Raw genomic sequence first — 72,089 nt, 5'->3', positions numbered from 1 at the left:
GCTATAAGAATTAAAAGACCCATCCAGAAAAAAACAAAATCTATACCAATTAGCTAGAAAAGTCTGCTATATAACGGTTAGGATGTGCAATGTTATTTAAATGTGTGACGGGGTGGAGAAACGTCTCTACCGAAGGAGATGTAAGGCACTCCTTCCCTCCACTAGCCTGTAGGTCACCGTTGGGCAAGGTGTAACACCTGTTTAGCCCTCCTGATCAGGGTCATGCGAAGCCATGGGAGCAAGTGGTGGATGGTCATATGAGCAACTGGTACATATCATAAGTCCTGGTTATGCAAACACTGACGCCATGTAGACAATCTCTGAAGCGTATTAATAATGACTGGGGCCATTTGGTTTGTAAAGACACTGCCCTGAAGAAGGCAATGGCAAACCACTTCTATAGAAAAAAGACTGCCAGGAGCAATCATGGTCATGGAAAGAGCATGATTATCTATGTCATACAACATGGCACATAACAAATGAGCAAATGTTCTTTAAGGGGCTATATTTAAGAAATGACATGAACCAAACACTTGCCTAATGAGCTGGATTTGGAAATCTATAATAACTTTCAGAAAGATTAGAGAACTGATGCACTTAAGAAAAGGCTGTGCCTCGGGGAACAGAAAGTAGAGTAATAAGATAATTAAAGTTAAGAAGGGTGGAAAGAAGCCCCTTTGGAGACTAAACATTATAAATAAGCTGCCCTGAATGGGTTGTTCTTATGTTAAAAGGACTATATCATTGTATGTCAGAAGGACTATCCTTCATAGGATTATTAACTCAAGCCCTCACATATTTCATCATTAAAAACATAGCTCCATAAACTTTTCATCAGACTTGGTGCCATTGTGATTCTGAATGATGAAGAATAGCAAAAAGTACAAGTATTTTCAGTCATGAAAATGTGAATAGTGACCAGACAGCTACCAATCTTTAAATACTTACTTCATTTTTTTTCTTGGCAGCGTTTACAACGTCTGCTTGTCTCAACGTGAGGCTATCTCTTTCAGGCCTCTTTTGATGGATGCCTGCCATAAACTGCATTAGTTGCAAGGGGATTTGCCTTAGATGCCCTGACAGAAGGAAATAGTGATTAATCACAGCTGCACCAGCAGTAATTGAATTCTAAAGCTCCTGTGGACAGCATGCCCCTGCATCCTGTACATTTCTGCATGCAACTTGAAAGCAGTTCTTTTTTTTGCCAATCCAGTAGTTCTGAGTAAGCAAGTACTTTACCAAAGACTTATACTGAGAATGGAGCTACCACACAGAGTTCCAGTTGAGCAACTTTTGATTTATATATAGTTGCAATATATAGATAAGAGAGATAAAGAAATATCCTGAAGAGCTGGGAAATAATTTCCAATTTGTGGATTATTTATATACTGCAAATAACACTAAATATTTTATGAAGAAAATGAGCACAGCCTACAAACCATATGTTGTGTCCATCGAGAATATGTTTGAACATATCACCTCTGGCAATCTTTTGCATGAGTATTTCTGGCATTGCTTTATAGACCTATGACATTGCCAAAGTTTATAAAATATGCTTTCGGCTCCAAAAATCTTATGTTTGTAGTGATATTCTTGCAGATTAATACAAAAAAGCAGTCCAGAAATCACATATGTTTTTCTGGATAAAGCAATATTAAAGCTTTAACAACACTGATTTATTCCGATGAAGATTTAAATATAGAAATTGGATCACTTAGTAACTGTTTTCCATTTGCTGTTTAAAATCAATTTAGGTTTTAAATTTTAGAGATATAGCTTGTAACAGGCCCTTCTGACCCAATGGGCCCACACCACTCAATTACACCCACATGGACTAATTAACCTACTAACGCGTACGTCTTTTAGAATGTGGGAGGAAGCCCACGCAGTAATGGGAAGAACACACAAACACCTTATGGACAGCAGTAGAATTGAACCCTGGTTACTGGTGTAACAGTGTTACACTAACCACTATACTAATGTACCATTTAAATTGGAGTTGATTGCCATAGTGACCAATGTTCAAAGTCCAAAGTAAATTTGTTATCAAAATATGCATGTGTCAACATATACTGCCCTGCGATTCATTTTCTTGCAGACATTAACAGTAGAACAAAAAATACAATAGAATCAATGAAAAACTACACCAAAGTCTGATAAGCAACCAATGGGCAAAGGAAGAAAAACTGTGCAAGTACAAAAATCAGCAAGCAAACAAATAAATAAATAAAATTGTGAACATGGGTTATAGAGTCTTTGAAAGTAAGTCCAAAGGTTGTGGAATCAGTTCAGAACTGAGGTGAGTGAAGTTATCCATACTGGTTCAGGAGCCCTGATGGTTGACTGGTAATAACTGATCCTGAATCTGGTGGTGTGAGGCCTAAGGCTCATGTGCCTCCTTCCCGATGGCAGCAGTGAGAAGAGAGCATGGCCCAGATGGTGGGGGTCCTTGATAATGGGTGCTGTTTTCTTGAGGTAGTGCTCCTTGCAGGTGTGTTGAATGGCGGCAAGGGTTTTTCCTGTGATGGACTGAGTTGTATCTACCACTTTTGGCAGCGTTTTCCATTTTTGGGCATTGATGTTTCCATACTAGGCTGTGTTGCAACCAGTCAATATACTCTCCAACACACATCTGTAGAAGTTAGTAAAAGTTATAGATGTTCTGCTGAATCATCGCAAACTCCTCAGAAATTAGAAGCGCTGCTGTGTTTTCTTCATATTTACACTTATGTGCTGGACTCAGGACAGGTCCTCTGAAATGATAACAACGAAGAATTTAAAGTTGCTGACCCTCTCCACCTCTGATCCCCTGATGAGGACTGGCTCATGGATCTCTGATTTCCTCCTCTTGTATTCAATAATGAGCTCTTTGGTTTTGCTGTCGTTGAGTAAGAAGTCGTTATTGTTCCACCATTCAACCAGATTTTCAATCTCTCTCCTATATGCTGAATCAAGAATTATATAAAACATAAAGTACAGATAAGCAGTAAAGCTGATCAACACCTCTACCCTCTAACACACCCCTAAACACCCAAGATATAAATATTAGTAGGCATTAAGGGTAGGGGAGAAGTTATGGACATGAAGCCACAGAGTCTAATCCTCAGCCTCGATCCGAGAAGGATTTATTTCCAAAGTTTCTGTGACAGAGAACATTTTCACCTGCAACTTATTCCTATGATTTTCTAGTTTATAAAGAATGTACTAGTGTTTGGAAATACTTTGCAGAATTATAATTTGTTAGAATTTACTCCTCAAGTGAATGCTTCAAGAAGGCAACATCCACCATTAAGGACCCTCACCACGCAATGTATGCCTTCCTCTCATTACTACCATCAGGGAGAAGATACAGGAGCCTGAAGATGCACTTGATGTTTTAGGAACAGCTCCTTCCCCTCTGCCATCAGATTTCTGAATGGTCCATGGACCTATGACCTCTATCTTGTTATTCCTATTTTGCACTATTTATTTGCTATAACTTATAACTAATTTTTAATATCCCGCTGTACTGCTGCCACAAAGCAACAAATTTCACAACACACGGTATGTCAATGATAATAAACTTGATTCTGATTCTGAAATGGGCCCTGCTTAAATATCTGTGATTAATCTGTTTTCTTAGCTTGAAGCATCTCTTCCTTTACTGGAAGGGTAAACCCACCACTCAAACTAGTGATTATTGACATCTAAACCTTTATTTCTGATTTTGCACTTTTTAATTTAACTATTATATATATACTGTAATTGATTGACTTTTTTTCTATATTTATCATGTATTGCATTGTACTGCTGCCACTAAGTTAACAAATTTCACAACATATGTTGGTGATGTTGATTCTGATTCTGACACTGGTAACTATGAGACTTGAGATCTTGGCATAAGTTTAGGACTCTAGAGTGGGTACACTCAATGTTATCACAGCTACTAGATCCAACTATACCCTCTGAGCAGCTGAAGATCGTGTTGATGAATGGAAACTACAACCCACCATCAACAAGTCCTTGCACCAGCTTGGTGCAAGAATGAAGTCCCTTTAATCCCCCCATGAGCATCTGAGGTTTTGCCGTGAAATATCAGGTGCAGCAAAGCATTGTGGTCATCATTATTTCCTTCCTATTCCTTCTGCTCCATGTCTTCCTGTTAGCTTAATTTGATACCTTGCCAAGTCAAAAAGCAAGATGAATGCACTGATAAATTGTGGGAAAAAATTTTTGTGGAGATGCAGGAGCATGAATGGCTGTGAGGGTGAGAAGGAAGTCTGCTGTCAATCACAAAGTGAACATCTTTGGCAACTTAAACTTAACTGGGTGTTCTCTGGTTTTGAGAACAGACTTGTGTAGCTGGCATTCCTCCTATACCACACTGATCTCTGTACAGATGGTGGATGATGGCTAAGGAACAAAAGCAATGTATGAATGGCTTGGTTATGTGTGTGTGTGTGTGTGTGTGTGTGTGTATGAGTGTCTGTATGAAAGAGAACTAGTTATACTGGTGTAAACAAGAGAAAATCTGCAGACGGGTTTTGGCCCAAACTATTGACTGTACTCTTTTCCCAGATGCTGCCTGGCCTGCTGAGTTCCTCCAGCATTTTGTGTGTTTATACTGGAGTAAATATCACCTTCAATTATTTAGTTAGGTTATGAAATTTCTTGCAGACCCAAGAGACTGCAGGTGCTGGAATCTTGAATTTGCTTTGTTTGCTGCTTTAAATTTCTTGCAAGATTTCTTCATTTTCTTTGCATTCTCATTCCTGGAAGAGGAGACTTGCAAATCAAACTAATAAGTTCACTTTGAACTTATTACTAGAGGCCTTTTTGTGACCATATTAATTATTGTGGTCAAGACCAATGAGGTATCCATTCCTGAACCAACAAATTTTGGTCAATAATGGGCTGAGATTCACTGATGTGCAGAGGGATCTTGGCCATAGCTTCCCGAAAGTAACAACACAAGTGCAAAGGGTGGAAATGAAAGCCTTCATTACTTGGGGCATTGAATAAAAAAGTCAGGAGGTTATGCTGCAGTTGTATTAAACTTCTGTTGGGCCACATTTGAAGGACAGTGTGGAGTTCTGGTTGCCACATTACAGGAAAAATATGGAGACTTTGGAGAGAGTGCAGGACGTTGCTGAATTAGAATATTAACTATAACAAGAGGATGAAAAATCTTTGACTGTTTTCTCTGCAGCATCGGAACCCAAGGGACAAACTGATGGAAGTATATAGCTCCATAGCAAAGAAAGCCCAGCAGCATCTCTTCTTTCTGCAAAGGCTGAGTCCCAACTCCCATCCTCACATTCTACAGAGGTTGTACTGAGAGCATCCTGAGCAGCTGCATCACCGCCTGTTCGGAAATTACATCATCTCAGATCGCAAGACCCTGCAGTGGATAGTGAGGTCAGCTGAGAAGATCATCAGGGTCTCTCTTCCCGCCATTACAGACATTTACACCACACGCTATATCTGTAAAGCAAACAGCATTATGAAGGACCCCACACACCCCTCGTACAAACTCTTCTCCCTCCTGCCATCTGGCAAAAGGCACCGAAGCATTTGGGCTTTCACAACCAGACTATGTAACAGTTTCTATCCCCAAGCCATCAGACTCCTCAATACCCAGAGCCTGGACTGACACCAACCTACTGCCCTCTACTGTGCATATTGTCTTGTTTATTATTTATTGTAATGCCTGCACTGTTTTGTGCACTTTATACAGTCCTGGGTAGGTCTGTAGTCTAGTGTAGTTTTTGTGTTGTTTTACATAGTTCATTGTAGTTTTTGTATTATTTCATGTAGCATCATGGTCCTGAAAAACGTTATCTTGTTTTTACTGTGTACTATACCAGCAGTTATGGTCGAAATGACAATAAAAAGTGACTTGACTTGACTTATGAAAGGGATAGATAGTCAGAATCAATTTTCTTGAGTAGGAAAGTCAAATATTAGAAGTCAGGGCTCCATTGTGAGAAAGGGAAAGTTTAAAGCAAGGCTTCTACACAGAGGATGATAGACAACTGGAGCGAGCTGACAAGGGAATTGATAGAAACACATAGAATGTTTAAAAAGCATTTGGAGACACACAAACAGGCAGGATAGACAACAGACAATAGGTGCAGGAGTAGGCCATTCGGTCCTTCGAGCCAGCACCGCCATTCACTGTGATCATGGCTGATCATCCACAATCAGTATCCAGTTCCTGCCTTATCCCCATAACCTTTGATTCTGCTATCTTTAAGAGCTCTATCCATCTCTTTCTTGAAAGCATCCAGAGACTCGGCCTCCACAGCCTTCTGGGGCAGAGCATTCCATATATCCACCACTCTCTGGGTGAAAAAGTTTTTCCTCAACTCCGTTCTAAATGGCCTACCCCTTATTCTTAAACTGTGGCTTCTGGATCTGGACTCGCCCATCAGCGGGAACATGCTTCCTGCCTCCAGCGTGTCCAATCCCTTAATAATCTTATATGTTTCAATAAGATCCCCTCTCAGCCTTCTAAATTCCAGAGTAGTCAAGCCCAGTCGCACCAATCTTTCGACATATGACAGTCCCGCCATCCCGGGAATTAAACTTGTGAACCTACGCTGCACTCCCTCAATAGCAAGAATGTCCTTCCTCAAATTTGGAGACCAAAACTGCACACAGTACTCCAGGTATGGTCTCACCAGGGCCCTGTACAGCTGCAGAAGGACCTCCTTGCTCTTATACTCAATTCCCCTTGTTATGAAGGCCAGCATGCCATTAGCTTTCTTCACAGCCTGCTGTACTTTCATGCTTGCTTTCAGTGACTGATGTACAAGAACACCTAGATCTCGTTGTACTTTCCCTTTTCCTAACTTGACTCCATTTAGATAATTTCCTTCCTGTTCTTACCACCAAAGTGGATAAACGCACATTTATCCACGTTAAACTGCATCTGCCATGCATCTGCCCACTCACCCACCCTGTCCAAGTCACCCTGCATTCTCATAACATCCTCCTCACATTTCACACTGCCACCCAGCTTTGTGTCATCGGCAAATTTGCTAATGTTACTTTTAATTCCCTCATCTAAACCATTAATATATATTGTAAACAGCTGCGGTCCCAGCACTGACCCCTGCGGTACCCCACTGGTCACCACCTGCCATTCCGAAAGGGACCCGTTAATCGCTACTCTTTGTTTTCTGTCTGCCAGCCAATTTTCAATCCATGTCAGTACTCTGCCCCCAATACTATGTGCCCTAATTTTGCCCACTAATCTCCTATGTGGGACTTTATCAAAGACTTTCTGAAAGTCCAGGTACACTACATCCACTGGCTCTCCCTTGTCCATTTTCATAGTTACATCCTCAAAAAATTCCAGAAGATTAGCTAGTTAGATATGGCCCTTGTGGCTACAGGGGTCACGGGGTATGGAGGGAAGGCTGGGTTCTGAGTTGGATGATCAGCCATGATCATAATAAATGGCGGTGCAGGCTCGAAGGGCCGAATGGCCTACTCCTGCACCTATTTTCTATGTTTCTATTAGTCAAGCACGATTTCCCCTTTGTAAATCCATGCTGACTCGGACCGATCCTGTTGCTGCTATCTAGATGTGTTGCAATTTCATCTTTTATAATTGACTCCAGCATCTTTCCCACCACTGACGTCAGGCTAACCGGTCTATAATTCCCTGTTTTCTCTCTTCCTCCATTCTTGAAGAGAGGGACAACATTAGCCACCCTCCAATCCACAGGAACTGATCCTGAATCTATAGAACATTGGAAAATGATTACCAATGCGTCCACTATTTCTAAAGCTACCTCCTTAAGTACCCTGCGATGCAGACCATGAGGTCCCGGGGACTTATCAGCCTTCAGACCCAACTGTCTATCCAACACCATTTCCTGCCTAATATAAATTTCCTTCATTTCATCCATTACCCTAGGTCCTTTGGCCACTATTATATCTGGGAAATTGTTTGTGTCTTCCCTAGTGAAGACAGATCCAAAGTACCTGTTCAGCTCATCTGCCATTTCCTTGTTCCCCTTAATAAATTCACCCGTTTCTGTCTTCAAATTTACAGAGGGAAATGAGCCTTGTGCAGACTGAGGGGATGAGTTTAGATTAGCATCATAATAAGTGCAGACATCATGAGCCAAAAGGTCTGTTCCCGTGTTGTACTATCTGTTATATGTCAATTGATGAATAGAAACGTCACCAATGCACCATTTTTTTAAACATACAACTTAGCATCCAGAAATATTATGCGCTCTAATTTCAAAATGGCAGATGAATTTATGAGTTCCTGGTCCAGAGGTCAATTGTCTCTCAGCTGATGCCCACAGGCATTAAGCAGATATTTTCTGCTCACTGGCACATTGTTACTCCAACCCCATTCTGATATTAACATTTTAGAGATCAAGATCTGAATAGATCCCAAGCAATTTAACCGTCAATTCCATGTGTAAGAGCAGACGGCAATTAATAGTGAGAACTTCAGGGGCATCATCATCCTCTTAGCTTGCTTAGATATGCTTGAGTAGCCATGTTTACCTGCATAGGGCAGCCATTATACTGTACCAACTCGTTTATGTAATACTTTCTACACATGAGGTGTTTGTTAGGCTAACCAACATTAAGGCATGCAATTCCCAATGCAGCCAGTTAGCATGAAGAATGACTGTGCTGTTATTATCCTGTTACGGACATATTAACTTACAGTTTTTGAGTCTTGAGTTGTCAAATGTAATTTTATAGGATATGTAAAATACACACAATTTCCTATCCCTGCAGTTTAAGGGGATCTATTGATTAAAGTATGGCAGTAATTTGCATCGTTGATACTCAGTTTTAAACCATTTTGTTACATGAATGGTTCACATCTTTCCTTCACTTTTCTGTGTTATTTACGGTATATTCCAATATGCTGGCATTTACTTTAGGCGCTTATCTATTGTTACATAGAATAGAATGTGTTCTCGTTACTTCACCGTACATGGCGTTACAATGCTCAGTATCTCCTGGGATCATGATGAGGACACTTTCAATGTCGCTAGCATTGATCACCTAATTATTCAGTAGTGTGCATCATTTTCACAACTGTATCAACTGATCAATAATGCGGCCGTAAATTTGTATCTGCAATTATCATGTCTACCTATAAGTACATTATCATTCTTGAACTTTGTCCTTTTTAGTCTCTGAGAAGCATTCATACCAATCCCAAGTGAGCAAGCCCCAGAAAATGTCTTCTGGATTCCTGGATTTCAGGTAATGATGGAAAGAGCAGCAGCTTGAAAGTGCTGGTGTGAAGGAAGGAACAGGTCTGAAGAAGGGGTTTTACGTGAAATGCTCTCTATTCAGATAAGGCCCGAGGATCAAGCTCGTCTAAATCTTTAGTCACAGCTTCTTATCATGCATCCAAATTCAGGCAATTAATTAACTGCATATCTTGTGGGACTGATTCATTGTTTGAAGTAGCGAGTGAGAGAGGGGTGGCTTGCAAGGTGGTAACCATTTGAAATCTGCAGATCTTGTCAGGAGTGAGTTTTTATTTAAGCCAATAAAAATAAGGGAGGTGTAAGCAGAGTGACAATTGTGGAAGTGGGCCAGTGTTAGAACGGTCTGGCTTTGGCTCAACAGGATTGGCAAGCGCAGGCAGAAGTTCTTAGAAAGTTTCTAATAAGCTTTTTTTTTCTCTTTCTCTATCTATTAGTAAATAGCTAGAGCACTGAGAATGGATTCAGAGTTAGTGATCTGTTCTTTCTGTGAGATGTGAAAACTGTGTGAGATCTCCGGTCTCCCTGAAAACTACATCTGCATGAAGTGCATTGAGCTGCAACTCTTTAGAAACCATGTTAAGGAACTGGAGCTGCAGCTGGATGAACTTCGGCTCATATGGGCGAATGAGGGGGTGATAGATTGGAGCTACAGGGAGCTAGCTACCCCTATGTTGCAAGAGTCAGGTACCCGGGTACCTGTCAGGAAAGAGAAAGGACCAGTGCAGGGTACGCCATGGCTGTTCCCCTCAGTAATAAGTATACCACCGGGAACTGATGGGAGCGGATGGCCTGCCAGAGAAAATCAGCAGTGTGCAGGTCTCTGGTGCTGAGTCTGGCTCTGTGGCTCAGAAGGGAAGTGAGAAGGAAAGGAATGCAGTAGTGATAGGGAGTTAAAGGAGATTCTGTGCGTGTGAAAAAGAAACAAAGATGGTATTTAGAATGGTGGTGAAACGTCAACAACTGCGCACTGAGGATGTCACCCCGATGGGTGATGAAGCGTCTGCAACCTTGGCAAACCCCACAACATCAAACAGATGGTACTCTGTCTCCCAGGTGCCAGGGTCAGGGATGTCTTGGATCAGATCCACAGCATTTTAAAGGGGGCAGGTGAGCAGCCAGAGGTCATGGTACATATTGGTACCAACGACATAGGTAGAAAAGGGAGGAGGTTCTGAAGAGACTATATAGGGAGTTAGGTAGAAAGCTGAAAAGCAGGACCTCCAAAGTTGCTGCCTGTGCCACGTTCCAGTGAGGGTAAGAAAAGGATGAATGCATGGCTGACGAACTGGTGCAGGGGAGAGTGTTTCAGACTTCTGGATCATCTTGATCTCTTCAAGGGAAGGTATGACCTGTACAAAATGGACGGGATACACCTGAACCCAAGGGGGACCAATATCCTTGCAGACAGGTTTCCTAGAGCTACTGAAGTTAGTTTAAATGAATTTGGCAGTGGGATGGGAACTGGAATAATAGGGCTGAGGATGGGGCAGTTCGTATACGAGCAGGTGCCATGTGTAGTGAGACTGTGAGGAAGGTCAGGCAGGTGACAGGGCAAAATTGCAGCCAGTGGGATGAGTTGAACTGTAACGTGGGGGCAAAATCAAAAAGGGCAATGAATACAGGACTGAAGGATCATATCTGAATGCACACAGTGTACAGAACGAAGTGCATGATCTTGTGGCGCAATTAGAAATTGGCAGGCATGCCGTTGTGGGAATCACTGAGTCGTGGCAGAAAGAAGATCATAGTTGCAAGCTCAATATCCAAGGATACACCTTGTATCAAACAGACAGGAAGGTAGGCAGAGGAGGTGAAGTGGCTCTTTTGGTAAAAAATTAAATTGAGTCCTTAGAAAGAGGTGGCATAAGATCAGAAGATGTAGAATCCCTATAGGTAAAGTTAAGAGACTGAAAGAGTTTAAAAACCCTAATGGGAGTTATATACAGGCCTCAGATAGTAGCCAGGCTGTGGGATACAAATGACAAGAGGAGATAGAAAAGGCATGTAAAAAGGGCATTTATGATAGTGTTGGGGTATTTCAATATGTAAGTAGATCAGGAAAATTAGGCTGGTGCTGGATCCTAACAGAGGAAATTTGTAGAATGCCTACAAGATGGCTTTCTTAGAGCAGCTTGTGGTTGAAGCCACTAGGGGGAAGGCAATTCTCGATTGGATGTTGTATAATAACCAGATTTAATTAGAGAGCTACAGGTAAAGAACCCTTAGGAGGGAGTGATCACAATATCATAGAATTCACCCAGCAGTTTAAGAGGGAAAAACTTGTTACAATTAAGGAAAACCCAAAGATTGGAACAGAAAGTTAATCGTGTAGTGCAACCGAGTAGGTCTGCTTGACTTGTAGTCACCCAGAAACAATGAACACATTCACACGCACAGGATTAGTCGGTCAAACGTAAATTAATAAATGGACAAGCCCAGGAATTTGACCAATCGTGTGTCTCATGACAGACTGATAAATAATCACACGGTGGATAGGACATCCCTACCCCTGTAAGTTTTTAGGCGAAACCAGCTTGATAATATTCCACTGGTTTTCTGGTCCGTTCTGATCGGTGCAATCCAGAAACCCCATGACTGAGTGCCGGTCAGAACTCAATGTTTTTCAGCTGGGGATTCTGCTTGGATAGGTTGTGGTGCTAACCCATCTTGTTCACCAGTTCGTTCTGGAATGAGGGATTCACTTAGCCATCTCCTGATGTGGTCTAGATATTGGTGGCATAGACTACCATCCTCAAGTGCAGAAGTAACTGTTGGTCCTCTTTCACCACAACTTCTCTTTTCACCCACCTTCGGCTCTCAGGGTCTGGGCGAACATAAACCGGATCTCCCACCTCAAAGTTCCAATGTTCCGTATTGGAATCATTCCGCACTTTCATTGTCTTTTACTCAGTTTTCCAGCTCTGAGCGCAATAAATCCAATCAGGAACACAACCCATGGCCCATCAATAGTTCAGAAGGAGAGAAACCTGTGGTAGTTTGTGGGGTTATTTGGTACCAGTACAAAAACTGGTTCATCCTTATGTGTATGTCACCATTCAACTTTTGTACTGCCTGCTTGCCAGTCTGAACAGCTCTTTTAGCCGCACCATTTGATGATAGGTGATAAGGGGACATAGGTTGCAATCAAACTCCATTGTCTTGTAAAAATAGTTTTAAATTCCTGGCTTGTAAATGTGGGACCATTATCACAGACCACAGTATCGGGGATTCCATGTGTACAAAATAGTGTCCATAAAATGTTCATCGTCTTCTGGCTGGTAAAAGTCTTCACTGCTTAGGCCTCAATCCACTCAGAATATGCATCGATGACTACTACTAGCATGTGACCGTCTAACAGACCTGTATAGTCTACGTGTAAACATCTCCAGGGCTTGGTGGACCAATGCCATGGAACCATAAGTACAGGAGCATTTAAAGGTCGAGACTGCTGATGGGTCACATGCTCTAACAATGTGCTCAATGTCTTCATCAATTTTTGGCCACCAAACGTAATTCTGGGTTAGTGTCTTCATAGGTGATCTTCTTGGATGCACAATGTAACTCTTCCGGGACAGGGGACTGTAATCGTGTAGGAATTACTATACAAGTTTCCCACAATAGTCAATGGTCGTAGATGCTAAGCTAGTTTTGACGTCTGGCATAGGGAAGCACAGTTTCAGACACGTTAGTTGCCCATCCATCTTCAGCGTACATTTTTACTTGTGCCAAAGTTACATCTCACTCAGTTCCTTCCTTTACTTAAGAAGCAGTGATCAGAGATGAGTTGACCTGGTCCATCAGCAGTACCAGTTCATCTGGAAGTTCTGACTCACGAGGATATTCACGTAATGGAAGGCAGCTGCGGTGTAGTTGTTTCTACTGGGAGCATAAGGTATCATGTACTTATGAGTGGACAGGCATAGGGCTCACCTTTGCATCCTTGGTTACTCCATCTGCAGCACAGCCTTGCTCTCACCAAACAATCCCACCAACGGCTTGTGGTCCATGTGAATCTCAAACTGTTGGCCGTACAAATACTGGTGAAAACACATGACCCCAAAAACAACTGTCAACTGTTTCTTTGTCCAGCTGTGCATAGTTTCATTTGGCAGGGTTGAGGGTGTGTGATGCGAAAGCGACAGGCTTTACATCACTGTCCCTATCCTTCTGAGTTAGCACTGCACCAACGCCGTGCTGAGAGGCATCACAGGACAAAACTGTTGGTACCCTGGGTCTGGTGTGCATTAATGCTCGGGATTGAGTCAGCATTTGTTTGGCTCTATGAAAAGCAGATTTCTCTGCCCATTCGCAATACCATGTCTTACCTTTCTGTAACAGATTAAGCGGAGCAAGAAGCATAGCTGTGAGAGGCAAAAATCTGGGATATTGATTGAACATGCCCAAAAAGGAGCAAGGTTCATGGATATTCCTTGGTGCTGGGGCTTCAAGAATGGGGTGAAGCTTTTCTTTGATTGGATGTATACCTTTGGAATCCAAGCGAAAACCCTCGTATTCTACATGATCTGCCAGAAGGATGCATTTCTCATGCTTTAGTCAAACATCAAGTTGAATTAATCGGGAGAAGGTGTTATCAAGATTATTCAGCTGCTCTTCCAGGGTCAATCTGATAATCAAGTATCATCTCAGTAAGCTACTGTATGGGCAGGTCTTTAATGCAGGATATGTTGGAATATTGCTGGAGATGAATTTATGTTGAATGGGAGCCTGGTATACTGGAACAAGTCCTTGTGCATTGCAACAGTAGTGAGGCTCTTAGCCTGCTCTTCCAGCTCAAGCTGTTGGTACACGTATGCAAGATCAAGTTTAGTGAAGAATTTTCTACCTCCTCATGTTCCTTCTGTCTCTGGAATCACGTATGTCTCAGTGGCTGGCATGAATTCACTGTGAGCTTGTAATCTCCACATACACATACTGTATGCTTATGCTCCCATCACTCTTGACTACTGGTACAATAAGGGTTGCCCTTTGTGAAAATCTCACAGGTTTAATGATCCCATTTTCTTGTATTCGTGTAAGCTGCACCTCAACTTTGGGGTGAAGCATACGTGCCTTGAAAAACTTTGGTCTGGCTGTACCTGATTCTGGAAGACATACTTTTGTACCCTTGAGCTTACCTTCATCAGGATTGCTGAAACGAAGTTTATACCATTCAAGTAAGCTCTCGACCGACATGTCAGTTTTCATCTAATACACACCTAGGACAGGCACTTCTGTAGCCAGTCACGCCCAAGTAATTTCCCTCCTTCTCCCTTTAGTGATATGCCCTCGTAGTTGGTGTGCATGATTTTCATGTTCAAGAAGAACCCTATCTCAATCAGGCTGCTGTAACTGCTCCCCCGTGTAAGTCTTCAGCCTGTACTGCAGTGGCATTAGTGCCTTCAATGAGCCAGGGTCGAACATATCTACCCATGTCTTTTCACTGCTTAAAGTAATAGCACAACCAGTGTCAAGATCAAAGGAAATGGGTCTACCGTTGATCTGTAAAACCATCTGTATGGGCGAACTGGCCCTAGACCATCTGCGTGCATTACGAACGCCTCTGGCTCCGTAATCACGCACTGTGCTACTGTGGAATGCTCTGGTTTGAATGGAGGCCAAGATCAGTAAACTCTTCCCAAATGTCCTTTCTTTTGGCAAGTATGGCAGACAGAGTCTCGGTGTCTTGGTGAAATCCATCGCAATGGTAATATTGGAAACCCGGAGTATAATTCCTTTTTTTTGTAGCAGGGGACACTTTGTTAATGTCAGTATAATCTGCTGCAGTTGTAGTTGATGGAGACACCACCTCTCTTTGTACTTTGCACTTTTACAACAAAAACTGCAATTTATCTGCCACTTCAATGCCATTTGCGGTATCAAAGGTTGATTTAAGTGTGAGCTCTGGTTCTGCCAATAGGTGACATCGAATGCGAACATCACACCCGCCAATGACCAAGCAATCTCATATCATATCTTCTTGAACTGCGCCAAAATCACAACATTCGGTCAGTTTTCTTAATTCAGCAACAAACATAGCTACTGATTCATTTTCTAACTGATTATGAGTGTTGAATCTAAATCGTTGTACAATAACTAATGATTTAGGATTGTAATGAGACCAAATTCATCTCACAAGCTCAACATAAGGTGGTAAATCAGAGCTCACTGAACTTTGGATGATGAATGTTTTTGGACCGCATACACTAAGCAAGATGCTAGCTTTGTCATTGCCATCAGTGATGTCATTTACCACAAAAATAAAAGTCCAAATATTCAACATTAACATTCCAGGAGTATTGTGAGTCCCAGTATTCCTCAACTTTTCCAATTATGCCCATTGTTCAAATGTGAACGTGTATTCCTGAAGAGAGAGTGTCACAGACTTAATCCTCATCGCCGCTGTTATAATTAAGGAAAAATGCAGAGGTTGGAACAGAATGTTTATCATTTGCAGTGCAGCCAAATGGTTCTGCTTGAAACAATGAAGACGTTCACATGCACAGGATTGGAAGGTCCTCCTTTTTTAAAGAAAGGGGCTTCCCTTCCTCCACCATCAACTCTGCTCCCAAACACATCTCTCTCATTTCACGCACACCTGCTCTCACCCCCTCCTCCCGCCACCCCACTAGGGATAGGGTTCCCCTTGTCCTCACCTACCACCCCACCAGCCTCCAGGACAAACATATGATTCTCCGTAACTTCCGCCACCTCCAATGGGAACCAACCACTAAGCACATTGTTCCCTCCCCCCGCCTCACTTTCCACAGGGATCACTCCCTACGCGACTCCCTTGTCCATTCGTACCCCCCACCCCCATCCCTTCCCACCGATCTCCCTGCCGGCAACTTTGCTTGTAAGCAGAACAAGTATTGCAAGTGCCCTTACACTTGCTCCCTCACCACCATTCAGGGCCCCAGACAGTCCTTCCAGGTGAGGCGACACTTCACCTGTGAGTCGGCTGGGGTTTTATACTGCGTCCAGAGCTCCCAATGCAACCTTCTATATATTGGCAAGACCAGATGCAGGCTGGGAGACCGTTTCACTGAACACCTATGCTCTGTCCGTCAGAGAAAGCAAGATCTCCCAGAAGCCACACATTTTAATTCCACGTCCCACTCCCATTCTGATATGTCTATCCACGGCCTCCGCTACTGTCAAGGTGAAGCCACACTCAGGTTGGAGGAACAACACCTTATATTCCATCTGGGTAGCCTCCAACCTGATGGCATGAACATTGACTTCTCTAACTTCTGTTAACACCCCACCTCCCCTTCGTACCCCATTGCTATTTATTTATTTATTCATTTATTTATTATTATTAATTTTTTTCTCTCTCTCTCCTTTTTCTCCCTCTGTCCCTCTCACTATACTCCTTGCCCATCCTCTGGGCTTCCCCCCCTCCCCTTTTCTTTCTCCCTAGGCCTCCCATCCCATGATCCTCTCATATCCCTTTTGCCAATCAACTTTCCAGCTCTTAGCTCCATCCCTCCCCCTCCTGTCTTCTCCTGGATCTCCCCCTCCTCCTCCCACTTTTAAATCTCTTACTATCTCTTCTTTCAGTTAGTCCTGACGAAGGGTCTCGGCCTGAAACGTTGACTGTACCTCTTCCTACAGATGCTGCCTGGCCTGCTGTGTTCACCAGCAACTTTTATGTGTGTTGCTTGAAATTCCAGCATCTGCAGATTTCCTCATGTAAACATATTAGCTGCATACCAAGATAAGAGCCCATGATATTTCAGGAAAGGTACTAGAAGATTGGCTGGCTGGCAAGAGGCAAAAAGCGAGAATAAAGGGGGTCTTTTCTGCTTGGCTGCCAGTAACTAATGGTGTTCTGCAGGGGTCGATGTTGGGACCAAAGGAGTGAAGGCATAGGCTATTTTCTAAATGGGGAGAAAATGCGAAAATCAGAAGTGCAAAGGGACTTGGAAGTCCTCATACAGAATTCCCTAAATGTTAACTTTCCAGTCGAGTTTGTGTTAAGGAAGGCAATTGCAATGTTAGTATCCAATTTGAGAGGACTGGAATATAAGAGTAAAGGTGTAATGCTGAGGCTTTTTAAGACATTGGTCAGACAACACTTGGAGGATTTTAAGCAGCTTTAGGCCCTTTTTCTAACAAAAGATGTGCTGACATTGGAAAATGATTAGAGGAGGTTCACAAGAATGTTTCCAGCAACAAAAGGGTTTACATATCAGGAATGTTTTAATGGTTCTGGGCCTTTACTCGCTGCTGTTTTAAAAAAATGAGGGGGGCATCTTATTGGAACATTTCAAATATCGAAAAATATGAATAGAGTGCATGTGGAAAGGATTTTTCTGATTGTAGCTGAGTCTAGGACCAGAGGGCACAGCTTCAAAATAGAGGGTCATCTGTTTAGTACAGAGAAGAAGAGTAATTTCTTTAGCCAGAGAGTAGTGAATTTGTGGAATTTATTCCCATAGACGGCTGTGGAGACCAAGTCATTGGATATATTTAAAGCAAAGTTTGACAGTGTCCTGACTAGTCAGGGCATCAAAGATTACTGGGAGAAGACAGGACAGTGAGATTGAGAGGAAAAATAAATCAACCATGGCGGAATGGCGAAGCCGACTCGATGGGTCAAATATTCCAATTCTGCTCCTACGTCTTGTGGTCTTAACCAATTACTTACCCAGCATTCTGACAATGGAGCAGAATGTGTGTATAATGTGAAAATCTCTGTCAGAATATAAAACGTAGAACATAGAAGCACCAGTCCTTCAGCCCACCATGTTGTGCCAAATTCATTAAGCTAGTAATTAAATGCTTAATAAAACTCACCCTTACTGCCTGTACAATACCCATATCCCTCAACTTTCTGCATATACATGTACCTATCTTTGAGTCTCTTAAGCCCCTCTGTCATATTTGTCTCCATCGCTAGCCCTGGCAACACATTCCAGGCATTGACGCAAAAGAGAAAGGCATACAGAGATTCTAGCTACAACAAGGTAGTGTTCTTTTCCAAGGAATGCATGGACTATCAGAAAGGAGCGCTTCCTTAGGAAAACACTGGAAACACTTAGCAAGTCACGTCACATCTGTGCAAAAAGGAAGAGAGTTACCATTTCAAATCGAATATCAGCACGTTCTATGGAGGCAAGGAATTTCATTACACGGTGATATATATGACAATAAACTAACCTGAATTTGGGTTGGTGATTAATTGACCTGGTTGAGAACATTTAAAAGGCTCTTAGATTGGAATGGTTTATAGGAAAGGATATGAGCAAAGGGGACTAGCTTCAATGGGAATCTGGGTCCGCACGGACCAATTAGGCTGAAGGATCTGCTTTCTTGCTGTATGACTCCATGACTCTATCTTACATAAACATTGAAAAATTACAGTAGAATTCTAAAAATTCTGACTATTCAGAAATCTGAATGTTTGGCATCTAGCTGATCAGGCCCTGGTTTCAGCAATCAGTTGAAACTCATCTGCTTCTGTTTCCCAAACTCCCTTGAAGCTTTATCTGGGTCTTTTTCCTGTACTCCCATTACACTTTTTGTTTCACTGAAAATTATATTATTTTTTATGTGTAACATTGAATAAAAATGAGTTAAAATTGTTCTGGAGTATTAGTAGAATAATTTCCGATAGCTCAGATCTGCTTGTCCAACAGCTGCTATATAAGTTTTCTTGTAATTAAAAAGTAGATCCTGTATATTTCCCAATTGTACAGTGAACACCAGAAAGAGGTGATTAAATATTGGGTGCATTTGATGTTTCAATTTCTTTAATACACTAATACACTTTAATACACTTTCTGCTAGCACTGAGGTACATTGTAAAATCATGCATACATCGAATCCAAATACTAAATCTATTTCTGACACTTCTCTCCCCTTTCACAATCTCTCTGTTTCCATCTCAGGAGACAAACTGCCGACAACATCTTTTATAAATCTACTGATTCCCATGGCTACCCTGACTATACTTCTTCCCACCCTATCTCCTGTAAAAATATTATTCCATTTTCTCAGTTCCTACATCTCCATCACCTTTGTTCCCAGGATGTGCCTTTGCTTTCCAGGACATCAGAGATGTCTTCCTTCCTCAAAGGACGTTGTTTTTAAAGAATGCATCCATTATTTGCTCTTCTTGACCTCTACCTTATCAAACTTCAGAACCTAAAGTTCTTTTCGGTGCAAAGCTATATACTGCAAAAATACAATTAACATCCCTTTGTTAATCAGCCAAGAATAGACTAGTAATAATAAAATGTATATACTTTTGTTCAATTCACAATATCTTGAGCATGCTGAATGTTTCTCAAATTATTTTCCCAAAGAAATACATACCTACACACATTAAAATAGACTTCATTTTACATCTTTGTAAATCAGATCTAAAACATGCATTTGAATGGAAGAACAATAATTTATTGTTTATTCTCCATTTTCCTTGAAAAGGCAGTGGTGAGCTCCTTCTTGATGCAAATTACAATTATAGAAAAGATGTAAAAGCAGAAAAAGGTAGAAATATCACAGCGTTAGGCAATATCTGTGGAAGGAGAAGCTGATTTAATGTTATAGTTTAATAAGCTTTCATTAAAATTGAGAAAAGCTAGAATTCAAATACATTTTAAATTGCAGGGAAGGTGAGAGGTGGTGGGAACAAAGGGAATATTTGCAATATAATGAAGATAAAGAGGGCAAGTGAAATAAGTAGAAATTGTAACAGCTGACTGAGCTTGGTTTGAGTTTGTAAACTGCAAATGGTCTTTCTAGAGGAATCTAAATGGAAAGAGGTGAATGAAATTGAAAAGGAGAGAGAAGAAAAAGAAGCCATGCTGGAATTGTATGATACAGAACACTGCAGATGCTCAAAATAAAACCAAAATGTCAGAAATAGTCAGCAGAACTGGCAATATCTGTAGAAAGAGAAAAACAGTTAACACTACTCATTGATGACCTATCATCAGATCCAATTGTTTTGCATTAGTTAGGGAGAAAGATAGGAGTGGACTAGAAGCGGAAGTCCTAAATTGGGCCAAGGCTAATTCTGAGGACATTAAAGAGGAACTTGCAGAGATTTAATGGGAGATGTTAGCTGCAAGCAAAGGAACATATGGCAAGTGGTAGACTTTTGAAAAGTGTGATTGGGAAAATTCAGAGCCTATATACTCTTGTCAGAGTGAAGGGCAAGACTGGTAAAATTAGGAAACCATGGCTAATGAGAGATAATGAGGCTCTAGTCAGGTATATGCGGCTGTAATCAACCGAATCTCTTTGAAGTTCAAAGTTCAACTACATTAAGTATGGTATACATTATGCAACCTTGAGATTTGTCTCCATACTGACAACCACAAAACAAAGAACCCCAAAAGAGCCTGTTCTATGACTCTAACCCATAAAAAAGACCATCAAACACTCAACGTGCAGAGAAAAAAACAGTGCAAACAATAGAAGTAAGCAAATAGCACTCAGAACAAAAAGTGAGTCCATAGACACAAAGCCCAGAGCAGCCGGAGCAAGCCTGGGCCTCGGCCTCGGCCTCAGTTCAGCACAGAGCTGAGTAAACGTCACAGTCTGTTACGACTGTCATGCAGTCTGGCAATCCTAGTCCGGATGCTCCTGTACTTCCTTCCTGACAGTAGTGGGTCAAAGAGATTGTGGGATGGGTGGGAGGGATCCTCAGTAATGCTTCAGGCCCTTCGTATACAACGTTCCCGGTAAATGTCCTGGTAAGTGTCACAAATAAGGGAGAGGGAGACCTCAGTGATCCTCTTGGTGGTTTTTACTGTCCGCTACAGGACCTTGCAGCTTCTGTACCGCACAGTGATGCAGCCAGACAGGACTCTCTCGATATCGCTCTTGTAGAAAGCTGTTAGAATGGGCACAGGGAGCTCTGCACACCTCAATCTCCTCAGAAAATGTACGCTGCCGTGACTTGTTGACCAATGAGGAGATGTGGGTCCAGGTTAGATCGTCTGTTCTCTGCACACAAAGAAACTTTGTGCTCTCCACTCCATCCACAGCAGAGCCATTGATGTGTAAGGAAGTCCACATTCATCTCTTTTGTCTTGTCCACATTGGGACTCTGGTTGTTGTTTTCGCACCCTTTGACAAGCCTCTCTACCTCCCCTCTGTGTGCCAACACATCACTGTTACTGATGAGGCGAACTATTGACTTGATGATGTGGGTTGAGCTGGATCAGGCAGTGCAATCATGAGTCAACAGCATGAACAGAAGTGGGCTGAGCACACCGCCCAAGAGGGCACCACTGCTCAGCATGATAGATCTGGAGATGTTGCTGCCAGGTCGGACAGACTGGGGTCTTTCCATCAAGATCCTATTACAGAGAGAGGTGTTGAGTCTCAACGAGGACAGTTTACCCACCACCTATGAGGGATGATCGTGTTAAATGCCAAGGTGATATCAATGAACAACCTCCTGATGTATGAGGCATCATTTTCTAGATGGGACAGGACGGAGGTTACAGCAACATCAGTGGATTGGTTTGAGCAGAAGGTGAACCTGAAAGGGTCCAATGTAGCTGGAAGGTGGGGTTCACCAATGGGTAGAGAGCTTAAAGAAGCAGTATATCTGAGACCAGGACAATAAATTAATTTGAGGTAGAGAATTTTCTATGCCATTGTTTTGTGTAAAAGCTAAGCATGCACTAGACGCATCTGGTCAGCGAATGCCTGAAACCCACAGGCAGGTGCAAAAGAGGAGGAGAGTGAGACTAATTAACACCTTCAAAGTGACAACACATTTCATGGTGAACTGAATTGCTGCATTCTGATCTGTATTATTCTAATGACACTGTTCTGCAGCTTCATTAAAATACATCATTATCGTTCCACTTTGTTTCCAGGTCTTACTTGTAATTTACATAGGTTCAACCCTGACACCATCTCCTGTCATCCGTAATGTTGAGCGTAGTGAACCGAGTAACCCTTTACAACACGAAACCTATAGTAACACGTACAAACTACTGGTGAAGGATCCTGATGAAGAGTCTCAGCTCAAATATCCACTGCTTATTCATTTCCAAAGACGCTGCCTGACCAGCTGAATTCCTACAGCATTTTGTATGTGTTACTCTGGATTTCCATCATCTGTAGAGTCTCTTGTGTTCATGAAAACTATGATACCTTATACAAAATAATTAAAACTTAAATCAATAAGCATTATATGAATAAATTACAAGACCAGTGCATTTATCAAGCATTTCACAAGAAATCTGCAACAATGCCATGTGAGCTGGTTAATAGACTAGCTGAAAAAATTTTGTGGAAAAAAAAATTACATAGTTACAACTTAACATATAGATGTCAAGGCTTTAAAGAAGAAATATAAGCGCTTTATAAAACAAAACAATAATATTTTCAAAAAACAGAGAGAAGTCATCGATAGGATGTCAATTAAAGGAAAGAGACAACCCTGCTATTTGGTGCATAGACTCAAATACAATTGCTGGAAATTACTGAGGTTTTCAAATTGTTTCACAAAAATCTATATTCTTCAGAATATAAAATAAATTCAAAATTTGGACAGTTTCTTTTTAATAGGAGCCAGTCTCAGCAAACAGAAGAACATTAATGGAGGAGTATTGAAAAACCATTATCTCCTCTGGAATTGCAGCCTTGAATGTAATGGAAGAAAAGATGTTTGTGATGAGGGATTTTATAAATGCTCCTTTCATGAACATGGGCCAATTATAACACAGCCCAATTTTAACATCTGTCCAAGGGAATTTTCTCCTTGACTGTTGAGGCTGCATCAGGGTGGCCGACACTTCTGGCTCTCAGAGTATTATAATGGATTTTTCAGAGAAACTTGTTTTGAAGGATATTTGGGAAATTGGACCATGTTTATTTTAAGCAGATGATTGAAATGAAGCTATGATGAGTCAGCAGAGAGCAGGAGAACTGGAAGCCTGGTGATGGGATGGGAGTGTGGGAACTGAAGTCCTGGAGAATCACAAGAGCCACAAGGTGCACGTGGTGAGCCAGCTGCTGAACCATCAATAGTTCCAAATAGTTATATAGCAGATTAATGGAGATCTATCTGAGTATATGGTGCAATTGAAATGTTGTCTTTGCAAGTATTAAATAATTATTTCTGGATCTCGTTAACAGAAGTTGATTGTAAACGGAGATTTCTGCATCATTTTTAGAGCCAGCTTCTCCATGTGTTCCACTTCTGTAACCATGATTTTGGGAATCAAACATCAATTATTCGGAAAGAGGAAGCAGTGCATCTACTGCAGCAGGGCTGTAAGACTGCCTGAAAGTCGTCAAGCAAATTCTGTGATGTATCTTTGTACTTCCTCAGTTTGTGATCTTCTACTTGAATCATGGAGAACATATTTACTTGTGAGATGAGGAAAGTAATAGAGATTTGCTAAAGCTTAGTCTCTTTACAGGAGAAGGTTACAGAATTAAATGGCATCAAAACTTGTTTTCTCTTTCTCTGCTCCGATGACAGATGTCAAGATTGAAACATCTGCTGTTCAACTTCCCACAAAACTGAGCATTTCCAGTAATTGATTTTATTAAGGCATTACTGTATTATGGAACATCATTAGGTATATTTTTGAATTCCACAATTTCAGTATATATTTTAGATTGATCAGTCTTCCCATTTAAATTCCTGGGCAGTTTTGGTGACATTTTCTTATTTCAAGTATTTGTGTTGTTCCAATGCTGAAAAGGTTAAGTAGTGGTACATCAGTATTTTAATGCTTTATCAAGCGCACTCTTCATGTCAACACTGCAAGCCGTCTCCTTTCCTGTGAAAGTCCAACATTTTTTCTTTCACAGTTCCATCCATGAAAGCATAGCAAATAAATATCCAATAATCCTGTGAATTCATCACAAGCATAACTGAATGACTTCAGACCGTTTTGCAGACTGCTTCATTATAATCTTGGAAACGTCCCTCTTCGTAGTGTGGTGTAAGTTAGTGATTTGCTGTATTGGTAGTAAAATCTTCTGCCTTTTGAACATAAGATTACAGCCGCTTCAGCAGCATCGTTCATGATAAATTCTCTACCAGACTATGAATCTTTGGTGCAAATCATATTTCATTAAATCACAAAGCTATCTTGGTTAGCTTTCTTACTTTTTGCAGAAATCCTTGGTTTTTTTGGGACTCTTTAGCTAAGCTTGAACAAAGTTGCCTTTTTTCCCCTTAATTCTGAGTCAAATAGAAAATGTCAGTCAGAAATGGTTCGTGATTTGTTTATGATGATATTTCAAGCCGTTCACTCTGTGGTGTATGAGCAGTGTTTGCAGGGAAAGCAGAATGCTGCAATTGCATCTTCCCATTCTGTCTTAAAATCTCTGCTTCCTTCTTCATACCTGCATTTCTCGCAGTCAATGGGGTGAGTCATGAGCACAACCTGTCCTACTGGCCTGGATTCTGTAGAGATATCACACAGGGACATCACAGTCATACTACATGTATTCAGCAAAATGATTCCCACTCCAGCCATCAGATATCATCAATCCATTATATTGCATGCAATGCAAATTGACTGGCAATTCTGTCAAAGTTTGAGGGCAACTTGCACTAGCTATCATAGATCATTCTCCCCGATATATGCTGAATGTCATATCCCCCACTCTCCACTCCAACGCACAACTTGCACTGGTTATATTCTGAATGTCTTATCTACTACCACCATCCCACATTATGTGTCTGCATAGCTTAGGGGGAAATGTGAATCGGATGCGGCAGCATTATTCTTTAATTATGTGTCTACCAAGAGGAGCAAATTGAACACCATCACCCTCTGGAGATCAGAGGTCACTTCATACTGTAAGCTACATACATAACTTTCTGAAAAATGTCCATAAGACCATAAGACCATAAGACAAAGGAGCAGAAGTAGGCCATTCGGCCCATCGAGTGTGCTCCACCATTTTATCATGAGCTGATCCATTTTCTCCTATTTAGTCCCACTCCCCTGCCTTCTCACCATAACCTTCGATGCCCTGGCTACTCAGATACCTATCAATCTCTGCCTTAAATACACCCAATGACTTGGCCTCCACTGCTGCCCGTGGCAACAAATTCCATAGATTCATCACCCTCTGACTAAAAAATTTCTTCGCATTTCTGTTCTGAAAGGGTGCCCTTCAATCCTTAAATCATGCCCTTTCGTACTAGACTCCCCCATCATGGAAAACAACTTTGCCACATCCACTCTGTCCATGCCTTTTAACATTCGAAATGTTTCTATGAGATCTCCCCTCATTCTTCTAGACTCCAAGGAATAGAGTCCAAGAGTGGACAAATGTTCCACATATGTTAACCTTCTCATTCCCGGAATCACTCTAGTGAATCTTCTCTGTACCCTCTCCAACGTCAGCACATCCTTTCCTAAATACGGAGACTAAAACTGCCCACAGTACTCCAAGTGAGGTCTCAACATCACATCCCTGCTCCTATACTCTATTCCTCTAGAAATGAATGCCAACATTGCATTCGCCTTCTTCACTACTGACTCAACCTGGAAGTTAACTTTAATGGTATCCTGTATGAGGACTCCCAAGTCCCGTTGCATCTCAGAACTTTGAATTCTTTCCCCATTTAAATAATAGTCTGCCCGTTTATTTTTTCTGCCAAAGTGCATAACCATACACTTTCCAACATTGTACTTGATTTGCCACTTCTCTGCCCATTCTTCCAATCTATCCAAGTCTCTCTGCAGACTCTCCATTTCCTCAGCACTACCGGCGCCTCCTCCTATCTTCGGATCGTCAGCAAACTTAGCCACAAAGCCATCTATTCCATAATCTAAATCGTTGATGTACAATGTAAAAAGAAGCGGCCCCAACACCGATCCCTGCGGAACACCACTGGTAACCAGCAGCCAACCAGAATAGGATCCCTTTATTCCCACTCTCTGTTTCCTGCCAATCAGCCAACGCTCTATCCACGTATGTAACTTTCCTGTAATTCCATGGGCTCTTATCTTGTTAAGTAGCCTTATGTGTGGCACCTTGTCAAAGGCCTTCTGAAATTCCAAATATACAACATCTACTGCATCTCCCTTGTCTAGCCTACTGGTAATTTCCTCAAAAAATTGTAATAGGTTTGTCAGGCAGGATTTTCCTTTAAGGAATCCATGCTGCGTTCTGCCTATCTTGTTATATGCCTCCAGGTACTCTGTAACCTCATCATTGACAATCGACTCCAACAACTTCCCAACCACGGATGTCAAGCTAACAGGTCTATAATTTCCTTTTTGCTTCCTTGCCCCCTTCTTAAATAGCGGAGTGACATTTGCAATCTTCCAATCCTCCGGAAACATGCCAGCATCTATCGACTTTTGAAAGATCATCGCTAATGCCTCCGCAATCTCCACAGCTACTTCCTTCAGAACACGAGGGTGCATTCCATCTGGTCCAGGAGATTTATCTACCTTTAGCCTATTCAGCTTCCTGAGTACTTTCTCTGTCGTAATTGTGACTGCGCACACTTCTCTTCCCTGCCACCCTTGAGTGTCCGGTATCCTGCTGTCTTCCTCAGTGAAGACTGATGCAAAATACTTGTTCATTTCCTCTGCCATCTCCTCATCTCCCATTACAATTTCTCCAGCATCATTTTCTATCGGTCCTATATATACTCTCACCTGTCTTTTACTCTTTATATACTTGAAAAAGCTTTTCGTATCCTCTTCGATATTATTTGCTAGCTTCCTTTCATAGTTAATCTTTTCTCTCTTAATGACCTTCTTGATTTCCTTTTGTAAGGTTTTAAAAACTTCCCAATCCTCTCTCTTCCCACTAATTTTTGCTTCCTTGTGTGCCCTCTCTTTTGCTTTAACTTTGGCTTTGACTTCTCTTGTCAACCACGGTTGCATCCTTTTTCCACTCGAAAATTTCTTCTTTTTTGGAATATACCTGTCTTGTACCTTCCTCACTTCTCGCATAAACTCCAGCCACTGCTGCTCTGCTGTCTTTCCCGCCAGCGTCTCTTTCCAGTCAACTTTGGCCAGTTCCTCTCTCATGCCACTGTAATTTCCTTTACTCCACTGAAATACTGACACATCAGATTTCGGCTTCTCTTTTTCTAATTTCACAGTGAACTCAATCATGTTATGATCACTGTCTCCTAAAGGTTCCTTCACCTCAATCTCTCCAATCACCTCCGGTTCATTACACAATACCCAATCCAGTACAGCCGATCCACTAGTGGGCTCAACAACAAGCTGTTCTAAAAAGCCATCTCGCAGACATTCTACAAATTCTCTCTCTTGAGATCCAGTGCTGACCTGATTTTTCCAATCCACTCGCATGTTAAAATCCCCCACAATTATCATAACACTGTCCTTCTGACAAGCCTTTTCTATTTCCAGTTGTAATTTGTAGTCCACATCCCTGCAGCTGTTTGGAGGCCTATAAATAACTGCCATCAGGGTCCTTTTACTCCTGCTATTTCTTAGCTCAACCCATAAAGATTCTGCACCTTCCGATCCTATATCACCTCTTTCTAATGATTTAATATCATTTCTTACTAATAAAGCCACGCCTCCCCCTCTGCCTACCTTCCTTTCCTTCCGATACTGTTGAAGTTACCAGTCAAATGGTTGATCCTACATAATAAATATTCACCAATGTTCATTTACATACCAGTATTAGAATCAAAGCGTCTAAAAGCAGAATAAAGCTCCCTCTAGTTTATGTCTCATCCCTTAAAAGAGCATCCTCTAATGCAGTTCTATATTTTTTCCCCCCGTGGATTCTTTGAATGGAATTCCTTATTCGAGTCAAATTGTGGTTGTGTGCCATTGACTTAATGAAAGCTCTCAATGCATCAAGAAACAAACGGCTGATAATTCCAGCACACCTGCACCAGCATATTGCAGGCATCAGTCAAGGTAGTGAAAAGAAAACAGCATACAAAATAAAACGTTGCAGTTGCAGGGAAAATGCAGTGCAAGTAGACAAGTAAAATGCAAGGGCCACAGCAAGGTAGATTGGGAGATCCAGAGTTCAAGAGTTTATCTTTTAGTGTCCAGTCAAAAGTCTGATCAGTGGGATAGAAGCTGGCTCACAGGCTGTTGCATGTTCTGCCGGATGGGAGAGTGAAGCAGAGACCACTGCATGACCTGTCTGGTTGATAAAACAAAAGCTTTTCACTGTACATCTGAGAAAAATAAATCAGTACTGATGGATTTCTGTTATAGATATATAACACGATAAAAAGAATTTCTCTAGATATCATGCAAGCACTTAAAAGATTATATATTATTTTATTTTTATTATTTTGTTTATATTACAATTATAATATTTAAATATATAAATTATATATATATATTGTTTAATTTATATAAGATGAAATAATTATAATTGTAATATAGATATTGATATGTTTAATATAAATATATATATATCTTCACTGTTTAAAATGATTTATAAAGTTTATGAATTTAATATGTTTTTGAATAACTTAATATAATTTATGACATTGTACTGCAAAGTTAAATAAATACCAATTCAACGACATATGTGTGTCTCCTTTAACATTGAAAACCTATAAAACCCAGGAGGATATTCAACCCATCAGGACCATGCTGGCTCTCACCGAAGCAACCCAGTATTTCCAATTAATGAAGTCAAATAGCCTAACAGCATGAAATCTCAATGTGGAATGAAACTGGAGCACCTAGAGAAAGAATAAGCTACAGCTCCTCTCCAGGTTATGACCAGGGCTCCTTTACTGAGAACTGTTCATAACCTGAGCAGTCAGAAATGCAGCCCCCTGGCAGGATTGCTCAATGAAAACACAGGCAAACCAAGAGCAATGTGTAGTTAAACCAGGACATCGAATTCAACCATTCCGGTTAGTATGCAATGCTGGAGCTGTGAATTAACAGCTCTAACTGCTGTGCCATTGTGCCACTGCAAGGCAGAGAAAGAGAAATTAGAATGGCTATCCACAAGCTTTGATAAAGACGGAGCTTTTAAGAAATATTTTAATAGAAAGCAATGAATGGAAGGATCCAGACAAAGGCCAAGGATGAAAGGACAAGAACACAATGCTGAAAGACACAGTTGCTATTTAAAGTTCTGAAATTGGGAGACGTGAAAGAGGTCGATGTTGGATGAAATCAGAGACCCAGGGAGGTCATAGGGCCATTGAACTTTGCAGGGATAGGAAAGGTTGAGGCCTTTGATATATATGACCACAAGGATGCAAATTTTCAAAACAAGGTGTTTCATGAACAGGACTAATGTGAGCAGTAACACCATTTGTTAGTAGTGAAAAGTACTTCTTATGAGTTAACCAATGAGAAGAAGGATTTCAGATAAGCTTAAGTTTCTGGAATAGTGGAGGAATGGAAACTTAGATAAAAGATTTCGATATTGAATTCAGAGGCTGCAGAGGCTAGTGAGGTTCAACTTCAAATAACACTCAGAAATGTTTATGCTTATCTGAGAGAGCAAATGAGGCTTCCATTTACTATTTCAAATGATGATTACTCCAGCTGTGGAATATAACACTGGTCTATCAACTAAATGTCACTATTTGGTATAGACAGATAGATAGATACTTTATTGATCCTAAAGGAAATTACAGTGTAACATTAGCATTACAAGTGCACAGACATATGAATATTAGAAGAGGGGTAAGAAAGAATTTAAAAAATTTAAATAGCTTAATTAAATTAAGCATCAGACAGATAGGAAAAACCTAAAAGTAAAAATTGTAGAATTGGCAATCCATGCTGCAAGTCCTCAATGTAGTTCACATTTCAACTATGATTCAAACTGGATCCTTAGCATACCCAAACCATCAAAAGCACTGTCGAAAGCGTTCTTTCCAGCAGCAACACTGTTTGGTATGGGAATTGCAAGGAAACTGACATGAAGTCATTACAAAGGATTGCGAGGACTGCTGAGAGGATTATAGAAACATAGAAACATAGAAAATAGGTGCAGGAGTAGGCCATTCGGCCCTTTGAGCCTGCATCGCCATTTATTATGATCATGGCTGATCATCCAACTCAGAACCCCGCCCCCGCCTTCCCTCCATACCCCCTGATCCCCATAGCCACAAGGGCCATATCTAACTCCCTCTTAAATATAGCCAATGAACTGGCCTCAACTGTTTCCTGTGGCAGAGAATTCCACAGATTCACCACTCTCTGTGTGAAGAAGTTTTTCCTAATCTCGGTCCTAAAAGGCTTCCCCTTTATCCTCAAACTGTGACCCCTTGTTCTGGACTTACCCAACATCGGGAACAATCTTCCTGCATCTAGCCTGTCCAATCCCTTTAGGATTTTATACGTTTCAATCAGATTCCCCCTCAATCTTCTAAATTCCAATGAGTACAAGCCCAGTTCATCCAGTCTTTCTTCATATGAAAGTCCTGCCATCCCAGGAATCAATCTGGTGAACCTTCTTTGTACTCCCTCTATGGCAAGGATGTCTTTCCTCAGATTAGGGGACCAAAACTGCACACAATACTCCAGGTGTGGTCTCACCAAGGCCTTGTACAACTGCAGTAGTACCTCCCTGCTCCTGTACTCGAATCCTCTCGCTATAAATGCCAGCATACCGTTCGCCTTTTTCACCGCCTGCTGTACCTGCATGCCTACTTTCAATGACTGGTGTATAATGACACCCAGGTCTCATTGCACCTCCCCTTTTCCTAATCGGCCACCATTCAGATAATAATCTGTTTTCCTATTTTTGCCACCAAAGTGGATAACTTCACATTTATCCACATTAAATTGCATCTGCCATGAATTTGCCCACTCACCCAACCTATCCAAGTCACCCTGCATCCTCTTAGCATTCTCCTCACAGCTAACACTGCCACCCAGCTTCGTGTCATCCGCAAACTTGGAGATGCTGCATTTAATTCCCTCATCCAAGTCATTAATATATATTGTAAACAACTGGGGTCCCAGCACTGAGCCTTGCGGTACCCCACTAGTCACCGCCTGCCATTCTGAAAAGGTCCCGTTTATTCCCACTCTTTGCTTCCTGTCTGCTAACCAATTCTCCATCCATATCAATACCTTACCCCCAATACCGTGTGCTTTAAGTTTGCACACTAATCTCCTGTGTGGGACCTTGTCAAAAGCCTTTTGAAAATCCAAATATACCACATCCACTGGTTCTCCCCTATCCACTCTACTAGTTACCTCCTCAAAAAATTCTATGAGATTCGTCAGACATGATTTTCCTTTCACAAATCCATGCTGACTTTGTCCGATCATTTCACCGCTTTCCAAATGTGCTGTTATCACATCTTTGATAACTGACTCCAGCAGTTTCCCCACCACTGACGTTAGGCTAACCGGTCTATAATTCCCCGGTTTCTCTCTCCCTCCTTTTTTAAAAAGTGGGGTTACATTAGCCACCCTCCAATCCCCAGGAACTAGTCCAGAATCTAACGAGTTTTGAAAAATTATCACTAATGTATCGAGGTCTCTCTTCCACCCACAGAAATATTTATCAGCAGCGCTGCATACACAGGGCTCTTAGCATCGTCGATGATCCCTCCCATCCATCCAAAAATTTCTTTGACCCCCTACATCAGGTGGGAGGTAGTGTAGCATTAGGACAAGAACTGTAGGATGTAAAACAGCTTCTTTCCCGCAGGCTGTAAGGCCCTGCCAGCACCCAGGTCTCATTGCGCATGAATTCCTGGTGGTGTTATGCTGCTTACTTTTTAACTTGTGTTGTAAAAGCACCTTGCTAAATTTATTTTTGGTAATATTACTTCATGTGTTGTGTATGTGTGAGTTTTATGTACTGTGTTGTGCACCTTGGCCCAGAGGAACGTTGCTTCATTTGGTGGTGCACATGTGTATGGTTGAATGACAAGACACTGAAGTTGAACTTAAACTTGAAATGGTGTTACATGATATAACTTTTAAGCAACAAATTTCTCATTGTTCTGCCACATTGTGTTACATTCAGGCCTTACGGTTTTATGAGTCTCTCTCTAGAAATTGTGCGAATAACTTATCCCATTGTAAGACCAACATATCCCATTGTATGAATTACTTATTGATGGTGGTATTTCAGAAATACTTTTTCTGAAAAAGTCAAAAGGTTAATTTTTTAATATTAACTACAGAAAATAATATCCATTTGATTTTATTGCTCTTGTAATCCTTCTTCTGAATAATTGATCTTTTATTTGTCAAATCAGTAGGGATTGGACAGAAAATTGAACTTTGGCAAGTTGTGAGCTTTAGGGAATAAATGATTACATTTGACATAATGAACTACAATACTTTCTTCCAATGTATCAACACTACTGCACTTGCTGTCATATAGCCAGAGTCACGCAGCCCAGAAAGAACCTCTTTTACCTATCCATTCTGAGCTGATCACCAAGCACCCACTTACATTAACCCTATACTAGTCAAATTTTATTTTCTCTACATCCCCACCAACTGAACCTAGATTCTGGAAATCCCAATGACTACAGTGAGTATACCAAAGTGCAAATTCCACACAAACAGCTCAAGGAGTCAAGATTATCATTGGGACTTTGGGGCAGCAACTCTCTCAGCTGATGGAAAATGCTACTCCGTATCCACATTTCCTCCTAGCTTCTTCATCATCAATTTGTAAATTTTCAATCCTTTTTTTCACTTTCTTATCAGCATAATCTGAATTATTATCCACAGACCTAATGCCCACAACTACCAAAAAATATCTTCACATCACCTTATTCTTCACTTTTTGACTATTCCAAATAGGTAGGAAATGTATTAACGACATTGCTGCACATAATAATGGGATTTAACATTGGATTTGATGGCTATGTGTAATATTGCTGAAAAAATAAAGCTGCACCCACTTTTGGTCGAGCATCTTCAAGGGCATTCTCCACATAGTGAATCAATGCACACTGCCCTGGTCCTAGGAAAAAGATATCAAAAAGAATTAATGAGAGATGAAAATACATGATATCATTAGGTGTCACCCAGATCTAGAAATCCAAACTTCCAGGCAGTACAAAGATCAAAAAGTTCTAAAGTTGACACTGCTGGACAATTAGAAATAACTTAGTTAAACATGTTGAAGATTTGGAGAATTGCAAACATATCACAGAGAAACATCCAATTCAAGAAAGAATTAACACCTAAATGGAAAATTATTTGAAAAATCTGCATATGGAGAATAAGAGAGACTGACGTGCATTTAATTAATGTTTTATTTCTGAAATTCAAGAATACTGGTAAAATTCAAGGTATAAAGATTTCAAGGTCATGAACTAATTTTTGCATAATAAAACCAAGGACTCGTGACATTATTAATGCCCAGGTGTGCAAGCAACCTGAATCACAAAAAAGCTGACCACATTTAATGTGAACTGTTAAAAGGCATCGGACAATCTGTGACAATATACTACAAGCTTCAAGAGCTGGCATGCTATATTTAACTTCCCTATGAAGTTGCAGCATGTCTCCTTTATTAGTGATTTAAATTTGGCACAGGAATCTCAGTGTAGCAATTAACAGTATAGATACTCTTAATCATATGTCAATTTTCGGATTTTTTAGTCTTGTGAGCAAAGGAAATAAGCTCAGTGATGAAGAAATTCATAGTCTCCTCTCTTTTGTAAGTAAGGATCATAAGGCAATGAAGAGTATTTAAAGGGGATGGTTCTTAGAGAAAAGAAGTCACAGGTTATCTCCAAAGTAATGCACTCATCTATGATGCCAGAAAAAAAATTGGCTAGAAGTTCTTTATAGTCAGGACAGAGTAAAACATCTTGAAACCAGGGAAACCCTCAAACAATATTTGAAGCTGACATGGCAGCACAATTAAATACATTGAATGGTTGGCTTGTGTGTAAGAAACTATAATTACTGAAGGCTGGAAAGAGATAAAGAAATTGTAATCTGACTTGTGGAATTTGACAAGCGTTACTGTGAGATCATTACACATAATTGAAAGTACCATTTCTTTCAATATAGAAATGGAGGATTTTCTATTCAAGGTTACAATCAATACAAAGTTAGAAGTACATTGAACTAAGTTTGGGATTTAACAAGTAAATTAAAACCAAAGTAAAATGAGCAAATTTGATGATTAGAATAAGCAATGATTGATGGATTTCCATGCAGGTATTAGGTTGCATACTTTAAACCCAAGAAAAGTTACAGTGTTTTTCACAAAGTGGAAAGCTAAGATCTAAAAATGTAAGTTACTTCAATGAAGAAAATTACCTGTTACATGGGGGCCAAAGTTAAATCTTTCCCAATTCCTACTGCCAGCTTGGGGGCTAGATTATTAGTTAAGGTATTGTAAAAAGTGCTGAAAAACTGAAGAACTGAAGACCACAAAGTCAAATCTAGCTTTATATTTGACAAGATCATTGATGAAACTTGCAGATGAGTTTAGTACACTACCCTCAGGAATTCCTACCAGCAATTGCCTAGAGTTAGAATAAATTGGCCTCAAGTAACTATAATTGTCCTCTTTTGTGTCAGGTATATTTTCATATAATGGAAGATTTTCTATTTCCCCAGAATAATGCGCTTCATTTTCTATCTCACATTCTACCTGCTGCAAGTACTAATACCAACCCAAGCACCATACAATATGTAGTTAGTGGTTTTGAGAAGCAAGTATTGAATGAAACAGAGATCACCAAGTGAAAAGAATTAGGTGGAGGCTCTAGGCTGGAATGGTAAACAGTTGTCCAATTTATATCATGGGACACTTCCCAACTTCAATGGGAAAGGTGGTTCCACATGTTTAATTGACATTCTCTTAGATATTCTTTCAAGGAAATCTTCAAACAAATAATAAGGGATAATAATGGTTGTCTGTGAACATCAGAACGTCACCGATGAACCATGCCAACACTGTGTGGTCTGTGTTCAATACTTCTAATACTTTTAAATATACCTCTTTTGAATTACTCTCACTGCAATCTGCAGCATGTCACTTCCCTCTAAGCAATGATCTAATTAATGACCTACAGCTTTCACGATTGTCTGACGTTCTCGGAGGACCAGTCAGGTACGATACTCTTAAGTGGACAAAGGTTCATCATAATGGTCAGAAGCAAGGTGGTGGGGGGGTTCTCCAGGTTGAACTGCAGAGGGATGAGGACCCTCTACCCAGCGTTTTGTTAGCAAATGTGCAGTCACTAGAGAACAAATCTGAGGATCTGAGGGCAAAATTGCTGTATCAGAGAGAAATGAGGGATTGTTTTATTCTATGTCTGAGCTAGACTTGGATTTCTTCAGTATGCTAGGTACAGAGATCAAACCCTGGGGCTTCTCAATTTTACATATGAATCAAACTGCAGATTCAGAAAAAGAAGAAGGTGGAGGTATATGTTTCATGATAAGCTCTCAGTGGTGCTCCAATATGGTGGTTTTGTGGAGCTTGTGTTCCCCTAACCTTGAACTTCTAATGGTGAAATGCCACTCTTTCTATTTACCTAGCGAGGTGTCCTCCATAATCCTGACAGCAGTTTACATACCACTCGTGGCCAACCATAATGAAGTGCTTAAATACTCCATGACGCAGTCTCCAAACAAGAAACAGTCCATCCGGATGCATTTCAAATCATAGTCGGGTACTTCAAATAGGCTTGTTTGAAGAAAACCCTGCCCAATTACAATCAGCATATAACCTGTTGCACCAGAGGTCCCAACAGACTAGAGCACTGTTATACTAAGATGAGGAATGCCTACCATTCCATGCCCAGACCACATCTTAGTAAATCTGATCACTTGGCTGTCCTTCTCCCACCTGTGTAGAAGCAGAGGCTAAAGAGCAAAGCTCCAGAGATAGGTCAACAAAGAGGTAGTCACAGGAGGCAGAGGAGCAGCCACAGGATTGCTTTGAGTCAGTGGAATGGTCCGTGTTCAAGGACTTATCTGGGGATCTGAATGAATACACCATGGTTGTCACGGACTTTATTAAAACAGGCGAGTGTAACCCCACAAAATCATTCAGAGTCTACTCCAATCAAAAGCCCTGGATGAACCATGAGATCTGCAATTTGCTGAGAGCCAGTTCAGAGGCATTCAAGTGTCAGATGTCCAAGAAAGTTACAAGAGGTCCAGGCAGATCTCTGGAAAGCCATGTCATGGCCAAAGTCTCAATTCCAGACTAAACTTGAATCAGTGAAAGATGCTCAACAGTGGTGGCAGGGCTTGAATTCTATCACTTCTTATGAAGTTAAGTCAAACAACGAAGGCAACAACAGGGCTTCGCTTCCAAATGAGCTCAATGCCTTCCCTGCTCACTTTGACTGTCAAAACAGGCAGGAACTATCGTAAACTCCCTGTGCCCCGGGTGACCCTATGATTTCAGCCAATATGTGAGAAGCTTTCAGAAGGGTGAATCCATAAAAAGCATTTGGCCCAGATGGGGACCTGGCCCAAGTACTAAAGACCTGTGCTGATTAACTGGCTGTAATGTTCACTGAGCTCTTTACCCTCTCACTTCAGCAGTCTGAGCTACCCACCTGCTTCAAGTAGATTTCACTTATACCGGTGACTAAGAAGAACGTGGTGACCTGCCTCAGTAACTATCATTCAGAAGCACTTTTACATCCACAGTGATGAAATGCTTTGAAAGGTTTGTGCTGAAACATATGAACTCCTGCCTGAGAAGCAACTTAGATCTACTTTAATTTGCCTACCGGAGGTCCACAGCAGATGCCATCTCCTTAGCTCTTCACTCAAACCTGGAACATCTGGACAGCAAAGATGCATACGTCAGGATAGTCTTTATCAACTGCAGCTCAGCATTCAATACCATCACCCCTTCAAAACTAACCAATAAACTCCCAGACTTTGGCTTCGATACCTCCTTGTGCAATTGGATCCTTGATTTCCTCACTTACAGACCCCAGTCAGTTCAGATTGGCAACAAATTCTCCTCCACGATCTCCATCAGCACAAGTGCGCCACAAAGCTGTGTGCTCTACTCACTTCACACTAATGACTGTGTGGCTAGGCAAAGCTCCAATACCACATTCAAGTTTGCTGATGGCATCACTGTCATTGGCGGAATCAAAGGTGGTGATGAATCAGCGCATAGGAGGGAGATTCAAAATCTGGCTGAGTGGTGCTATAACAACAACCTCTTACTCATTGTCAACAAGACCATAGATCTGACTATAGACTCAAGGAGAATGAAACCAGAGGTCCATGAGCCAGTCCTCATTGGAGGATCAGAGGTGGAGTGGTCAACAACTTTAAATTCATCAGCGTAGTTATTCCAGAGGACCTGTCCTGTGCCCAGCACATAATTGCAATTACGAAGAAAGCATGGCAGCGCCTCTACTGCCTTAGGAGTTTGCGATGACTCAGCATGACATCTAAAACTTTGACAAACTTTTATAGATGTGTGGTGGAGAGTATATTGAATGGCTGCATCAGAGCCTAGTATGGAAACACCTATGCCCTTGAACAAAAACTTTTACAAAAAGTAGTGGATGCAGCCCAGTCCATCATGGATAAAGCCCTCCCCACCACTGAGCACATCTACATGGAGCATTGACGGAGGAAAGCAGCATCCATCATCAGGGACACCCACCAACCAGGCCGTGCTCTTTTCTTGCTGCTACCATCAGGAAGAAGATGCAGGGGCCTCAAGACTCACACCACCAGGTTCTGGAACCATTATTACCCTTCAACCATCAGGCTCTTGAACCAAAGGAGATAGCTTCACTCAATTTCACTTGCACCCTCATTGAAATGTTCACACAACAAATGGATTCACTTTTAAGGACACTTCATCTCATGTTCTTAATATTTATTGCTTATTAATTTATTAGTGTTTCTTTTTTTTGTATTTGCGTAGTTTGTTGTCCTTTGCACACTGGTTGAATGCCCAAGTTTGCGCAGTCCTTCATTGATTCTGTTATGGTTATTTTCCTATGTATTTATTGAGTATGCCCATAATTAAATGAATTGCAGGGTTGTACATTGTGACATATATGTACTTTGATAATATTTTTTTTCTTTTAATTTCATTAAAAGAAAGATATCAATACCCATTGCTCACAACAGAGTAGCTACTTCACTGGCATCCACAGGAATTCTCACAGGGGCAGAAGAACTGGAGGCTAGCATTATTTATCTCAAAAATACACAGGCATTTGTGACCTGAAGTTACAATAGCTTGCTGCAACCAACTCAACAAGCTCTGAGACTGGAACAGGAAACAAGAAAGAAAAGATTCACACACAGACAAATTGCAATTCATCTCACTGGAATATATCGTGAAAGTTTACCGGGAACAGAGGGAAGTGTAGCTGGTTTATGGAGTAGCTTCATCCATCCAAAATAGCTAGATCCCTCAAAGCATTCAAAATGAGAAGTTTTTGAACAAGCACTGGCAATTAGTAACAAGAGTAACAGAATGCTTGGTGATACACATAAAGGCACGGTTAAGCAATGCTTCCATTTTAAAATGCTCGTCCTTATATTCCAGTCTTTCAATGATCTTTACCTGAAACGAGGAAATTTAGAGCAGGAAGGAGTAGGCCATTATCTCCTTTAAAACTGCTCTTCCATTCAATATGATCATCAGAAGCAGAATCAGGTTTATTATCACTGGCATGTGTCGCAAAATTTGTTAACAGCAGCAGCAGTTCAATGCAATACATTATATATGTAGCCCCCCCCCCCCGCCCTCCCCGGCCAGCGTCAGGGTCGCTCAGCTCACTGTCGTCTAGGGAAACAACCCTCAGCCCCACCAAACTGGGTAATTAGTTTGTGTGGATGCTGTGTGATGTACCCCACCCCGCCAAATAACAGACAATAAACCAGATACAATTAAATGATTTACAGTTTATAGATATTACTGGAACTATATAATTAATAGAGAATAAAATATAAAAGGTAAATAAAAGGTGCCACACAAAGTTCAATCTCTTCGTGCACAAACAGTTGGAGCTCAGGACCCTCCTTCTTCACCCTGCGATCTCTCGGACCACCTTGACCTGCCACCTGGGACAAACAACTGTGGTTGACCAGATGCTCCACACGATTCCGTCTCCGTCTCCTCTCCTCGCCGAACACCCTGGACCTCGGACTCCTGCTTGGGCTCTGACCCGGTTAGCGGACTCACAGCACCTGGTCCATTCTCTGTCTCTCTTTCCCGCCTTCTGCACAAAAACCTGCACATCACAATAACTTACAGACACACAGAAAGAATAACATCTATCCCAATTGGTTTGTTCATCCTCTTATCAGTAACATGATCCAAACTAACTGCTAGCAGGAGGACTTTCTCAGCAGTTAACATAACAAAGAAGCCATTTCAATTATAACATAACAAAGAAGCCATTTTAATTAGACTATGCAGTAACATAAAAGAAGAAGCCCCTTACATATAGAAGAAGAAAAAAAAAATAAATTTGCAGTATACATATACTGGATAGATTAAAATCCTGCAAGAAAACAGAAGTAATTGTATATTAAAAAGTGATATAGTGTACATGGGTTCAATGTCAATTTAGGAATCGGATGGCAGAGGGGAAGAAGCTGTTCCCGAATCGCTGGGTGTGTGCCTTTAGGATTCTGTACCTTCTGTACAGGCTTCTGCTAACAGTGAGAAAAGTGGATGCCCTGGGTGCCGGAGGTCCTTAATAATGGATGCTGCCTTTCTGAGACACTGCTTCTTGAAGATGTCCTGGGTACTTTGTAGGCTAGTACCCAAGATGGAGCCGACTAAATTTATAACCCTCTGCAGCTTCTTTCAGTCCTGTGCAGTAGTCCCTCCATACCATACAATGATGCAGCCTGTCATAATGCTCTCCATGGTACATCTATAAAAGTTTTTGAGTGTATTTGTTGACATACCAAATCCCTTCAAATTCCTAATGAAGTATAGTCACTGTCTTGCCTTCTTTATAACTGCATCGATATTTGGAACCAGGTTAGGTCCTCAGAGATCTTGACACCCCTGAACTTGAAGCTGCTCACTCTCTCCACTTCTGATCTCTCTATGAGGGTTGGTATGTGTTCCTTCATCTTACCCTTCCTGAAATCCACAGTCAGCTCTTTCATCTTACTGACGTTGAGTGCCAGGTTGTTGTTGCGACATCACTCCACGAGTTGACAGATCATAGCTGATGATCTGTCTTAGTGACATACACTATTCCTTCTCTTTGATGCCTTTGCACCCAGAAACTTCACCATCTCCTTAAATACATTCAACATACAGGTCTCTTCAATCATCTGAAAGAATAAATTCCACAGTCACCTTCCACTGAGTGGAAGTAATGGGGCGGGTGGCACGGTAGCATACTGAATAGCATGATGTATAGCTGTGCAGATGACTGGGGTTCAATTCCCACTGCTGCCTGTAAGGAGTTCAAACATTTTCCCCATCACCACTTGCGTTTCCTCTGTGTGCTCCGGTTTCTTCCCATAGTCCAAAAATGTACCAGTTGGTTGGTCATTGTAAATTGTCCCATGATTAAGCTCAGATTAAATCAGGAGATTCCTGGGTAGCGTGGCTCAAAGGGCTAGAAGGGTCTATTCCATGCGGTATCTCAACAAATCAATGAATAATTAAATAAAATTTCCATCCTAAATCTCTAGCTTTTTATCTGGGACTCTGATCCCTCATTCTAAATATCCCAGACAAAACATATGCTTATCAAAAATACATAAAGTTCAGTTCAGATACTCCTTTCAGACAGGATGCTTTCCTTGGATTCATTACCTTGAAGGCAGCCCACATGTTATCTTCAAATACTGAGACAGAGGGTCATCAGAAAACATAGGATTGCCCCGTTCTGGTGGTCAAAATGAGCATAGAAGGCATTGAGCTCATCTGGAAGTGAAGCATGTTTCATTATGCATCAGCTGATCCAAACACCATTTAAACAATGCCATCTTTCTGTTTCTCATATCTAAATGGATAATTTTACATATATCCACATTGTGCTGTGACTGCCATGTTCACTTAAAGAAACATTCACAATCAAATCCAGTTTGTGAAATCAGCAAATTTTGAAACATTATATTACTTTCCTTTATCCAACTTGGTTACTCCACACACTAGTCCAAAAAGCTATCCCATAGACACCCAGATGTTCTTCCACCACAATACTTAGATTGATTTGGTTTGGTCAGTTCATGGATAGATTAAAAGCACCCATGATTATTGTAGTACCCTTGCTATGAGTATCTTTAATTTCCTGTTTCATACACTCCTCTGTTTTACTATATCTATTAGGAGGCACATAGACTGATCTCACCAATGACTTCTACACCTTGCTGCTTCTTAGCTCCACCAAGAATGACTCCAAATACTCTGAACAAATATTCTTTCACATTATTGCCCAAACTTCATTACTTATTAACCACCTATTGTTTTCTTCTCGGCCACTTTTACTAAATATCAATTACCCTGGTATATTTTAACACACACAAAATGCTGGAGGAACTCAGCTGGCCAGGCGGCATCTATGGAAAAGACTAAATAGTCAACATTTCAGACCCAAGACCCTTCAATAGGACTGGAAAAAAGGACGAGGTCAGAAAAAGAAGGTGGGGGGAGGGGGTGAAAGAAGTACAAGGTGGTAGGTGATAGGTGAAATCGGAAGAGGGGTGAAGTAAAGAAATGGAAAGTTGGTAGGTGAAAGAGGTAAAGGGCTGGAGAAGGGGAGAATCTGATAGGAGAGGGTAGAAGACCATGGAAGAAAGGGAATGGGGAGGAATGCCAGAGAGAGGTGATGGACAGGTAAGGAGGGGGCAATGGTGAAGTGGAGGGGGGCAATTACCAGGAGTTTGAGAAACCCATGTTCATGCCATCAGGTTGGAGGCTACCCAGGTGGAATATAAGGTGTTGCTCCTCCAGTCTGAGTGTAGTTTCATTGTAGCAGTAGAGGAGGCCATGGACTGGCGTGTCAGATGAGAAAGGAAGTAAAATCTAATGGGTGGCCACTGGGAAATTCCACTTTTTCTGGCGGACCGAGCAAAGGTGCTTGTCAAAGCAGTCTCCCAATCTACGTTGGGTCTCACCGATATACAAGAGGCCACACCGGCAGCACCGAATACAGTAGATGACCCCAACAGACTCACGGGTGAAGTGTCGCCTCACCTGGAAGGACTGTTTGAGGAGGGAGATCAGTGGGGAGGATATCTACCCACTGATTTCTCTCCTGGTACTTATCCTTGCACCCTCCCCACTGATCCCCCCCAACATTACTGACTTTGTCCTGAAATGCAGAAGCAGGACTTGAACAGAACTTACTAATTGACAACAAACCTTTTACCAAACCACCAAGCTGCTGGTTAACCTGCACCAGAAATGTCAGCCAAAGTAAGAATGTTCTGTGATTCAGAGAGTAGAACTCGCACTTCCATGTCAGACATTATTGGCTAAATTTACATTCCAGGAACTTAAGTAATAAAATCTTAACTCATATTCCAGTAAATTCTGACGCACCACCACATTCTTCAGATGAAATGCTCTCACAGGTGGCTGTAAAAGATCCCATGGTACACATTTGAAGTAAAGAGGAGGATTGCCTACATGTGCTTTGACAGCGCTTGATCATCATCAGAATAAATCAGCTGATCATTATAATGTAGCTTCTGCTGGAATAAAATATAAAATGCTGGACGAATCTGCAAGTTAGGCAGCATCTGAGGAAGAAATCAGCATTCCAGATGAAAGGCAATTCAATAGGAGTAGGAAAAGCTGCCTGTGGAACATCGCTATGTGAAAATTAGCTACGTTTTTTATATTATGCAGTGACGGCTCAGCATGTTCTTTACTCTCCTGTTCATTATCATACTCATGGTCTATGCAATATTCTCATCGTATTGAGAATATATGTAACGTACACTAAACAGTATTAATTTTGCCTCTTTCTTCCCCATCTTTCTAATTCCCTTTGCTTCTCTCACTTCATTTTACTTTGGTCCCTTCTCTTATCCTTATGTTAACCACTCTCATTCCTGTTACTTATCCCCTTTTTTCTCAATTTTCACTTTTCCTCAAAATTCCCATCCTCTTTAACTCCATTCCCATTCTGCCCTCACCTTTTCCATCCTATTACTTTCTCAATTTATTGTTCTCTGACTGTACACATATTCTACCAAACGAAACAATATTCTTCCACAAAACACATTACACACAGCGCATAAAATAAAATATGACCACAAATAGTTAATAAAATATCATTCGAAGTGCATGTAGTGCCCAGCACAGATAAACAGTAAACAACTCATTGACCATCTATGCTCTGTCCACCAGAAAAAGCAGGTTCTTCAGGTGGCCACCCATTTCAGTGTTACTTCCCATTCCCATTCTGGCACGTCAGTCCATGGCCTCCTCTACTGCCGCAATGAGGCCACGCTCAGGTTGGAGGAACAACACCTTATATTCCATCTGGGTAGCCTCCAACTGGATGAGATGAACATGGATTTCTCAAACTTCCGGTAATTGTCCTCCTCCCCCTCCTTCACCATTACCTATTACCATTTCCCTCTCTCACCTTTTCTACATATCTGCCCATCACCTCCCTCTGGTGCTCCACCCCCTTCCCTTTCTTCCATGGCCTTCTGTCCTCTCCTATTAGATTCCCCTTGTCCAACCCTTTATCTCTTTCACTAATCAACCTCCTAGCTCTTTATTTCACCCCTACCCCTCTCCTGGTTTCACCTATTCCCTATGACCTTGTACTTCTTCCTCTTCTCCCCGCCCCCTCCCCACCCGGCCTTCTTACTTTGACCTTATCTTTTTTTTCCAGTTCCTGGTGAAAGGTCTTGGCCCAAAACGTCAACTGTTTACTCTTTTCCATAGACGCCTGGCCTACTCAGTTCCTCCAGCATTACATTAATGTGATAGATTAATCTGAATCTAAATCTCAGTCTCAATCTACACTTAGCATTAGAGATGCCCTGCATGGAAATATTTCCAACTACCATGAGTTTACCTTGTAAATCAATGGGAAAGGCATCAGACCTTGAAGAATTTCTCTCTCTGGCAGTAACAGAGTTGCTACTTAAAAGGGATGAGGGAAAATCCTAGGGTTCAGGGGATGATAATATGCTAATCTTCTCTGTGTAGGGACATCACCAATAAGGCTCTGACTTGATTGATACCCATGATTATCTCTATGCTATGGCCACGAGCATGATCTGTACGATAAAGATCACAGAACATATGCACCAAGTGCTGGCTATTTCATTGGCGGCCTTTACACAATGTGCTCCTCGTTCTTCTGTAAGTTATCAACAAAGGTCATAGGTTGCTCCTGAAAATTCCATTTTACGTTTGTCAGAGAGAAAATATGTGCTACAGAAAATCCAATATCATTCAATGCTTGACGATGAGTGGACATGGAAGCACCTAGGCCAATTTCCCAATGGATGCAAGTTTACCTAATGGCAATGGATCCAATTTTTAGGTATATTTTGCTCAATATTTTGCTTCTCCCTCCTGCATCGCCATCTACTGCTATCTCATGGAAGTACAAGTTTTAGTATTGAACATTTTATTGTCTGAGATCAATATGTATAACCAAAACATTTTACATTGCTTAACAAGAAGCTTCAGAACATGACAAGGATTACTTTATAAAGTGAAAGAACATGCCACTAGTGGGAGTATAGAACAACACTCTCTTCCCCTCCTGTCAATATACTTCCCCCCATCCTTCACTCCAACCTTTCCCATCTGCTTTCATCCCATCATTTAGTTCCTTCCTTTACTTCCTTATCTTGATCTCTCCTTCTTCTCATCTCTCTACCCTCATCTGTTTCTCTCATCTATTAATTGAATTAGGTTTCCACTATAATCATTTTTGACTCAAAAATTGCCCTTTATCTTGATTCATCATATGGAGCACGATGAAACTTCAGCTGATTTAAAATGCATTTGCAAAATTATAAGGCAGAGAATTTCATACCAATCAGTGAAACTTCTGGCTTATCATACAGTAAATAGCAGATTCTGTGTGTTAATTTTCCATTCATGATCCAAATGAACTCAAAAGCTTCACCAAATAATAAATGTTGACGTTTTGTTTTGCTTCAGACATTACATTCTTTTCATCTGAGGATGACACAAAGGCAGTTTGCACGTTGGCCCCAGTGGAAGATGACTGTTGTTTAAATAAGAGTAAATTTAGGTAGCTTTGATATTCTGATAATCATGAGCTTGAATAATTTCTCTCTTTAATAATCTAGCCCAGAATTTTACTTTCCATTTGTCTGTTTATGTATAGTTTATTTGTGTATATTCTGCTGTATTCCTTTTTTTTCTCTGTAAATGCCTACAAGAAAATGAATCTCACATCAGTATATGGTAATATATGCATACTTTGATATTAAATTTATTTTGAACTTTGAACTTCAGTGGAGTTAAATTTTGATGAGAATATGACTGCAACAGATGTACCACCACCATCAGAGATGGAGAGCAAGTTAATTGCACTGTTGACTGACAGCCTGTAGTCAAGCTCAATGTTTGATGTTTGATGCTCAGTGTCTGAAACAGAAGGATGGAATTATTTTTCTCCCTCAAACAGAGAAGTTGTAGTGACCCTGTTAAAGGGAACAGCTGATTAAAAGCTCTTGGAATTAAAAGCACAGGCGAATGCTGATGTGTTTCTGCATTCTACTTTGTTGACTTTTGGAATCCTTATACAGTATACAGTTTACATATTCTGTTTAACAATATACAAAACCATTAAAATTCTGTTCAATATTTGGAATTCTTATATATGCTTCTCTGTCAATGTTTATAGAACTTGTGTGACCTTTATAATGTATATTCATGCAACTTTTCCACAAATGTCACTGACTGCCCTATTACCAGGCTTGATGATGATAATATGATTGAATGGCAGGAAGTAGTGGTTAGATTCTGTTTAGTTGATTGATGATAATTAGGTTGCATAAAAGTAATTTATAATTTATCAGTCCAAGCCTGCATGCTATCTATTATTGCTACTTTCAGACATAAGTTGAAGATGACATTTCAACTTTCAAGAGAAGTTTGGATATATACATGGATGGGAAGAATATGGAGGTCAATGGTCCAGGTGCAGGTTGATGGGACTAGGCAGAATAATTGTTTTGGCATGGACTAGCTGGGTCAAAGGTCCTGTTTCTGCACTGCAGTGTGATGATGCATGACCCTGTAACAATAGTTGGAGATGAATACTTTAATCATCCAAACACTAACAGTCAATAATTGACTTCATTAAGTCCACAAGACTATAAGACCATAAGACATAGGAGAAGAATTAGACCACTCACCTCCACCATTCCATTATGATTTATTGTCCCTCTCAACCCTATTCATCTGCCTTCCGCACATGACCTTTGACACCCTTACTAATCAAGAACCTATCTACTGCATCTCCAATATAAATATAGCCAATGACTTGGCTTCCACAGCCATCTGTGGCAATCAATTCCACTATAGAAGAAAAAGTTAACGAATTGAAGTGCATGACTGCGCCACCCCCCCCCCGCCCCCGTGGAAAACATCCCTATGATCTGAGCAGACTAGAGGTCGACAAGGAAGCGTCAAATCCCTGGCTCAGGGTGGGAGAACTCTTCATAGAAGCAGAAGGACCAGCTGGTTAACACAAATAATATCAAAAATACATAATAAACAACCAACAAATTCAAGATGATAAATGGAGAAAATGATAAGAGAAACCAAAAACAATCCAACACATTTCAGGATCCTGCAGCAGTTTAACTCAATCTGATTCCATACACAGGCACAATCAAATGACAAACATCATCAACCAAATTATTGCTTTAAAATACAAACTCATAAAAGACACCATACCTTACTCTAAATACAAGCCTGATCCAAGTTTAGATTCAGGGCCCTACAGATTATATTATGACCAATCCATTATTACAGTTAGAACAATCCATAATTACTGTCCAGATATAATAATACAGAATAAACAAGCAAAAACAACTTACTTAATAGATATAGACATTCCAAACACACACAAGATACAGAAATCAATCAGTGAAAAACACGGGAAATATACTAAATTAAAAAAGGAAATTGAAAGACTATGGAACGTGAACAGGCTATACATTGTCCCAATAGAAATAGCTACAACTGGTCTCATCCCAAAGTCACTACACAACAATATTAACCAATTCGGCCTACGCGTCAATATTTATGTAAATCTCCAGAAGGTCACAATACTAAACACCACCACAATGATTCGAAAGTTTCTTGCAATTGACAAATGAGAGTGCATGGCTATGGCTACACCACAGGTTTTACTAGCTTGAGCTGAGAATAAAATTAAAATAAAGTTATAACAATTTATTTATAGAGCATTTTTCATACAAACAATGTAGCTTATAGTACTTTACAAGGGGATAAAGTGCAAACATGAAAATAAAAGACAAAAAGGTTAAATAAATAGGTGTTAAGTTGACATTTAAATGCATCAACTGAGTCTGCATCCACTATAGTTCTAGGTATTGAGTTCCACGGATTTGGAGCATAGTTAAAGACAGCAGACCAGCCAATTATCTTTTGAAGGAGATTGTTTAAATTTAAGAGACCAGCAGAAGAAGACCCAAGTGTTTGAGCAGGATTATAAAACAAATCACATGCAACATGGACTTTATAAAAGCAGCAATCAACAGACAGGTGGGCTTCACTCATTCACCTCTTGTACTGCAACAAATATTAATAGGTGTCTCAGGCTTCAGGAAAATAGAGAAAAACTGACCCTACATTCCATAAATTCAGAGTGCCCTGCTGCTTAGGCCCTTCGTCAATGGATCCATGTCAGTGTGGTCAGGATTGGCAGTATCAGGAAGGTGAAAGAATTCGGATGGGAAGCTTCAGGTTGATTTCCCCAGGGAGTCTTCTTTGTAATTTGTTTTTCTCTCAGTGAGATTACCGCCGGACTGCTAGATAATCTGGATCTCAAAATAACATGAAGTGATTCTGTAACAAAGTAACGGGAATCAAATCTGAATATTCTCCTGATAGTTAACCTTGTAAACAAGGAAGAGAGCTTTAAAATCAATTCTAAAAGATAGAGGAAGATAATGTTGAGTAGTTAGGACAGGAGTGATATGCTCCACCTTCCTGGTTTTAGTTAAAAGTGTGGCAACTTTGAAAAAAAATGGCTGCCTTATGGTACTGATGTTGTGCAGCAGGCAGCCAACATCTTATAGCTATGGAGAACTTGGTAGAAAACGTTCATGGTAGATGGTTCCTTGCAAGATGCAAAATGTAATTGATAAGACATGATGGTAAATTTTCAGGTATCTTTTAAACACATGAATAAATATTTTTAGCATCAGGCTGTTAAAGTTAAAGTCTTGCCGAGATCACATTGAAAAACACAATTATCCTGCTGCTGTGATGCAACAATCATGAGTTCAAAATGTGGCACATTTCACTAAGAGCATTTTTAATTAAGAAAGTATTATTATTATTATTATTATTTAATAGTTATGTTAACATGGGCAAGAATGAAGGACTAGTTTCCTTAGCAGAGAAGTCACTGATTGACATAGAAACATTGAAACATAGAAAACATACAGCACAAAACAGGCCCTTCGGCCCACAAAGCTGTGCCGAACATGTCCCTATCTTACTACCTAGGCTTTACCCATAGCCCTCTATTTTTCTAAGCTCCATGTATCCATCCAGGAGTCCATTAAAAGACCTTATCATTTCTGCCTCCAACACTGCCACTGGCAGCCCATTCCATGCACTTACCACTCTCTGCGTAAAAAATTACCCCTGACATCTCCTCTGTACCTATTTCCAAGCGCCTTAAAACAATGCCCTCTCATGCTAGCCATTTCAGCCCTGGGGAAAAGCCTCTTAAATACACATGATCAACACCTCTCATTATCTTGTATACCTCTATCAAGCCACCTCTCATCCTCCATCGCTCCAAGGAGAAAAGGCCGAGTTCAGTCAACCTATTCTCATAAGGCATGCTCCCCAATCCAGGCAACATCCTTGTAAATCTCCTCTGCACGCTTTCTATGGTTTCCACGTCCTTCTTACAGTGAGGCGACCAGAGTTGAGCACAGTACTCCAAATGGGGTCTGACCAGGGTCCTATATAGCTGCAACATTACTTCTCGACTCTTAAACTCAATCCCACGATCGATAACGGCCAATGCACCGTATGCCTTCTTAACCACAGAGCCAACCTGTGCAGCAGCTTGGAGTGTCCAATGGACTCGGACCCCAAGATCTCTCTGATCCTCCACACTGCCAAGAGTCTTACCATTAATACTATATTCTGCCATCATATTTGACCTACCAAAATGAACCACCTCACACTTATCTGGGTTGAACTCCATCTGCCACTTCTCAGCCTAGTTTTGCATCCTATCAATGTCCTGTTGTAACCTCTGACAGCCATCCACACTATCCACAAAACACCCAACCTTTGTATCATCAGCAAATTTACTAACCCAACCCTCCACTTCCTCATTCAGGTCATTTATAAAAATCACAAAGAGTAGGGGTCCCAGAACAGATCCCTGAGGCACACTACTGGTCACCGGCCTCCATGCAGAACATGACCTGTCTATCACCATTCGTTGCCTTCTGTGGGCAAGCCAGTTCTGGATCCACAAAGCAAATGTCCCCTTGGATCCCGTGCCTCCTTACTTTCTCAATAAGCCTTGCATGAGGTACCTTATCAAATGCCTTGCTGAAATCCATATACACTACATCTATGGCTCTACCTTCATCAATGTACTTAATCACATCCTCAAAAAATTCAATCAGGCTCGTAAGGCACGACCTGCCTTTCACAAAGCCTATTATGCCTCTCCAAACGTTCATAAATCCTGCCTCTCAGGATCTTTTCCATCAATTTACCAACCACTGGAGTAAGACTTACTGGCCTATAATTTCCTGGGCTATCTCTACTCCCTTTCTTGAATAAGGGAGCAACATCTGCAACCCTCCAATCCTCTGGAACCTCTCCCATCCTCATTGATGTGTGTAATCAGGTGTGAATGGGGACAACTTTAATCCTACATCTACGTCGACTAACACAGCCCCTAATTGGATTTTAACGGACCAATCTCAGCTTACATAATTGGCATCCAATAGAAATTGCATATGTACACGCACACACGGACTAATCTAAGGACACATAAAAGATGAACTATGTAGATCACCAACACTTTATTCGAAGTTGCACTGATGATGTTGCCTTGCTGGGTAACGAAACATCTGCAAGCTAACAAACCAGTTCGGTGAGCCACTCAACAACAACATCCTCAACATGAGCTACAAATCTTTTCCAACTTCTTACTGAGGTAGTATAAAAGAGAAAAAAAATCCAGAATATTGTGTTACATTTACAGAGAAAGTGCAGTGCTGGATCAAGACAAGGTAGACAGAGATCAAGAGCTCATCTTCTTTAGCTATCATTCAAGACTTCTATAATTATGGGATTGAAGACACCCTTGAATCTGGTTCTACATGTTCACATGCTTTTGTATCTTCTGCCTGAATTTGGGGAAAAGAAGCGAGAATGACTAAATTGCGAGGGACTCTTGATTAGGTTGGCTGTTTTCCTGAGGGATTAAGAAGTCTAGAAGAGTCAGTAGAGGAGAGGTTGATTTTCATGATGGACTGGGCTATGTTTAAAGAGACAAAATGGAAACAGCTCATTTCTCCAACAACTGATGTCCACCCCCAAATAAAAACTCAAAGTGATAAATTTTGTAGTTATTCTGAAATGAACTAAACAGACTCGAGGAATCAATAGAACCCGCATTCTGTCAACCTACAGGAACGTATTTCATAAGTCGATTGACTTGGTTAAATACTCACTTCAATGATCTATTGAAAAACATGAATAGCTGTTTCAAAGGTAAACTGAATATGTTATGTAAACACTTCAATGCCCCACTGAGTGGTTTGTACAGGTACTCCAAAAGTTTAACAAAGAGGTTAAATAAACACTCCAAAAATTTATTAAATAGAGTGTACTGATGCTCAAAAACCTACAGAATAGATTAAATAAACACTGCAAAAGCTGTTGAACATGATTTACAGGAAAGTAGTGGGAATGCTGTTATAACCAAGCCGTTCCACCTACTGCTACAGAATTACCATTTAATGCTGGTGTTGGGAGTAATCCTCTCATTAGATTCTATCAAGAGCCTTGTTAACAAATTGAAATTTCAAGTTCAAGTTCCAGCTTATTGTCATTTAGCTGTATACATGTATATCACCAATCGAAACACCATTCCTAAGGAGCCCAACACAGAACACATAACTCACACACAATACATAAAGTAATATTACCACAAATATACCAGAGGATTGACATTTAGCATAAGCTGCATTTATAATGCAAGTCAAAAAGTAAACAGTATAATGCTACTGGCACTTCATATGTGATAAAATCTGGGTGGTGCCAAGGATTTCAGTTGTCTCCTGGCCTGGGGGAAGAAACTGTTTCTTATCTAAACAGTTCTTGTCTTTATGCTATTGTTCTTCCCACCTGATCATAGGGGGTCAAAAAGGTTATTGGACAGATGGGAGGAATCTATAACAATGCTAAGGGCCCTGCATACTCAGTGCTTTTATCTCAGATAGGTGGAAGGCATTCATCAATAATCCTTACAGCATTCACAATTTTTTGTAGGGTGTCTCCATCAAATGCCTTACAATTCCCATACCAGATGGTGATGCAGCTGTCAGGACACTCTTGATGGTGTCCCGTAAAAAATTGTTCAGAATGGGGGGAGGGGGGACAACCATGCTCACCTCAATCTCTTCAGCAACTGAAGATGATTCTGTGTTTTCTTGATGAAGGAGATGGTGTTGAGGAACAGCTGAGATCATCCATTTGCACCCCCTCATGTATATGGAAATGCTGTGTTATTTTAATCTGCCTTAGGCTATGTTCAAAGACTCCCACTATCCAGGCCATGCACTCTTCTTGCTACTAGCATTAGGTAGGAGGTCCCACACCACTAAGGTCAGGAACGGTTATTATCTAACAACCATCAGACTCATGAACCACTGTACGTAACTTCATTCACCACTACTTATAATGGGCTGGATTAATCAGACCCAGCAACTTGAGTGTGGAGGAGATGTGGTAATAAGCATATATGGATAACAAAGTAACTTAAGCCTAATTTATTGTCGTAAAATAGACAGCACAATTAAAACACACAAATAAGTCATTACAAATCAAATAAACACTTCAATGGTCACTCTTCATCCATTAGTTCATCAATGTTTTGGACACAACATTCTTTGGACTCACAAAAGGACATTAAGGTTTAAACACATACACAAGAGCCTTAATGCAGACACTAAGCAAGAATCCATTAACCAAACTCTGAAAGTGACCAACAGATGTTTTGTCATTAACAGATACCCTCATATTAATGGTCCCTGAGACTACGAAATAATCCAGTTAAGAATCCAGCTACAGTCAGCAAACATACCAAAGGTATTAAGAGACCCACTTGCTAAGAGTTCATAAAGAGTTAGATTGTCATTTTGACCTTCCAGGCATTCATCCAATGTTTTACAAAATCTAATAAGATACACTACCCTGAACTAGTTATATGACCTACAGACTCATTTTAAAGGATGCTGTACAACTCATGTTCTCAACATTATTTTTATTTGCACAGTCTATCTTCTTTTGCACAATGGTTGCTTGGCAATCTTAGTTTATGTGTAGTTTTCAAAAAAATTCTATTATATTTTATTTCTGTTAATGCTTGCAAGAAAACGGATCTCAAGATAGTATATGGCAACATATTCATACTTTCATAATAAATTTACTTTGAACTTTGAATTCTGAACCCAAGGACACTTCATCTCATGTTCACAATATGTATTGCTTATTTACTTATTATTATTTGTATTTTATTTTTTTCTCTGTTCAAGCTGTTAAAACCTGAGGCATGGTCATAGCCAAGCACACTCATTTATCAATTGCTTGCTACTTTTGGATTATTCTAGTGGTGTTTAGTAGTGTGGCTTTCTGAAGATTTACATAGATATTACGGTGTAGACTTAATTGTTTAATGCTATTGTGCAGTGCGTTTGAGATGATACCAGTTGTAGATTTTGCTATTGGAATGTATTCCTTGTTCATATTCCAAAGTCTTTCAATTTCCTCTTTTAATTCTGACTGTTGTGTAATTTTTTTATGTCTGTTTCTCTTCTTCCTTCCCGTCCCAGATATTGTTAATGTGTGTCCGAGTGTACATAGAGTTTTCTATAATTTATCATCTCAGTTCTTACCTTTCTTTGTAAATTTTCCAGGTCACTATCAGATCAAGATATCATGCCGAAAGAATATATTTATACGTGTATTAGTATTATTATCTTCCATCTACTTTTTAGATAAGTTATGCAGAGGAGTTACTAGTTGACATTTAATGTGCAAATACTGTAGAATGGTTTCATTTATAAATTTTGTTTGGACTATTTAATTCAAGATGATCGCAGGGTTATAGATGATGTTTCAATCTGTGACTAAAGGAAAATAAGATTTAGAAACCGTTAGTAAATTAGGACTTCAGTTTGCTTTCTCTGATGTAACAGCCTGAACAGAAAAAGATCAACATGTTGTCATCTTGATTGTCTTCTTCTCCATCTTATTCCTGCTCATTTAGCATTTAATCTTGACATAAAAGTTCTTCCTTCACTCTTTCCTTCTGTATGTTTGAATTCCTGCCCCTCCCTCTCCAATCCCTAAATCTTCTGATAAGCAGAAGAGGTTCTCTCTTTTTATGTTGTAATCAGCCCTCAACCTCCTTTTTTGCAGATTTCCTTCATCTGTGAAACCATTCTAGTCATTTTTTTCTCTCTGTGCCCTCTTTAGGATCTTCACAACCTTCTTAAAATGCCATGACCAAAACATAGATCTAATTTATTTTGGAGTCTTCTGTAAAAATAACTTTCTGAAAATGTAGATCTACTGAATTTCCATTGTCACTCTCCATATTACCTCACCAGATATAATTCTATCAAATCAATTAAGTATAAGCTACCATGAACAAATCCATAAGTCTGCGTTTTTATTGATGCTTTGCAGCACGCATGAGTGCTCAGTGGGGGGTACTGATGCTTCTTTGCTGGTGGGGGAGGGGCGTCATTGCTTTGCTGCTGCTTATGTGTGGGAGGGGGAGCTGGGAGGGTTTTGGGGTTCTAACATTTAACTGTTATTCATTCTTTGGAGCACTCCTCTGTTTTCATGGATGTTTGCGAAGAAGAAGAATTTCAGGATGCATATTGTATACATTTCTCTGACCTTTAATGTGCCTACTGAACCTACTTGCAATCTATCCATACACACTGTATGGCTTCTAGATGTACTTAATTATATTCCCGAGCCTAGAAAATTACATGGTGCTTAGGAACACGGTCAGGCTGAAATATGCAAGAACCCCATTTTCTAAAGAGCTATATCAATATTTCTTGAGCAGCAAACCAGGAAATTAGCTGATCACAAGAATTGTTAATAGGGAGAATTTCCCTTTCTCTCCTTTGAACTTTGTCCTATGCTAACTGCTATTTCAGCAACTATTTGGGTAACAAGCTGATAGTTGTAACTTTGTTGGAAGAATATGAAAACCTAAAGCTGAAAAAAAGCAAAATGAAGTCAATTAACTCCTATGCTTGTTCTACCATCAAGTGACTTATCCTGCTTCATTCCTGACTGATATTCTCTGATCTCATCAGGTTCCAAAAATCCAGCAGTCTCAGTATTGAATTTACTGAATAACTGGGCATCCACAAGTCCTCTTTTACAATTCTCTGTGTAAAAGAAAATCCCTTCATCTCAGTCCCACTTGGCCAATCCTTATCATGCTTCAATAAAATGGTGAGCCTTTGTTGAAGTCAAAACAACAGTTCCTCTCATAAAAAATTAGGACTATTTTTAGTGGCAGTTCAGTTTGCAAGCTATATAAATTATTGAAGACAAAATAAACTGCAGATGCTGGAATCTGGCACTGTGCCTTTTTCTTCGACAAGAAATTCTCATCCCTCATGGATGATTCTTTCTGAAAGTCTCCAGCACACTCCTTCCATTTAGACTCTCTTTTCTGGCCTTTCAGTCTTTCTTGATATTTTCATTTCTAATTGCTTAATATCAACCATCTTGACACCTTCACTCCCCTTACCACCTCCAAACTCAGTCCCTCTGACTTAGCTCACTTCAGACCAAGTCCAACTGCGTCATCAAACCTACAGACAATATTATTTCCATTGTGGCCTAGTACACTTACCTCAGCTTTACAGAGGCTGGATACCAATTTTCTGACATCTCCTCATATACTCTTCTGGCCTGGAACCCAATTATCTAACACATGGCCACTATTTACTGAGCCATTACAAATCTCAATTCTCAGGAGATCTCCCCTCTATCCTCAATCCACAGCATCCATTCTCATAATGCCCAAACCTGCATTGCCTACTTCTTCATCTTACATAAGATCTATAAACAGGATTGCCCTGGTATCCCATTGTTTCTACCTGTTCTTACCTCTAAACGTAAATACCTGGGCTGCTCCTGTCTCTGCACAGACACACTCCCTGCTGCCTGGGCCTGTGATTTGGTTGGCTAGGTCCAGGAGCAAACTGACCAGGAGACTGTCACCGTACTCTAGGCCCCACACCATTAGGTTCAGGGACATTATTACCCTTCACCCATCAGGTTCGTGAACCAGCATGGATAACTTCATTCACCTCAAGTCTAAACTGATTCCACAACCTGTGGACTCACTTTCAAGGACTCTACAACTCAGGTTCTCAGTAACACTTATTTATTATATTTGCACAGTTCGTCTTCTTTTGCACATTGGTAGTTTGTCAGTCTGTGTGTGTCGTTTTCATTGATTCCATTGTATTCCTTGTTCAGTTGTTCGGCTCTGAATGCCTGCAAAAATGAATATCAAGGTAGTATACGGTGACATACTGTCTATATATAATAATAATAAATTTACTTTGAACCTTTAACTTCAAACTTTATTTTCCAGTATTTGCAAAATCTTTTGTGCCTCCGTTTTGCGGAGCACCTGTGCTCTTTCCATAACAGCCACTTCAAGCTTTCTGCTTCACATCATTTCAACTTTCCTTCCCAATCTCACAACAACCATTCTGTCTTTGGCTTTATCCATTGCCATGGTGAAGCTAAAAGCAAACTGGAAGAGCAGCATCTCATATTCCTAACATGAGAAAGTCTGCAGGTGCTTAAAATCCGAAGCAACACACACAAAATGCTGGAGGAACTCAGCAGGCCAGGCAGCATTTATGGAGAAGAGAAAGCAGTCATTATTTCAGGCTGAGACCCTTCATTAGGACTGGAAAGGAAGGGGGAAGGAGTTAGACTAAAAAGGTGGGGGGGAGGGAAGGGGAGGAAATAGTACAAGGTTGCAGGTGAAACTGGGAGAGGAGGAGGGTGAAGTAAAGAGCTGAGAAGTTGATTGGTGAAAGAGATAAAGGGCTGGAGAAGGGGGAATCTGGTAGGAGAGGACAGAAGACCATGGAAGTAAAGGAAAGGGGATGAGCTCCAGAGGGAGGTGATGAGCAGGTAAGAAGAGAAGGTGTGAGAAGGAAACAAGAATGGGGAAGGATGAAGGAGAGGTGGGAAGGCAATTACCGGATGTTCGAGAAATCGATGTTCATGCCATCAGGTTGGAGGCTACACAGAGAGAAATAAGGATTTCCTCCTCCAACCTGAATGTGGCCTCATCGTGGCAGTAAAGGAGGCCATGGCTTTTCATTCCAAAACAACTGAAATTGTCCTGCCTGTTTAAAGAACGGACTTCCCTTCCTCCACCTGCCGAGTAGCCTACATCATTTTCCAAAGACCCACAGACGTCCACCTGCCCTGCTAAGTTTCTTCTTCCTTGGTTCTCATTTTCTCCTCCCTCCTCCTGGTTTCATCTGCTCTTTGTAGCCACATCTGCTCATCTGGTTCCACCAATCACCCACTAGCCTCTGTCTCATCCCCACCTTTGTACTGCAATGTACTGGCAGTCTTTCCTTCTCCCTCATAGTCCTGAAACAAGATCTTGACCTGAAATGTTGAATTAGACTTTATGTCTCCGGAGATGCTGGATCCATTGAGTTATTCCCATGTTCTGTTTTTTAATGTAAGTTATTATTTACTATCGAGATATTTGATAAATTGTTTAATGTATTGGACTGACTTTTTTTCCTTATTTTTCTTCATTTAAAATGTGGTTTTCATTATCAGTGCTTGAAAGGTTGTTATTGCTATTTATAATTAGTACAACCAAGACTCTCGAGATTTCCAATTAAGCAATGGTAAGTCATTAGAGAAGTTCAGAAATACCGAGATTATTGTTCTCTATATCCTGCTGGATGATGAAGGTGCATGATAAATACATTCAAATTAGTATTTAGTGTTTAATTACAGTTCCTCAAAATGTGGTAATCATAATTAATATTTTAATCATCATCATTGTAACAGTCAGTTATTTACGTTTTTTATTTAGAGATGAATAGAGAATGGGTTGATGGAAGTGGTTAAAATAAATAATCCTGAGGCCTGAATGTCAAAATTAAATAGCTTTATCAAACCATTTTTTAACTTGTATATAGAAGTCCTGTGTGTAATACAGCTGTCACAATTCCAAATCGATAACCTAGAAATACGGATACATGGAGAGGTAAAGGATAATTAAACATCCACAAACAAATTACGAACAAATCCGAGCAACATACACAAAATGTTGGAGGCGTGTTGTTTGTACAAAATGGTGATGTCCAAGGGTTTTAAGATCATGGGTGTTCCTCAGCATTGTCATAGTGCAGACTTATTCATTAGAATTAGAGAAATGGCAGAGATACTAGAAAGTTTCACCCATGTCCAGTATCACAATGGTCCCCAGGTAGGTGGGTTCGGGGGAGTGAACAGCTCCTACAGAATAGATTTTTTTTTAATGCTGTGAGCACGACCTATGGTGAAGAGTCCAAATTTTCCAGTGATTGGTCTCAAGAAACATAGTGTATTACTGACAGTAATGCCTAGGTTTGAAAGTGGTTTGGTTACTGTCAGAAGGCTTGAAGTGTGCAAGTGATGGAAAAGAAGGAAAGCAGTCTGGAACAGGAGAGCTGGAGGCTTCAGGTGGTAGAGTGAATAGATCATTATAATAATCTGTCGATCCATTCTGTTGGAGAAACACTCCTGTGGACTGCACATCTGGTTGAATGACTTACATTCTTGTTTGTTCATCAATCAATTGCATTGGTGTCATGAAGAAATGGTTTTGGATGGATCTTGGCAAATCAAAAGCCAGTGAAAGTCTCTTTCTTGTAGGGCATGGTTAAGTGACAGGTGTTGTGTATATACATTCTGAGACGATTACCTTTCTGCATAATTCCCACACCCTCCCCTGCCAACAACAGTAACAATAGCACGAAATGCAGTGCTTGACAAATGGACACATTAAGTCTGAATTTCTATGCCTGATTTTATCAATGAAGAAATTTGACTAAAATGAAAGCCAGTCTTCCATTCAAGAAAGAAAGTTCCAAAGTACTTATTATCTTCTTGTTAATACTTGGATCAATAGTTCACCATTTGGTTTTCCAATGGATAATCTACCTAGTAGCTGAATGTAGGAACTGAAATGATTTCTTAGTATTGCAGACCATTTCTGAGCAACGTCATAAAAGTTTGCGAATAGGAAATAACACTGAGGGTGCAGGCTAAAAGATTTAGTTTTTCTCTGTTTTTTAACTACTCAGAACACTAGTCACTAACATCTACTTAACCCCTCATTCTATAAATGCTACATGTATTAAGTTTTATTTTTTCCTGTAAGTCACAGACCTATTTTCCCATATTGATGTTCTGCAAGGGGTTGGGAAGCTGGCACCTGGAATATTGTGTATAGTTTTGGTTGTCCTGCTAAAGCAAAGACACATTAGGCAGGACAGAGTGCAAAGAGGGTTTACAAGAATGTTGGAGAAGTCAAAGGCCTGAGTTATAGTGAGTGGATGGACAGCTAAGGCCTTATTCTTTGAAAGATAAGAGACTGAAGATGACCTTGTAGAGGTGCATATGATCATGGGGAACATAAATAATGTGAATGTGCACAATCTTTTTTTTCCCTTGGGAAAGGGAATCAGAAATTAGAGGGCCTAGGTTTGAGTTGAGTGAGAAATATTTGTAAGTGATTTGAGCAGCAATTTCTTCTTCCAGAGTGTGTTGCATATATGGAACAAACTTCCAGATAAAATGGTTGAGGCAGGTGCATTAACTGGATAGCAAAGGCTTAGGGATAGGAGCCAAATGCAGGCAAATAGGATTAGCTCAGATTGGCACATTGGTCAGCATGGACAAGTTGGGCTGAAGAGATTGTTCCCATGCTATATTGGACCGTTTAAAGATCTTTATGACTTAATCCAGACTAATTTAAATAGGCATTTTGGTTGGCATGTTTCTGTACTGCATTGTTCTATACCTCTATGACTCTATGGCCAAGATCTTCCTATTCAGCTAATCAATGCCGATGCCAGCAATGAATATCATGCAATGAATATGGCGCGAGAAGCAGCTTAGAATATTAGCCTTCCATTCTCCATCAAACCACTCTTGATCATTTTAGGATACCCTACAATGTTTGCAGCTACTTGTAAAATATAGTCACTGATGTTCTGTAAGAAATGAGGTAATCACTTTGCACAATAGACATACTTAATCACAGACCTATCAAAGATTTTAATAATAAATCTTAGTAATTTTGATTAAAGCATAAACATTGAACATAGAACATAGAACAGTACAGCACAGTACAGGCCCATAGGCCCACAATGTTGTGCTGACCCTTAAACCCTGCCTACCATATAACCCCCCACCTTAAATTCCTCCATATACCTGTCTAGTAGTCTCTTAAATTTCACTACTGTATCTGCCTCCACCACTGACCCAGGCAGTGCATTCCACGCACAAACCACTCTCTGAGTAAAAAACCTTCCTCTAATATCCCCCTTGAACTTCCCACCCCTTACCTTAAAGTCATGTCCTCTTGTATTGAGCAGTGGTGTCCTGGGGAAGAGGCGCTGGCTTTCTACTCTATCTATTCCTCTTAATATATTGTATACCTCTATCATGTCTCCTCTCATCCTCCTTCTCTCCAGAGAGTAAAGCCCTAGCTCCCTTAATCTCTGATCATAATGCATACTCTCTAAACCAGGCAGCATCCTGGTAAATCTCCTCTGTACCCTTTCCAATGCTTCCACATCCTTCCTATAGTGAGGTGACCAGAACTGGACACAGTACTCCAAATGTGGCCTAACCAGAGTTTTATAGAGCTGCATCATTATCCCGTGACTCTTAAACTCTATCCCTCGAATTATGAAAGCTAACACCCCATAAACTTTCTTAACTACCCTATCTACCTCTGAGGCAACTATCAGGGATCTGTAGACAAGCACCCCAGATCCCTCTGCTCCTCCACACTTCCAAGTATCCTGCCATTTACCTTGTACTCTGCCTTGGAGTTTGTCCTTCCAAAGTGTACCACCTCACACTTTTCCTGGTTGATCTCCATCTGCCACTTCTCAGTCCACTTCTTCATCTTATCAATGTCTCTCTGCAATCTTTGACAATCCTTTACACTATCCACAACACCGCCAACCTTTGTGTCGTCTGCAAACTTGCCAACCCACCCTTCTACACCCACATCCAGGTTGCTAATAAAAATCACGAAAAGTAGAGGTCCCAGAACCGATCCTTGTGGGACACCGCTAGTCACAACCCTCCAATCCGTATGTACTCCCTCCACCACGACCCTCTGCTTTCTGCAGGCAAGCCAATTCTGAATCCACCTGGCCAAACTTCCCTGGATCCCCTGCCTTCTGACTTTCTGAATAAAGTCAGAATACTTGGGGTAGCTTCCCTATTCAGGTTTAAAATAGTTACATTCACTCAGGAGAACCAAGTGGGAGAGGGGTTGTGATGATTCTCATTTTAACACCCCATTCAAAAGCCACAACACCCCTCCCCCATCAAAGTATCACCTTGATCATGATCATGTGCCCAAGTTTATGGTGAATCTCACACCCACCCCTTCTAAAGCAGAGGCATGAGGAGATAAAAGCCAGTAGAATTTATGATTAACAGTAACTATGAAGATTAGACCATGTTGAATGGACATCAGTTTGCATTTAAACAGTAGAAATGAGTGGCTATGTAAAACTAGAGATGGTGATTTAGCTTTTAACATGTTTCCTCTGTATCAGAATCTTGTACTATGACTATCAGGAACAGAGACTCATTCAGCTCTACTCTGTTCACAGTGTTGATGGTTGGTGCATCATTGTTAATATGAACTACGATTCATCTCTAATTTAATTCTCATTTGACTGTAAAGTCCAATTCTCTCTTCTAGTGGTTTTAGAATATGATTGACCCAAGGACTGATTATCTTTGATTTCTTTTTGATTTATTTCCTTCAAGATTCCCCGCAAGCTTTGTTGTGCCATCATCAGCCAGTTTATGCCATGTTTTATTGTCATAGGCACCATGATTTCATGGGTCAGCTTAGATGCCACAGTTGATTAAACTGATCTTCAGTCACCCTTTAAATCATCAGAACTGAAGACCTTGAAAGCATTAACCAAGCTTCTTAGCCACTGAGCTGGGAGTACCAAGAAATAAGGGAAAGAAATCAGAAGAGTTATCCGAACAGCATAAATGTATGTTGGGAAATAGGATGTTCCCCATATCCTTGGACAGCAATGTCCAAATTCCATTCAAGGAGTCAATTGCAAAAGTATATAAGAACAAAAAATCAGCCCATTCTATCAGTTCTGCTCATAAAAAGATGATAGCTGGTCTTTTACCTCTGCACCCAATCCACAATCTCCTCCCCAAATGCTCATACAAATGCCATCCGCTATTTTTCCTCTACCACTCTAGTTTCCATACTATCTTCCACCATCTTCTCCTCCAATCACTCCACAGTGCTCCTGGATAGATCACTGATTTAATATGTATTTAAAATCATAAAGTATTGGATTATAAAATAAGGTTTTTACTTGTGGCAAGATAGTTGGTAAGTAAAGGGCATGTTACCCCTAAACTTTTGCCCTTTAACTCTCAACTCATGTCCACTTGTTTGAATCCCCCCTACTCTCAATGGAAAAAGCCTATCCATGCCAACACTATCTATCCCCCTCATAATTTTAAATACCTTTATCAAGTCCCCCCTCAACCTTCTAGGCTCCAAAGAATAAAGACCCAACTTGTTCAACATTTCTCTGTAACTTAGGAGATGAAACCCAGGTAACATTCTAGTAAATCTTCTCTGTACTCTCTCAATTTTGTTGACATCTGTCCTATAATTCGGTGACCACAACTGTACACAATACTCCAAATTTGGCCTTACCAATGCCTTGTACAATTTCAACATTACATCCCAACTTCTATACTCAATGTTCTGATTTATAAAGGCCAGCATACCAAAAGCTTTCTTCATCACCCTATCCACATGAGATTCCACCTTCAGGGAACTATGCACCATTATTCCTAGATCCCCCTGTTCTACTGCATTCTTCAGTGCCCTACCATTTACCATGTATGTCCTATTTTGATTAGTCCTACCAAAATGTAGCACCTCACATTTATCAGCATAAAACTCCATCTGCCATCTTTCAGCCCACTCTTCTAACTGGCCTAAATCTCTCTGCAAGCTTTGAAAACCTACTTCATTATCCACAACTCCACCTATCTTAGTATCATCTGCATACTTACTCATCCAATTTACCACCCTATCCTATTCAAAGAGCCCTGAGGATGAACGATTTGAGACACGAGGCGAGTAATGATCACTATATTAGAGATTGATCATTACACCCCGGATGTCCGAAATAGGATGCTCTTCACACTCCACCACCACTTATGCTCCCAAAGCCAGGAGCCGACTCTCTACCTGTGATTAAAGCCTGCTCCAGTGTGCCTCCAGTCTAAAAAACTGAAATGTCATTTGCCAGGAAAGCCGGTTGCCAAAAGGGCCCAATCACAGTTTATATACAGGTGCAAAGAATGTCACATCGACTTCCCATCAATGATTACTGCATAGTGAATCCTGCCCAACCAACAACATAACCAGGGTCTATCAGTACTTGAACACATGATTCATATACAATGAACATCAATTTGGAAAGTTTGATAATGTATTCAAACAAAACCCCTCTGGTTCCATTAGAAATCATTACCATATTGTGCTAAGCCACATGGTCGAGCTAAAACATTTGCTTGACATGAGATTTGTTCCAAGATATCTGATTACACATAGGGAACATCAGAGGGCATCTTGGAACAAATCCCACGTCAAGCAAATGCTTCAGCTCGACCATTGGGGAAGTGTAGTGAATGAGCTATCAAGTGCCATGCTTATCTCCCAATAGGGCAAATTAACTTAAATTCAGTTAATGAAAAATATTCCAACTGAATGAGTTGACATTAGAGATCTCAGAAACTCCGAAATCAGGGAAGGGCATCTGTTACCTCACCAAGTCTGAACTATACATGAATCTAAAATGCAGTTAAATGCCCACTGAAGTGGCCTCATAAGCTATTCCATTCAAAGAAGATTAAGCATAACATTCTGGTGTCCATGTCTTTCAAATTAATTGCAAACACCCGGAAGGGTTTTAATATACGTCAGTGCCTCTAGCCAAGATAGAGGAAAATGGATCTCTTTTCTCGTCATAATCTGATTGTCCATACTGGAAAGTGTGCTCAAGGGGTGCAGTGATGCAGTCAATTATTGCTATAGCTTACACATAAAGAGTTCTAATGGAGGGCAACCAACAGTCGCAACTCTGCATCTGAAAACATACCTTCACTGATGGATGGGAGGAAATTAGATAGGGCAAAAAAAGCTGCCTTGAAAGGATTTTTAGTTTTCTCTCTGACATTTGTCGATTATTCCATTTTACTGAATAATTTATCTTTATGAGGGATCAGGACCAAAAAGGAGTCTGTCACTGAGTAAGGAGATGAAGATTATTTTCTTCTCACTCGATGAGGAGATTGATATGATACGCAAAAGCTTCTGAGGGAAGAAACTGTCTTTGTAATTGACTGTGAAGTAAATGGTTTTCAGTCTGCTGCAACTTAATTAGAAATAACTGCTCTTATTTCATTTCATACGGCCAGGCTAAGAACAAATTATTTGTGGAGAAAACAAGGCCATTTTTTTCAACAATTTGAAGGATAACAAGTAAACTTCAACTTTTAATGAAGTCAACATGGCTAACTGTGGTTAATTACAGCAACATTTCTCTAAGGATATGCAGTCAAATTCATGTATTTATTTAGTTTCTGCTTTCAGTTTTGCACCAAGTTTATCCTATGAGGAAGTTGTAACACAAACCAAAGGCATTTCTGGTTGATCACTAATTTGTACTGAGTTGGCTGTTCTTAGAGTAATAAGGGGAACCGCAGCTGGCTTCACAGGAGGTAGAGAGGCTTGCCAAATGGTGCAAGGAAAACATCCTGAGTCTCAACATGGACCAGACAAAAGAGATGATCGTGGACTTCAGGAAGGCACAGGTTGACCACCCTCCATTGACATCAATGGCTCTGCCGTGGAGAGATTGAAAGCACAAAGTTCCTTAGTGTGCACATCATGGATGATCTAAAATCGACCCACAACACCACCTCACTAGTTAAAAAGGCACAGCAGCGTTTATGTTCTCTGAGAAGATTGAGGTCTGCAAGGCTCTCCGCCTCCATTCTAACAATTTCCAACAGGAGCACCATTAAAAATGTCCTGTCTGGCTGTATTATTGTGTGGTATGGAAGCTGCAAAACATTGGTCTGTAAAAATCATCGAGAGAATCACCGAAGTTTCCCTTACCACTATTTGTGGAGCATTGTACATGAAGGTTGAGGATCCCTACCACTCATCCCACATTTCCTTTGACCCACTGCCATCAGGAAGAAAGTAAAGACATATCAGGACTAGGATTGCCAGACTGAGTAACAGCGTCTTCCCTCAAGCTGTGAGACTAATGAATACTCTGCCACAACAGAGGTCTCAACGGTAGGACGGCAAGCTGTTTACTGTTTACCTGTGCTGCGCGTTACTACATGCACTTTGAGTTATATTTTATTAACTTTCTTATGGTATAATAGTTTGGTCTATGTGCTGCAATAACTTCACTCAACTTCACCTGCCCTGTCACTGAAATTTTCTCACAACCTACAGATTCACTTTCAAGGATGCTTCATCTCATATTCTCAGTATTAATTGTTTGGTTATTTATTATTATTATTATTGATTTATTTTTGTACTTACACGGTTTGTTGTCCTTTGCGCTCTGCTTGAACACCCAAGATGGTGCGGACTTTCATTGATTCTATCACGGGTTTATTGAGTATGCGCACAAGAAAATGAATCTCAATGTTATATATTGAGATGGTGATATATATGTACTTTGATTACAAATTTATTTTGAACTTTGTGTGATATATGTTGTGCGGCTGCACTGTGGTCCAGAGGAATGTTGTTTCATTGTACAGATGTACAGTCAGATGACATTAAACTTGAACTTGTACAATTTATGAAGAGGAAAATAATTCTAAGAGCTTATTTCCAATCCTCCATACCCACATTACAGAATTAAGTACGGTTTTAAAAAAAACTTAATTGTATGTAAAATTCTTTAAGTCAGTTTCAATTCTGAAAGTTTCTCCTGAAGCTTTACACCAGCTGCAAGCTGGGAGAGTTGCTTAAACTACTCAGCCTGGTGTCAGCTTAACTATATGCTTCATCTAGTTAACTACTCTGGAGAAAACAGAACACATGGACCAATACCTGAGGTTCAGGAGAAACTGCATATTGGGACATTCTCCATATGAGCAACAGCTTCACTGCCTCACTCATCTGACTCAACTTGACTAACATACTGTAAGTCCTTAGAAATCCCATCTACAGTTTGAAACCTACACCACTATTAATTCTCTACCACTGTATCACAACATCCAAAAATTATCTTCCATAAAATAACTTCTGCCTGCTCACAAACTTGGTGTGGGGGGAGACAACTTAACCAAGGAAAGCCACAGCAGTCAGATCTCTGGCACTGAGTCTGGCAGAAGAAGGGAAGGGGGAAGAAGCAAGCAGTAGTAATAGGGGATTCATTGGTAAGGGGAATAGACAGGAGGTTCAGTAGATGAGAATGAAATTCTCAGATGATATGTTGCCAGGGTCAAGGATCAAGCATTCTTAAAGGTGAGGGTGAGCAGCTAGAAATCATGGTCCCCATGTCACCAAGAAGGGTCATGAGGTCTCGCAAAGTAAGTTCAGGGAGTTAGGTGTAAAGTTAAAGGACAGGACCTCCAGGGTGTTGACCTCAGGATTGCTAAATGTGCCATGTGCTAGTGAAGCTAGAAATAGGAAGATAATACAGCTTACCATGTGGTTTTTGGATTATCGGGCTCTCTTCCAGGGAAGATGGAACCTGTCCAAAGAGCAAACAAGAGAAAAACAGAAGAGATGCTGGAATTCCAAGCAATACACACAAAATGCTGGAGGAACTCAGCAGACCAGGCAGCAATTAGGGAAAAAGGTACAGTGGAGGTTTTGGGCCGAGATCCTTCGGCAGGACTGGAGAAAAAAAGATGAGTAGATTTAAAAAGTGGGGGAGGGGAGAGAGAAACACAAGGTGATGTGTGAAACCGGGAGAAGGAAGGATGAGTAAAGAGCTGGGAAGTTGACTGGTGAAAGAGTAATAGGGCTGGAGAAGGGGGAGTCCAGTAGGAAAGAACAGAAGGACATGGAAGAAAGAAGAGGGAGGAGAAGCACCAGAAGGAGATGATGGGCAGACAAGGAGATAAAGTGAGAGAGGGAAATGAGGATTGGGGAATAGCAAAGGAGAGGGGAGTGCATTACAGGACGTTTGAGAAATCGATGTTCTTGCTATTAGGTTGGAGGCTATCCAGACTGAATATAAGGTAATGTTCCTCCAAATTGAGTGTGGCCTCATTGCAACAGTAGAGGAGGCCATGGATTGACATATCGGAATAGGAATGGGAAGTGGAATTAAAAAGAGGACAGATTGCAACTGAATTGGACAGGAACCAATATCCTTGCAGGAAGGTTTACTAGTGCTGATCTGAGGGGAGTTAAACTAGAGTTGCAGGGGAATGTGAACCAGAGTGTCAGCACAACTAGTAGAGTAGTTGTGGAGAAAGTAGCTATTAAGCCTACCTATAAAGACAAGAAAGAAAAGCTTGAGCATGGTGAGAAGAATGTTCTGAGTTGTGATTATTTTAATGCAAGGAGAATCTGTAAGTAAGGCAGATGCATGAGCTTAGAGCATGAATCAACATTTGGAATTATGATATTGTAGCTATTATTGAGACTTGGTTGCAGGAGGAGCAGGACTAGCAACTCTGTATTCTGGGGTTCCATTGTTTTAGGCATGATTGAGGGGGAGAGGTGGCATTACTAGTCAGGGAAATTTTACAGAAAATGTCTGGTAGAGCTCAGACATATCTACTGAAGTTAAATGGGAGGAATTGAGAAATAAGAAACGGATGACCATGCTAATGGGATCATATGATAGACCACACAATAATTAGCAGGATTTAGAGCAACAGATTTATAGAGAGGTAACAAATGGTTGCAAGAAAAATAAGTTTGTGATAGTAGGCGATTTTAATTTTCCACATATTGCCTGGGACTCCCATAATGTAAAAGAGTTGGATGGGAAAGAATTTGTCAAATGTGTTCCAGAAAACATCCTGAATCAATATACAGAGGTCGCTACTCAAGGGTGTGTGATACTGGATCTCTTATTATGGAACACGACTGAGCAGATGGCAGAAGTATGTGCAGGATTACACTTTGGGTCTTGTAATCATAATTCCATTAGTTTCAAGATAATTATGCAGAAAGATAGGACTAATCCTTGGGTTCATATTCCAAATTGGAGAAAGGCCAATTTTGATGGCATCAGAAAGGATCTGACAGGTGTGGATTGGTATAGTTCGTTTTCTGGCAAAGGGATGCTTGGTATGAGGGAGGCCTTCAAAAGTGAAATATTGAGATTACAGAGTTTGTATGCTTCTGTTAGAATAAAAGGAAATGCTAATAGATTTAGAGAACTTTGGATTTCAAGGAAAATTGAGGCCCTGGTTAAGAAGAAGGAGGTGCATAATAGGTAAAGGCAGCAATGAATAAACAAGAAAGTTAGATACTTGAGGTGTATAAGAAATGAAAGGGAATGTGTAAGAGGGAAATCAGGAGGGCTAAAAGAAGGCATAACATTGCTCTAGTAAAGAAGACAAAGGAGGTACCATGAGCTTCACATATATCTTTTAAGATGAAAAGAATAAGAAGGGACAAAGTCAGTCCATTGCAGATCAAAATTGTCATCTATACATGGAGCCAAAAGAGGTGGGAGAGAACTTAAATGGACTTTTTTTAATGCAACTACATTTACTTGGGAGATGGGCTATAGAACAGAGGCAAAACAGCAATGAAGTCATGGACTGTATCTGGATTAGAGAAAACAAGATGTTTGCTGTTTTGAGGCAAGTTAGTGTGGATAAGTCCCCGGGCTCAGATAAGGTTCCCACAGACTTTGTGGGGAGGTTAGTGTAGGAATTCCAGAGCCTGACAGATGTATTTATGGTAAAACATCCTTAAGCACAGGTGAGGTGCCGAAGGACTGGAGGATGTGTTGGATATTCACTTTCCAAGACCCGAGGCTTATTATTAAACACTGTTTTCCAGCACAACAGTATGACCTTTCCAAAGGGTCAGAGTTGTTAGTGCTAAAGTTAAACATCCAATCAATATTCCTTGCTTAGCTTCTCGTTGAAAACAATTAAATAGTGCAGTCTTGTAGGCCTGTGTTTAATCAATATAAGACAATGGGGCTATGTTAATTAGCCTGCATCAAAATAGACAACACTGGCTAAGTTATTTGCACGTAAAAAAGCATTGGGGTTTGTTAAGAATGACAAGGAGAATGACAGAAAGATAGGATAACAGAAGGAAGAACTAGAATTAATTCCTCAACCTTCAGTTTCAGTGCTAGACGACTCATTTTTCTGAAACTCATTGGTATGTTCTTTTAGTTCATAAGAATTTTTCTTGTTTCGAAATACTTCATAGTTCATACATCTTTTGTAATTCACAAACTGTTTGTAAATCAGAAATCCTCTGTGAGTTTGAAATGTGTGAAGAATTATTTCTCTAAGTTTAAAAGTGTATAATTAAAAATTTAAAAAACTGCATGTAAACTACTTTGTTAACTGGAAGTATCTCTTCCTAGATAGGAAGGGGGACACACCATTCAGACAGATATTGGCAGCTAGATCTCACTGCAGAGGATAGACCCGGAAGTAAACTAGTCTTCGAAGAGTAGCTATTCACAGTATAACCTCCCTATAGTGAGGGTACCTGTAGATACCAATATTGGCTAAGGCTTAAGATCTCTTTCTGAGTTTAGGGTTTTGTGATCAATGCCATAAGTGCTAATACCATTAGAAGGGTAGCTAATGTTGATTGGTTGTTCTAGAAATGCATTAAGGTCAAGCCAGGAAATTATAGGCCAGTGAACCTGGCGTCAGACAAATGATAGGAAGATATTCTAAGGGACAGGATATATAAGTATTTGGATAGACAGGACCTGATTAGGGATAGTCAATGTTGCCATGCGTGCAGTAGATCATGTCTAACCATTCTTCTAGAGTTTTTCAAGGAGGTTTCCAGAAAAGTTAATGAAGGAAAGACAGCGAAATTTGTCTACATGGACTATAGCAATGACTTTGACAAAGTCCCACTGAGAATGGTTAAGCCACTTGACGTTCTGGATGAGGTAGTCATTTAGATTCAAGATAAGTACTGTACATTAGAAATTTTAAAATATTGAATTTAATGCTTTCTTCAATTCAATATTTGCAGAAGCATTCGAAGCAAAAGTTACAGGTGTTGGAAATCTAAAATAAAAGTATAAAATGAAAGTACTCAGCAGGTCAAGCAATATTTGTGGATGAGAAGCAGTTAATGTTTCAGGTTATTTAGTTTCATAAGAAATAGAAAACGGGGAAAAATAAATGTGTTTTAAGTTTTAGAGAGACTGGTGGAATATCTGTGTTGGAATGCAGATCAAGATTGGCCAGTAAGAAATTTTTTCGGGTGCTGATGTAATGGGAAATAAAAGATAAAATAATATGTTGGGACAGTCAGTACAGAGCATCTGGAGGCAACCAACTTGCTGATAAGCTTAACAGGAGAGCCAGAGAGTGAAAGTAGATGATTGCTTCTCCATCTGGAGGCCTGTGACCAGTGGTAAGCCACAGGGATCTGTTTGTCATCTATATTAATGATCTGGATGATAATATTAGAAGCTGGATCAGCAAATTTGCAGATGGCACCAAGACTGGCAGCATAGTGAACAGTGAGACAGTAGGCTATATAGTACAGCTATCAAAGCTTATAGTGGAATCTGGAGAAGCTGGAAAAATGGGCTAGGAATTGGCAGATAGGATTTAATGCAGATACAGTAAGTGTGAGGTATTGCACTTTGAGAGGACAAACTAGGGTAGGACTTTCACAGTGAATGGTAGGCACTGAGGAGTGCAGTAGAACAGGGGGATCTGAGAATATTGTGCTACAGTTCCTTGACAATGGCATCACAGGTAGATAGAATTGGGAAGAGAGATTTTAGCACATTAACTTTCATTAATAGAAGTGTTGAGTATAGGAGTTGGGGTGTTATGTTGAAGTTGTACAAGACGTTGGTGAAATGAAATTTGGTATGCAGTTCTGGTCACTTATCTACAGGAAAGATATCAATAAGTTGAAAGCGTACAGAGAAAATTTACAAGGATGTTACCAGGACTTGAGGACCTGAATCATAGGGGAAGGTTATAGAGTCATAGTCATAGAGAAGTGCAGCACAGAAACAGACCCTTCAGCCCATCTAGTCTATGGCAAAACCATTGAAACTGCCTACTCCCATCAACCTGCATGGGGACCATCCCCACTATCCACATACCTATCCAAACTGTGCTTAAACATTGAAATCAAGCTCGCATGCAGCACTCGTGCTGGCAGCTCATTCCACACTCTCACGGCCCTCTGAGTGAAGAAATTTCACCTGATTTTCCTCTTAAACTTCTCAACTTTCACCCTTAACCCATGAAATCTAGTTGTAGTCCCACCCAACCTCAGTGAAAAAACCCTGCTTGTATTTTCCCTATATATAGCCTTCATAATTTTATATACCTCTATCAAATCTCCTCTCATTCTTCTACATTCTAAAGAATATAGTCCTAACCTATTCAATCTTTCCTTATAACTCGTGTCCTCCAGAACCAGCAACATCTTTGTAAATTTTCCCTGCACTCCTTCAACCTTATTTACATCTTTCCTGTAGGTAGGTGACCAAAACTGCACTCAATACTCCAAATTAGGCCCCACCAACGTCTTAAGGCTATTTCAACCTAACATTCCATCTCCTGGACTCAATATGTTGATTTTTGAAGGCCAATGCGCCAAAAGCTTTCTTTATGAATCTGTCTACCTGTGATGCCACTTCCAACAGATTTTGTATCAGTATTCTCAAATCCCTTTGTTCTACCACACACTTCAGTGCCCTACTGTTCACTATGCAAAACCTGGGGTGTATGGGGTGTCAGGGAGGGGTAGCACCTCTGGTGGGGGAACATGTTGCATCCTTTTCAAGGCGGTTTGTCCACTTTTGGTCCCCACCTGGCACTCAGCTCTCACCTGTGGTTCCCCGTAGCTGTTTGCATGCGACAGCGGCCACACCCCAGGCAATGGCTTTGACAAGCCGGCTAAACCAGGTGAGGGTAGCTGATGGTGCTCAAACCCTTGGTGAGATAGGGAGTTGTCGATCCCAG

The sequence above is a fragment of the Mobula hypostoma genome, chromosome 1 (assembly GCF_963921235.1).
Source record: "Mobula hypostoma chromosome 1, sMobHyp1.1, whole genome shotgun sequence".
NCBI lineage: Eukaryota > Metazoa > Chordata > Chondrichthyes > Myliobatiformes > Myliobatidae > Mobula > Mobula hypostoma.
The sequence above is the reverse complement of the archived record's forward strand: the minus strand, read 5'-3'. Positions refer to the sequence as shown.